The sequence below is a fragment of the Pinus tabuliformis genome, chromosome 6 (genome assembly GCF_031772625.1).
Source record: "Pinus tabuliformis cultivar Carrire ecotype Pingquan chromosome 6, CPIR1, whole genome shotgun sequence".
Lineage (NCBI taxonomy): Eukaryota > Viridiplantae > Streptophyta > Pinopsida > Pinales > Pinaceae > Pinus > Pinus tabuliformis.
In genome coordinates this window covers 1,086,373,098-1,086,445,186 of record NC_142292.1, presented here as the reverse complement: position 1 = coordinate 1,086,445,186, position 72,089 = coordinate 1,086,373,098, and the positions used below count along the sequence as shown (strand labels likewise).

General features: G+C 39.8%; 1 protein-coding gene across 1 annotated transcript; it reads left to right on the top strand.

The window, feature by feature from the left end:
* The first annotated feature begins 14,465 nt into the window (after window positions 1-14,465).
* Window positions 14,466-68,720, top strand: LOC149262693 (eukaryotic initiation factor 4A-3-like). Its single transcript, XM_089425052.1, has 8 exons — window positions 14,466-15,083; window positions 66,593-66,833; window positions 66,939-67,019; window positions 67,330-67,437; window positions 67,559-67,678; window positions 67,837-68,004; window positions 68,091-68,177; window positions 68,356-68,720. Exons 1-8 carry the CDS (start codon window positions 14,776-14,778, stop codon window positions 68,467-68,469), a joined length of 1,227 nt encoding a protein of 408 aa, XP_089281178.1. The 5' UTR covers window positions 14,466-14,775; the 3' UTR covers window positions 68,470-68,720.
* Window positions 68,721-72,089: the final 3,369 nt, after the last annotated feature.

Here is a 72,089-nt window from a genome sequence, read left to right as displayed (position 1 = left end):
ATCCCCTCGTGAATCCTCTCTCTCTGTCTCTCTGTCTCGAATCCTCCTTCTAGAAAATAAAGGGAATTACATTTATGTTCCATCGAATAGTTTCCTTCCACAAATGAAGGAATTCACTATATTTTAAGAAATCAAATCCTAGTCTAATTGATCACTATAGCTAATTGGCTTGATCTCCACGGAGGGAGGATCACTTGCCATTTTATTCCCAATTCTATTTAGAATTAGGCAACAAATTAACCACTTACATAATTTGAAATTAATACAATTAAGCAACCAAGTCTTCCTCCAAACTTTCATTAGCCACAACATGTGACCACACCATCACATTGCTGGCTAGGTCTAGATGCTCCTGCATCAAATATAAAGTTGGAACTATGATTGAAATTCCACGAGCAACATTGGTTGCAGACAAAATAACTCAGAATGTGGATGTTCACCAGCGTAGAAAATATCGAAATTGAGGAGGATGCGTTGCGAGATGTCGAGAACACATTGGAATAGTGCAGACTTATTCCTACAAAAGTAACTTTGTCCATCGTTCGCCAAAAAATTGGTTTGATACTGCAAGAAAAATGGGTGGATTTGCTTGAGTTTGCTTTAGCAGCAGAGACTGTAAATATTGTGAAAACCACGTAAGAGATCATTTGATTCTAGAAGTGCATATTCAAATGATACATCCTGTGGCCTTCTAGAGAGCTCGATAAGTCGTTCTCACTATAGAAGTATGACTAAACCAATTCATTTTCATGATTCTAGAACTAATAGCCTTTCAACACCATCATAGAATTATTGGAGAGCGACTAAAGTCAAAGAAACGGTCATCACATAGTTGTCAACAACGTATTGGCACTGGTTGTTGTAATTATCTCCAAATCGATGCGTCCTGTAGCAATTCTAACCCAATCCAAATCGGATTTCCTTGTTTTAGTTCCAAATTAGTTTTAACGACCATCATAAACTTGTATGCATAGATCCGAGTAATTGGGCAACGCTGCTACTATAAGACAAAGGGATGTGCACTGGAAAGGGGATCCAGATCCAGCATTGTATTTTGTAAATCACATTCGTTGTAGAACAGGGGAATCGAATTCGTTGTGTAGGAAAGGAGGAGCCTGTGTGCCTAGTGGGATGATCCCTGGAGGGGACCATTGGAGCCCAGCTCTGCAGTGTTCAACAATTTTGTAACAGGACTTCAAGATTAATATACTCTGCCATTCTATTTTACATTTATGTTTCTTCTTAATCTTCTGGCACTATGAGTTAGATGTTGCAAGGGAAACGCGCTGAGTGATTGGGCCCACAGCCCAGTCCATTGCCCCAAACTTCTTAGGATTTCTTTTGCAGCGTTTTATTTTCTGCATAGTGTGTGAGTGTGATTTCATATAGCTTTGCAAATTTATTTCACAAGTTCTACTTCATGCTTTGATCATTCGATTTTCGATTTCATCCATAATTTCTTTTTCATTGCTTTGGTCATTTAAGTTCAATGATGTCGTTTTTCTCCTGGAATGTATTTGCATGAAGATCGAGCTGAGGTAGACATAGGATAGATAGTGAATGCTTACTGCATCTCTTACTTTTATTATAAATTAAGTGTGATGCTTACCCTGGTTTCATTTGCTGCATACAAGGATATAATGGCTTATTAAGAATTCTGATTTAGCACATACCATTTGAGCATTCATGATTGCCTTAAAACTATTATTTGAAATAATTGATTCCTATACTTAGAAGAAAAACATTCATTTATGAAATCTTAATAAACAAATGCCAGGATCAACATAAGGTGAAATTGTGAATCTTGTTTTATTGGCAAAGTAAAATGCTCCCAGAATTCTTAAAATGTCTTGAGGTAAATAGCTATGATTGATGTTCCTTTCGTCATAATTAAATGTTTCACACGTCATATAAAATATTTTTGTATTGTAGAGGAAGTATTTAATGATTTTATAAGATCAGGGTAAGTAGCGGAAAATATATTTATCTTATTTGTTCTTATTGCACACTTTCCTTAGAACTAAATATTGAATTGTCTATAGACAAGCAGTGCATATATCATCTCAATTATTTTAAAGCATTCAATGATTTCCGTAGACTAGTTGGAATGAAGTTGCTTTATGATTCCTACTTTAATTTTATGATTTTCATCTTTGCAACATAGCAGTAATCTTTTAAGAGGTTTTTTCATTCTTTATTTCTTGAATCACTTTCTTTTGAATGGGGCCTACATTCCCTTGTCCCCTGAACAACTGAGGAAGACTTATTGTAGGATCAACTCAACCCAGAAGAGGAGCCAGAAGTAGATTCCCGAAGTTTGTTTACTTTACTTTCAAAAAGTCTTGTTCCTTTTTCCTGAATGATGCTTCTTTTGAATTTCTTGCAAAAGCTTGGTTTTTATTTGACATATCCCTGAGGTCGTATTATGGCATATATTGTGCTACACCTGTAAGTTTACTTACCCGGATTGACAAAATAAATGTTGGTGTAAATATTGCATTTATACCGCCCGACAACTATCTATTGTCCATCTTGTATTCTTGAAGATAAACATTGAGAACAACACTATGACTTTTACAGAGGACAGACTAACTAGTCTATTTTAGCTTTCATTATAGAAGGTGTGGCATGCTACTATCTATTGTCCATCTGGTATTCATGAAGATAAACATTGGGAACATCATTATGACTTCTTTCAGAGGACAGACTAACTAGTCATATTTTAGCCATGACTCAGAGGCATCTCATAAGAAAAGACGATTAGCTTAAACCATGTCACTGAAGTTATGGACTAGATGTTAAATGAAGTGCACATGGAGGTGAATGTGCATGCCAATATAGCTACAAGGTTATGCACTTATATTCTTTTAATAATCTAGGCATTCATGAGCACCATAAGTTGCAAGACAAATCTCATTCTTGAAAGGAAGACCCACTTAAGCAAATGTTCATTGGCCAATCTTGCATAATCGTTAAATGATATTACCAACCCTGCACTCGACATTTGTACATTGTTTTCCTTGTTGCAGTTTTCTTATCTGAAATAAGCTCACCTTCTTGTATGTACTTACAAAATCAACCCTATTAACTATGCGCAGAACTCATCACTAGACCCTAAAGTTCATAACAGAGAGGCACAAATACCTCATACTCAACGCTTGGACATTGTGAGCATTCTCATATTCAGTGACAGACCATTTGCAACCAATGTTTGCTTTAAATGTGAGCACATATACCAATCAATAGTGGCAGCAATATTCTGCAAAATCACTAGAATAAAATGCACAGACTCAAAAATAAATAAATAACTAAATCGTTCTCTTAACCACATAATGAGTCTTGGTTAACATAGTAATCATCCCTGGTTATGGAGGGGAAATGTTATAAGTGGTACCAATAAATAACTAAATCATTCTCTTAACCACACAATGAGTCTCGAGTTAACATCGTTACAATATTTGTGGAATTCAACAAGATAAACAATTATCCTTTTGACATTAGAACTTACTACAAATAAATTTACATTGCATGTTTATACTTAACAAGATAGAACTTGTTTTGCGTTATTTGTTTAAACTCCTCAAAACATAGTAAGGAAATATTTCCATGACAAGTCAAGGAATTTCTTGTTATCTTCAAGTTAGTGAATGAAAATAAGTAATATGGATTTAATAACCATTGTTCCAATCAACCAAAGCATTCCATAATATGACAGGGAATTTCTTGTCTTCTTTCGACTCTCTCTATTGTTGGATGGAAAGTTTACAATCACAGGTCATGGAATTTCTTGTTGTCATCAATTGAGTGAAATATATGTAATATGGGTTTAATAACCACTCTCTCTACTGACCAAAGTTTCAACCTTCACGGTTCTCAACAACATCCCACTTACAAAGAGGACATAACCTCGAGTGATTAAGAAGACATTGTGATCCACAAAGATGATAGATATAATGTAAGCAAGGAAAGGAAATGGTTTTGGCCCCACTTTCAGAGATGGAAATGGAATTTATTTTCATCTTTCAACTTTCTAATGTTGCATAGAACTTTTTCAATCATAGGGCAAGGAATTTCTTGTCGTATTCAATTGAGTGAAATATATGTAATATGGGTTTAAAAACCACTCTCTCTACAGACCAAAGTTTCACTTCATGGTTCTTCACAACATCTCGCTTGAAAAGAAAGAAGAAATGACTTGGAGTGATTAAGAAGTCATCATGACCCACAAACATGATGGAGACAATATAAGCAAGGCAAGGTTGTGATTTTGTCTCCACTTTCGTATTCAGATTGACAAATGGAACATTTTCTGCACGAGCACCAAAACCAGTGATTATCAATATCTTCGATATGATTATTGCCAATTGGTAATTAACAGGTGAAAATGAAAATATGCACAATCATGATTTACATCATAGAAAACAACAATGAAACTTACCTTTGCTTCCTCAATCACGTTTGCCACAAATGAATTCGTTGATAACTAGTTGACGACAACATTGTATCATATTATGTCACATCAACAAAATAATAAGATTATTATGCAGATGTATAACAATTTCGAATTTAAATAGTCTATATTCTCATCAGTAACATTTGTAGATATTGTATAAAATTATTCATGATCCACTGGGCACGATTATAAGATAAACAAGCTTAAAAATATATTCAAACCCAATGAAGCCCAATGTCCATCAAGGGTACCGGAAATTGTGGCACTTCATAATAAAGCATGGCTTTGAGTTTATTATATTCCCCATCTCCTAACATATATGTTTTTTCTGATAAGTAGGATCTTGAAATTGATTACTTCACATCTTTTACTGACTGCAAAATTCTCCTTTTCCATTCCCAAAAGGGTATGGCTATAGTATGACATATTTACCTATAAATAACCATAAACAAAGTGCAAAACATCATAAAGAACCATGATCATAAACAAAGTACAAAACATCAACATGATTAGCCCAACATATTTCCTATAAAGAACCATCAACCATAAACACATTGCAAAACATCGACATGATGAAGCCTAACAGGTTGTCTATAAAGAACCATGAACCATAAACAAAGTACAAAACATCAACATGATTAGCCTAACAGGTTAGCCAAATTATCAGGCCAATTTTGTGTTGGAATCTTATTGGGAAAGAATACTCGTCTATTAGGACAAAAACAATCCTTTTGGGTAACGTATTCTAGTTTGTCACAACAAATCTATTTGGTTGCGTCATACTAGTTTGTGACAACAAATTTATTTGGTTGGAATCCCTGTAAATGAAGCATACTAATCTACTAGAAATATTTATTAGAACAGGTCCATCAAGGTGAGAATGCAGGGTTTCCATCCACATTGTGGAAAAACATCTTTGGGTCTCCTATAAAGGGTAAAAAAAAAGCGTCAACATGGTGCACTCATAAAAATCCATACCTCGTATTGTCCACTGTGATTCAAATTCTGATTTGAACCTCCATCACTAGGTTGGGCTAATGAAAGTAAATTAACGGTTGAAATTTTTCTAGTGGATCAGAATTTCATATATAAAGCCTTAGATATAAAAGCTGAGAGAAAAGAAAAGAACAAAGACTTCGTGACAGCAGACCATCTGCGATCACAATGAGAGAACCAACCAAATTTCATTGAGAGAAATTACCTGTGGAATCCATTATTTTCAATCCTACCCATTTCAATAAGCGACACAAGTTTCTCGCATAATGTAATGCTTGGGGTCATGATCCGTAATGCATGACTCTCATACCATTCCATCAATGTTTGGTTTGAACAGTGTCCAAAATCAATCGAAATTTTAACATTTGAGTTGTACACAGAAGACGGTTATCTTCAAATCCTCTTTAAGGGAAAACTAATAATAAAATACATCAATTCACTGAATAGAATTTTGAATTTCAGGAGCACCACTCAGGATTTATATAAATGGGATGTGAGTTGGATCCATTGTAGTCATGCAAATTGTATGAGTTGGCTTGTCGTGGTCATCGTCTGAAACGGTATGGTGAGGCACACCAAACACGGGATGCCCTTATTTCCGTAGTAAAATCATGCATTCAACATGGAACAACAAACGTTATGGTGCTAAACAAAATGGCATGCATGACCTCACAGAACACATGAACTGACAATGATGTGTATGCTTGGTAGATTTAACTGTGGTCCCTCTGGCCCAATGACTGGGTCTAGCAACAAACGAGACAATCTACGAGACACTTTCCTAAATTACAATCAAAATGAGAGAAGAGGAAAGAGGCCTACCTCGTTCTAGTGATATAATACACTCCTTTGTTGAAGATCTTAATCACTTGGTCCTCAAGCTCAGTCCTTACTGCTCATAGCATTTGAATCCCTACACAAGAGGCCAAAAGCACAACAAAACATAAAAGTGCAACAAACATAATAGGATGTAATCCACTTAACAGGTCAAGGAGCATTAAGATAAATGAAGTATTGACACAAGCATTTATGGAAAGTGAACCAACAATTGTATATATTAATAAATAAAAGAGGAAGCATACAACCTAAGCCTTGATGTTAGTAAGCCCTCCTATGTCCAAGTCCAAGCTCAAGCTCTCCAAGCGCACTATCTCAACATAAGGGTGCAAATAATCAGAGATCAACCATTTGGTAATGGAGGGGGATGAATTTATAGGTAGGGAAAGGGAGTTAGGATCTCACCAAAGATAGGGTAAGGTCCTCATCTGAAGGAGGAAGCTCATAAGGATAAGATCAAAGGGTAATATTGGGAGAATTTGACCACATCCACAACAAACATTATCCAGCTCGCCGTTCTGGAAACCTCTAGATCACGAAGCTTCTCCTCCACTTTGGGAAAACTTGCCTTTTAGGGTTCAACGTAAGTATCCAGGCAAAAGCCACGCTGGTAGCGCAAGGCTCATATGGTGCAACCTGCCATCAGCACGAGAGGGCAATGTCACAATCGCGTTGACCCATAAATTAGGCTTTTGAGCTCATTCTTCTCAGGAAAGGCTCAAGGCAACTTTTCATTAGTTCTTCAGGGAGGATCTGGACTGCATATTAGGATGGGTACATTGCATAGTTGTCAAGGTTTGGGCACTTTGGGGTATGACACAGGGAAGTGCAGTAGGTGTGACACAATACCGTGTAACAGATGCCCCCTATAGCATGAAGGTAGAACATGGAGTGATGGTTGAGATGCTTTACGAGCTAGTGCAAGGACTAGAACAAACACCGTCAGGAGACCTGCAAATCAAGGACGCATATACAAATACATATATGATACCTCTGTCATATATATCAAAACATGAAACCACAGTATGGATGTAGCCATCCCGATAGAAAGGACCATGTGAAAAGATCCATGGTATGGGCGCAACCATCCAAATGAAAAGGATAGTCTAAAAGTCTAAGATTCATAGTATGGACGCAACCACCCGATATAGATCATCATCATCATAGATATAAGGTCTCACGGTATGGTCACAACCATCAACATAGAGGAAACATGTATATAATCATGAATAATACATAACTCCACGCAGCCTGAGTTATATCAAACAAAACTCAGGGTCTTGTGCTCTATCCCAACCCGATCATAGTACGAATCCTAACATGCGAATGAATTTGTCAAAGTCGAACATGCTAGAAAACCACTTGATTACTGACCAATGATGTGAACTATTAATAGGCACGAGGGAAACCACCAATAATGACAATGACTCTCAAGGTACGACAGTACAATCCGTGAATGTGAAAATGAAGCTGAAGTCGAACACTCGTGGAATCATTCAATCAAAGGCTAATGATAAAAACCTGTCGTCGAATGTGAAGAACTTTCCATTAAGGCATGCAAGCTCTAAGGTATTGAAAGGGAGTTTCTAAGTCATCTTCCTGGATAATGTTCTGAAGTCGACAAGAAATGACCCATCAAAGGAGGGCCATAATGATTCCCTTATCATCGACACGAAACAAGGAATAAAGTGGAATTAACGAGTATGATTCGGGACTGTGGCAAAATGTCAGGCAATGTATAGGTAGTAAATTGTAGATAGGACTTCTCTTGAACATATTGGCGACACGACTCCGGAGTGTGGCAGCATTTGACTCAACATAGAATCAAGGGTCATGAAGACGAAGTGGAATAATCAGATGAGAGGCAAAATGGATCACCCAAACCCGTAAGGACAAGTGACTGAGTGAGGATATCCTAAACCCGACACGAGAAACATATGCATGTCATGTTCAAGAGAGACATGTTGCCTATACAAGAGATGTTTCACTTTCACTTTTTCCCCACTATTTCTAGTGAGTACCCCAATTATTTTTAATCAGGAGCTTGAAGGGGATAGCATATGCTTATCGTATAAGTTTATTCTTTGAATGAATACATTCTAGTAAGTTTTATGAGTCCCAGGAAGGAGAAACTCAGTCTTGTCATGGTGACAAGTCTTTTGTCGTTTAATTTTTACGAGTCTGATGAAAGAGTAACTCAATGTCTTTTTCATATTTAGAGAGTTTAAAAAAGAGGCGAAAAGAAAACTCCATCAGGGCCCTTTTCGTAATTTGTCTCTTGAACCCGAAAAAGGTAGAAAGCAATATTCGAGAGAACCTCTTGACCATGTGGACCAAGGTGTTCCTTTTTCATAAATAGTCAATCCCAGCTCGAAAAAGGGATAAAAGTATACTTAGACGATGTTAATTCATTTTATTTAATGAGTTCGAAAAGACAAGTACTCGACAATCTTTTCATCTTCCGAGAGTCAGAAAAGAGCTTAAAGATGACTCCACCCGGAGGAACGAATGGTATAAAAGGATTGCCATTGGTTCCAGTCATGATGGAACTGCTCAAAACATGTAAAGGTCAAGAAGCTGGCTAATAAGACCACTCATCATATATGTTCCTCAAGCAAGGGTAAAACAACCAAGTGAAAGTGAATGATCGGCCAAAGAGATGGTGACGATGGAACGAAAAAAACCAAGGCTAATCTAGCAAAAATTGATAAAAATGACAATCACAAGAGATAAGATGAAAATGGTTTCAGTTTTACACAAACTTGAAACATAGGAAACTCTGCTAGAGTATACTTGAGGATGGTTTCATTTGTTTACAAACTTGAAACGTAAACAAACTATGCTTGGGTCTGGTTTCATTTTTACACAAGCTTGAAACAAAGATAAACTATGCTTGAGATAAGTTTGCATGCCCCCAGCATAATGACTCAAGTCAAGGAACATTCCCTCCAAGCTTCATTTCATTCACATAAGTGGATGGAATGAAGGTTCACTTACGGGATCAAGTGAAAGACTCGACTGGGATTTTACGAGATCTAATCAAAAGACTCGAATTGGAAGGGGATGTGTTTCATTTTTTAACGAGCTTGACACAAGTAAAAGAACTTTGCTCATGGGAACCTATTTCATTTTTTTATGAGGTTGACATAGTAAAATAACTATCCTCATGGCCCTTGTTTCATTTGTTAACGAGCTTGACATAAGACAAGGAACTCTACTCCAAATACTCTTAATTACATACCAAAAGAGGCCATGGCTTCCAAGAGGTTCTCATTAGATGGGAGAACAACACTCCGGAAGGGATACATGTCCATGGGTTCATCACCTATAAGATCATCAGTAGATGTGGGCATGGAACAAGTAGCCACGTAATTAACCTATGGCGGGGGTGATACCGCTTGCATATAAGAACCATTTAGGGATGATGGGTGATTGGGAGTTGATTAAGGACCAATGAACGTATGTTGATCAATATCACAATGCTTCCTTCATACGGGAAACACATCACTCGAAAGAGGGAAGAAACAAGTGCTCCCATGACATAAACATAGGCATGGCCAAGGAGTAGATTAAAATCTAAAGGGCCTTGGACAACCATCATGTCTATATAGAAAAATTTTCCTCCCAAAGTAATAGGTAACTTAGGAAGCACCCGTAACGGTTGACTGATTCCTTTGTTAAAAGCTAATAGATTCTGGGTGACGAGGACAAGCTGAGGAGAACCTAAAGCTTGCCAATCAGTTGAGGACAGGATGCTAACAGATTCACCCTCGTCTATGACTATGCTAGGTATGACCATATGGTAAGCTTATACTATAATCTAGAAAGGCACATAAGACGAAAGACAATATCCTGCCAGTCGACTCTAATAAAAAGAAGTGACCAAACTACTTGGAGAGGGTGTCACAGGAATGGGAGCGCTACCCTCTTGCTCTATGGGAATAGGAGAATCACTCTCATGCACCTCGAGAATAGGAGGATTTCCCTCCAGTTCATTCGAAACTGAAGAAACCGGAAGAACCTGAGCAGTATAAGGTTCACTCTCTACCAGAAATGTACGGTTAACTGAAGGTGGAGCCAAGCCTATTGTTTGCTCAACCAATGGTTGGTCAAGAAGGGACTCACGAGACTCACTTTCAGAGAGAGTGGGGTTGACCAAAGATGACTTTTGTTTTAATCACTGGATCAACTAGTGAAGGATGAGGGGAAAGCTTTTGATACCCAACCAGAAGACGAGGTTGAGAAGTTGTAAGGCTTTCCAACTCTTTGGAAGCTTCATCCAAAAGATGACAAAGGTGAATGGGATGATTACCTTCACACAACTTACATGGAAATTTGACTTTTCCCTTTTTCTCGTGGACCTTATTATTACTAGTTGAGAGTTTCTCACCAACATGAACTCCAGAGGCTGATGACAGAGGTTGACGTGAACCTATGGAGGAGAACTCAGTTGAAAAATAGTTTGGACACTCGAAATCACCGAGGCCGAAAATAACCAAATTGGAAAACCAATGATAAAACCAGGAAGGGACAATGTTTCCATATAGGAAGCACCAACATTTCCAACATAAGGAAAAGGAATAGGATTCCCGCCGGGGGGGGGGAGGTTTCCTTGGTTTGTAGACTTGGGAGATGTTGCCATTGGTATCAACCTAAGATCTACTAAGGAGTATTTCCACAGGAAAGATGTTGTTCTGCGGTTAATTTAATTGATTTTAGAACTTTAACAAAAATAAATTAAAAAAGGGTAATCTAGGCAAAAGAGTTTACCAAGTATCCGTGAACCGCTATATACACCTTAACCGAAACCAAAGACTTAATGTATGGCGACCAATCTCCCCGAATGTTGTGTTTGGTGTATCACATCTACAAGGCGACTGACTCGGTTGCATATGGCTAAAGGATAGCAACCTAGTGGGGTCTCCCAATATATACACGATGGTACGGGGAGCACACGCTCGTGTTAACGTTGTCTAATGCATAACCGTTTTGTGAGAGCGTTCCCATATACTTGCCATACTCGAGTGCCTTCGATATACCCGAGAGTACTGGAGAACCTCTGATATACTTCTGTATTGGAACGTAATTCCAACCACGGGATACAATGCAGACAATTAACGACAGCTGCTAGGTTTATAGACGCTGGAACACATCTTTAGCCTAGACCTTTAAATGTTTGTGTTAAGTTCCAAATGCTCCTTAAGTTAATTGAGGTAAATTTTAAGTTTATGTTCAATTAAGTTTTGGTTTTAAGGCTCAAAACGATGTCACCTGAACGCCTAAGATCCAACTATATGAGAAAATGAAAATTTTTCATTTCAACGAAAGCTAGACTAATTAAGGGAAGAAATTCTAATCAATAATGCATCAAACAAAATACATCAAGCAAAATGCCTTTCACTAACTTTCATTTTCGTCTTCCAAATGTAATGCCAAAAGTAAAAATGATTTTCACTTTTCACTATCCTAAATGCAATTTTTTCGAAAGCAAAATGATTTTACTTTATTAAGGTGCACTTATATGAATTATGTTTTTCTTTTTGTTTTGAATGATTTGATGCACCTAATATAGTTTTTAGCTTTCGATCACTGAAAAATGTGATCTATTTTCAATGAGAATTTCAAAAAATAACTTTTCAATGCAGCTAATTTAATGCATTTTCACGAAAAATATATTTTGTAAGACAAACTAAAACAAATGCAAAACGATGTTTTCAATGATTTCCACAGAAAACAACACTCGATCAATCAGCGAAACTAGCATCTCAATGACACCAACAAGCAGCAAGCGATGACCAATTAACTAGAAACCCTAGAACTCAATCGTATTTCACTTCAAAGCCAATGAGACAAATTTTGCAAATTAATCAAGGTAATCAATAAAAAAGATTGACAAAACCAAGCATACAGGATAGGAAAAGACCTCAGGGGCCAAAACACACTCGTTTCTAAGGTAGAAACCTTAAAAATTCTCACATTCAAGGATCAATGCTATTTTAGATAGAAAAACTCGTGCTGACATAGTCATCAACACTACTTTTCATAGCAAAACTCGTGCTGGTCGGGGTCATCAGCACTACTTTATATAGCAAAAACTGTGCTGATTTTTCAGCGCGAGAAAACAGTGGAAAATAGGGTTTTCAGCGTCACTGTACAAGTAAAAGCTAGCGCTGCCAGCGTGATTGTCACTAATAAAACCCGCACTAAGCGAGGAATATGGAAAAAACAAAAAGATTCCAAAAAAATCCAGAGTTAGCACTCTAAGATAGTGATCAATGATTGTGCAAACCTACACTGACTCATACAAGCCAAGAAATCGACGGTTGGTCAAACTAATCAAAGGATCAGATTGAAAAAATGGATGGAAATGTTATAGCTTCCCTAGTGGAGTTTCCATTTGTTGTGTAGGTATATTCTCTTTGTGGACAAAGATGATCCCTCTAGCCCAATAAGTAGTCTAGCAACAAACGAGACAATTTACAAGACACTTTCCTAGATTAAAATCGAAATAAGAGAAGAGGAAGGAGACCTACCTCGCTCTGATGTTATAATGCACTCCTTTGTTAAAGATCTCGATCACTTGCTCTTTAGGCTTAGTCCTTGTTGCTCGCAACACTTTAATACTTGCACAAGAGGCCAAAAACACAATAAAGCAAAAAGTGTAACAAACATAATCAAATGTAATCCACTTAATAGATCAAGGAGTATTAAGATAAATGAAGCATTGGCACAAGCATTTATGGAAAGTGAGTCAACAGTTGTATATATTAATAAACAAAAGAGGAAGCATACAACCCAGGCCTTGATGTCAGTAGCCCTCCTTGAGTGAATGTCAAAGTCCAAGCTCAAGCTCTCCAAACACTCATTCTCCAAGCCAAAGTGAATAACATGTAGGGACTATCTCACATAAGGGTTCAAATAATCAGAGACCAACAATTTGGGAATGGAAGGGGATGAATTTATAGGCAGGGAGAGGGAGTTAGGATCTCACTAAAGATAGGGGAAGGTCCTCATCTCAAGGAGGAAGCTCATAGGGATAAGATCAAAGGGTAGCATTGGGAGAATTCGACCATAGCCACAACGATCATCATCCAGCTCGCCGTTTTGGAAGCCTCTAGATGACGAAGCTTCTCCTCCACTTTGGGAAAACTTGCCTTTTAGGGTTCAATGCAAGTATCAAGGCAAAAGCTGCGTAGGTAGTGCGAGGCTCATATGGTGCAACCTGCCATCAACACGAGAGGGTAGTGTCACAGTGGCGCTGATCCAGAAATTAGGCTTTTGAGCTCATTTTTCTCAAGAAAGGCTCAAGGCAACTTTTCATTAGTTCTTCAAAGAAGATCTAGACTGCATATCAGGATGGGTACACTGCATAGTTGTTAAGGTTTGGGCACTCCGGGGTATGACACAGGGAAGTGTAGGAGGTGTGACAAAATACTGTGTAACACAAACCCTGAAGACAACTCTCTTTAGACTGAACCCTAAAAAACCTAAACAAACCTGAGGAGCCAGAGAAAGTATCGAGGCCATGTGCTGAACTGTTGGGTCCAACAATGGGCTCTTCCACATCATCAGTTTTGGACTTACCAAAACTTGGAGGCCTACCTCTGGCGTCGAAGAGCTGCGAGGTTCTTGGTGTTGACACTGCAATAATTCCCGAAATTCTTCATCCAAATGAAAGAGACTTTTGTCAAACCAAAACTCTTCAAAGTCAAAATGACTAAAATCCTCCATCTTAACCAACGAACCCCTACTTAGCCAACCCTAGTGCATAATAACCAGCCACCCAGAGCAGCGTGCTTCAATTTTATGTTTTGATTGTAACTCTTGCATAACCAGGGATTCCAAACACATGATCGTTAACTCGTGTTTTGTGAGGCCAACCATGTCTTTTTCTCAACACAACAGGCTGCCACAAGGGCGAGCCATATTTCCCATGCTATCGGGTTTTAAATGAACGGCGGCTGTATATGCCCACCGTTCGATTTTGCTAAGGCTTTAAATGAATGACAGCTGTATATGCCCACCGTTCGATTTCAACCTTAGCAAAATCGAACGGTGGGCATATACAACCGCGATTCATTTAATGCCCGAAACATGGGATTTATTGGTTGCCCTGGCACAACATGCTCTCAAATGATCTTTGGGGTCATGTATGTGAAAGGGCCACCATAGGGGCATTAAATTCCCCATGGTCGGCTGTTATTTGTTGTATTAAAGGACACTTGGAAAATTGATGTCGCTGCAACGACCAGTTAGACCATAGCTGATTGCTGATTTGGTCCTCGTATGCACTCAAATGCTAGCCTAAAAGGGCATTGGACAAACGTTTAATTATGGTTACTGAAGCTTCACGATTGCAACCGCAGGAAAAGGGAAACACACAGCTCTTAGGTACAGCAATCGATCTCTGGCAAGCTGTCTTGTGTTGAGAGTAGATTTGCGGGCGCTGGAAAGAAAGGGCAGGGAAGGATTCTTCCTCTATACCAAAAATGGCTGCCATTGCGGTCGGCGGTAGGAACCGCAACAATGGACGGAACGCGGATGGTGATGGAAACCTTGTATTTGAAACAAGTCCCGGAGTAGAAGTAATCGCGAGTTTTGATCAGATGGGTATCCGTGACGACCTTCTTCGAGGTATATACCAATATGGCTTCGAGAAACCTTCAGCTATTCAGCAGAGAGCGGTCATGCCCATCATCAACGGCAGAGATGTTATTGCGCAGGCACAGTCTGGGACGGGAAAGACCTCCATGATTGCACTCGCTGTCTGCCAGATAATTGATACCTCCATCCGAGAGTAAGTTTTACTTCTGCTTCCCTTTCTTAATTTCTTTCTATGGGTTAGCTGGCTGTATTTCTGTGTTTTGGACATGCCATGAGCAACCTGGGGTTTTGAATTTTCCTAAATACCAGACATTTGGAATGGTGCTTTAGCATTCACAATGTTTATGCAAAATCTTATTTTGTTTGCAGGAAACAATATATTTATATTAACACCTCTCTTAAATCTATACACGGATAAATTGTCGAAATAGAATGCTCAGCTTTGGAGGTAAAAAGTATAATGTCTAGCAGCTCACTGTATAAAAGCATGAAAACGTTCATGTCCTGGTCAGTTGAAAACCGAATTAAACCTTAGCCATGCTTGTCAATATGAACCGTGGTGTGGCAGGGAGACTTCAAGACTGCAAAAAGAGGAGATCTCCAATACCTTACTCCCAAATACACGTGCCAGCAAGACTCGGTGCATGAAATTCATGGGGCAAAAGGAATTCTGCTCTTACTGACAATGACAACAGCTCTCAAAGTCAATTCCCTTGCTTCAGCAGCATAAGGCAGCTGGATTTTATGGGGGTGGTAAGAAATGTTGGTGCACTCTCAATGGAACCCACTCGCAAGCTCCAAACGCCAGCCACCCTCCATTTGTGGAATACATTAGTAGTATACTTCACATATGCAGAATCACAGAACTTGTGTTCAGGAGAGGCACATTGAATTGCAGGAAAGAGTGCAAGTCGGCCAGAAGAAAGAATGGCCAGGAAGTGTATGTTTTTTATTTACAACAACACTGAAATTCACAGCTGGGGTATGATTGGAGCAGGGAAGCTCAGTTCCAGCAAGGAATCCTTGTTTGTGACTGAGAAACATTGCTAGATGATTATGCATTACACCCGCATTGTTATTGACTTTTCTAAAAGAAGATGGCAACAAACTCAGTAGTTGCGAAAATGCTGTGCCCTTTTGTATGTAAAGCAACGATTCTTAACTTAAAATGAGTTGCTTCAGAAGCTTGCAGACATCCGTTACAGTTCAGTCTCATCAAAAGATTCAGCTTATGAGAAGCAATGATGAATTATGTGGAAATGAAATAAGATTCTAATGATTTGGGTTTGCTAGCATTGATCTCGAATGATCTTGCAGGCATTACAACCATGTTCACAACAACCTAAATTTCAAATGCTTTATATCATATTGCGTTGGACGAATAAAACAAATAAACAAATCAAAGGCCCATCCTCCAAAACCTTGCATCTTCGTTTCAAAAGATCCCTTTTGTGAGCCCATGGACCAAGGGATTCGTCTTTGTGATCCAGTAGCTATGGCAAACTTGAACTCCCTTCACAACAACACTGAAATTCGTAGCTGAGGTATGATTGGAGCAGCGAAGCTCAGTTCCAGCAAGGAATCCTTGTTTTTGACTGGGAAACATTGTTAGATGATTATGCTTTACACCCGCATTGTTATTGACTTTTGTAAAAGAAGATGGAACAAACTCAGTCTAGTTGCGAAAATGCTATGCCCTTATGTATGTAAAGCAACGATTCTCAACTTAAAATGAGTTGCTTCAGAAGCTTGCAAATATCCTTTACAGTTCAGCCTCATCAAAGATTCAGCTTATGAGAAGCAATGATGAATTATGTGGAAAGGAAGTAAGATTCTAATGGTTTGGGTTCGCTAGCATTGATCTCAAATGATCTTGCAGGCATTACAACAATGTTCACAACAACCTAAATTTCAAATGCTTTATATCTTATTGCGTTGGACGAATAAACAAATCAAAGGCCCATCCTTCAAAACCTTGCATCTTCGTTTCAAAAGATCCCTTTTGGGAGCCCATGGACCAAGGGATTCGTCTTTGTGATCCAGTAGCTATGTCAAACTTGAACTCCCTTCACAACTTGCGGTGTCCTTGAATGGGGTAGTGTAAAAGATATAGAAAGCTTAGATATCCCACCTGAAAAGAAAAAAATATAAAGTTGGAACATTACCTATAAGTAGGATCTTTGGTGTCAGGGTGAGGAACTTCTCGGAAGTGTTGTTTGTAAGCAGTCTTGGAGACTGGTCCTTTGGGCAAGCGTAATGTACATATTATTCCACTTTTTTATCCTTTAGCTGAGGTTGTTTTCAACATTAAAGGAAGATCTTATTTTCAGGAAGCAAAACTAATGTTTCCAGTATCGTATTAGTTGCATGATCTATTCAGTTATTGAAATTTATTGAGTTTTTGCTAGACCTGTTATTATATGCTGGAAGATCACAGTTTATGTAGATTCGTTCTTGTTCATTGTTGAATTGCTGTTCCTTAACCTGCTGTTACAGTTTTATATATGTATTTAGAGTACATTTTTTCTGTTCTTCTGTCAGTGCCTAAAGATCCTGGTGCAACCCTACAGGGGCTGCAATTATTATCAGAGAACACAGCAATGTTATAGAATCAAATTTCTAAAACACAATGCAGATCTAATGAAGGAAACCATGACTTCAACTAATCTATTGAATTAAAGTATTAAATATTACAAACAAGTCTCGATGGCCTCTTTACTGCAACAAAACATGGGTCATTCTTCTTCTCGAAACACATTAATATGCTTTCTGGTCATAGTGTTGATTGGGTTTGAGCACATTCACAGGGATTCTTCTGCTTTTCTTGTCTTTCATCTTTCTCCACATGACTTCTCATTTTTCAATCACCACGAGAGCTCCTTTGCCCTCTTTCATCCCCATGAATGAGTATATCCCTTCCCTCCTCTTAGTGGCCTTCTACTATCCTCTCATTAAAGTCCCTGAACTACCAAAAACAACCCTCTGACCAACGTTTATGGGAATCAGGACTTTTTTTTGATTGCCTCTCCCTCCAAACTTGCTGGTCCTCTCTACACCATTGGTCGGAAAGAGGGATTGATGGCTCAAGTCAATGCGAGACTCTTTGGGCCTCCCCTTCAAGTGCCTTGGAACAATTTGAGGGACCATTGAGATGACATGGGGTTGGATGATTCAAGTCAACTCGTGATCACTTCATTCGCCCTCTCCCTTAGAAACCTCTTCTAATAATCTAGGGTAATTTTTCCTAAGGTTTCTTAAGCCATTAGGGTTTCTATTAACATTCTTTCTGTCAGCAAATAAAATTTCCAATAAACAGTGCTATTCATTGAATCAATTGGTGTCACTATAATTTAATCATTCAACCATTAAAAGCACTGATACACCCCATTTTCAACAGTTCAGCACAATTGCAATCCGTCCCAATTCAATTATGACTTCAACAGTACTTATTTATCAATCCAAATGTACCCAATCTCTGAACCAAACCAAACTTAAGCTAAGCTGCCTGGCTAGCTACAGGTCCGAACCTTAACTCTGTTACAGGCTGCTTGAGAGGTAATTAACTTAGGTCTGCACTTCAAACTTGGAAGACAGCGAGTAGATGAACAAACCCTGATCTGCTTCAATATTCCTCCAAAGACCTGTCTCACATTTTCGGTGTTCTCTTCAGTCACCTTGGCCTTGGCCTGGTCCAGACTACTGTTTGACCTTAATTGGGGCTCAAACTGCTTGGGAAAGACTTCTGGTTATGTTCCAGCACCGCAGAATGGATGTGTTACACAATTCCCAGTTCAGAATTGCCCAGGAGACTTCCGACCTACTTCAGAAGGACTTTTTCTTGGCCACAGGCTGACTTCGCATGGATATTTAACCACAGAAGGTTTGACTAGTACTTTGCTGCTTCAGTACTTAAGAAACTTTGTTTAACTTCAGGATAACCTCACTGCCTCAGAGACTTCAAACTTCATCATGAATTTGCCTCAGAAAGGACGTATCCCGCTCAAGGCGATTTCGACCTGCTTCAGGGGTTACTTTGCTGCTTCAGAATCTTTAATTTGATCACAGAAAATTTTGTTTAGTTTCAATTACTACAGACCTTTCACAAAGGTGGTTCACTCCTCCTTGGATAGGAAATTCCTTGTGCCAAAACAAAGAAGAAAAAAGAAAATAGGAAAAAGAACTAACTACGGTGGAATCTTTCACCACCAAAATTAGTAGGGAAAAGGGGTCTTAAAAACTTCAGAGCCTCAGGCTCAAAGAAAAACAGAGAAAAAATGATCCAATCTATGATGCTTCGAGCGCTTCTAGGCCTCTTGTATAATTGTATATATAGATTTTCATGAAGGGGTTTTCACTTTAATTAATTGAGTGATGTTCACACTGTTGACCACTATGTGTCAACGACCCATAGCAGTACACCCCGTATTTTGCAAAAGGGATAGCGCCTAGTCGATGTGTCTGTGTCGTCCAACTATTATCATCAGCCCGATTTCCAAGATGTTATGTAAACCCTTTCTGCATGTGTATAATGTAAATAATCTCAACAGACTCGTGTCATGTATGTAACGACTTAGGTAAACCTACCTTTCTAGTGACGATCTCCATTCTAGGAGGTTTTTCGTTTCACCGATTCATTCTCAGATGGTTGGCAAAGTGTTCCCCTCCAGTCTTACCCCAACGCTGGAATGGATTTTGTCGCTAGAATCGTAGGCGAGTCCTAGTGTTCTAGATCGAGTCTATGTAAAAGTGGTTTGGGAATAATCATAACTATTTGGTTAGGTTATTTTATTACAAACTGCTTGGTTTGCTGGATTATATTTGTGTTGCAGAAATGGGTGGTCCGTGAGGGTCTATTACAAGTGGGTTTTCCCCCTTATGATGTAAAAAAATATGAAAATCATAATGTAAAGTGTCTTGAGGGTTGAAAAAACAATTTATCCCCTCATAGGTTAATTAATTAAATTTTTTGGCCAAAAATTAATTAAAATCTTAAGCCATAAATTTAATTAATTATAGGTCCTAGGCAAATTTAAATTCTCTAAAGGCAAAATTCGTCGGTTCTAAAAAATTAAATTTTAAAAGGTCCCGAGATTAAGGTAAATTAATTATTTTGTTAAATTTTAAACATTTGATCCGTGGGGGTTAAGTCAAAAGTCAAAATTTTGGGGAAATTAATTCAAAAATTTAATTTTTGAGTTAATTAAAATGCATTTAATTAAAAAATTCGAATTTCCCCAAATATTTAAATATTTCGATGGATGAGATTAAAAGAAATTTTAATCTTCATCAATGGTCGAGATTGCTTTGACGAGGATTACTCGAACTAGCCGTTGGAGGATTTATCTTTAAATAGGAAGTCATTTGTCAGTGGATTCATCCGATCACTGAGTCGTGTGCTAAGAAAAAAGCTCTTGTGTAATCTTTTTTTTCTTGATAATAAAGAAAGACTTTGGGGTCAAATTTTGCTGGTGTTACTATTCATGAGAAAACTAAAAGATGTGTTATTTTCATGCATAATTTTTTTTAAAGCCATTGATAAGAGCTTTTGAAGAGTGATTTGAGTACAGATATCTTGCTCAGTCACTGGGGTGTAAATAATAATTTAAATTTTGAACGTAATAGCATGTATCTCTGTTTGTGTGAATATATTACTATTTTCTCGCTTTATTTTAATGATTGGATTGAGTTTTGCAGGGAAATCTTGATTTTTAGATCCTCGGGCGTTAGGAGACATTTTTAGTTGGTCCAACCAACTCCCGATCCGTATTTTCTGAAGAGCCCAATTAAATTAGCTCTGGGTTTCTCATAAGATTTTATTGGTGATACACGAAGGGTTTTGAGTTAACACTTATTTTAAAATTTATTTTTTTGTGGAAAATTGATAGATATCGCTGTTGAGAGCCTTAGATTATCAGATCTGGGAGCGGAGTTGGACTCATACTCCTTAGATCTGATAGATCTACTATTTTTGTCTAGATTTGTAATTTTTTTTTTGGTTTTCTGACCTAGGTTTCTGGGTGTTTTTGTTTTTGTTTTGCAGGTGTAGGGTGCAGGTTTGAAGGAGAATTCCTGTTTGAAGCCAGATCTAGGCCCTGGAGGGTAAGATCTGGCCTCAATATCATTTTGCAGGGGCATTATTTTTACAGTTCGAGGGTTTGAAAATTTTAAATCTAGACATTTTTATAAGGGTTTCAAGGAAATCTGAAGCAGAAGTATTCTAGTTCAACAAACAATTTCTAGAATTTTTTTTAAAGGTTTCTTGGGCTACCATATTCCTTTCTATTTGCTGCATTTTTCCCTTTAGAAGAATTCGAAATCGTTTTCATTTCCTCCTTCTACCACTGCTTAAATTTTCAATTTCTTCTCTTGCCTACATTTTTGGGTTTGTCTCTTTCCTTCTGCTGCGTTTTTTTTTCTTGTTGCCTGCTTGTCCCTTCATCTCCAGAAAACCCTCACCGAGTTTCCTTCATTCGCTGACTGCATCTCGACCTCTCCAACGCTACCTCATTGAGCCGCAACTTCTTCTCCTTTCCCTTTGCCATACCCCTGCAGTTTCTACTCGCACCATCACTTCTGTTGTCGGTTTCCCTCTACCTGTGTCTAAACCCTTCTTCTGTGGCTCCCTCTCCTCCTCGACCTGCAAACCTGTTGCAGCTCCATCGAGGCTCCCTCCCTCGGTCTCTTCTGCGTATCCCTTAACCCGCGGCCATCACTTGTGTGCATCTCTTCCCTCCTCGCAGTCGCATTCCTCTCCATTTCCTTGTTCCCTCTCGCCTGTCAAACTCCTATCTCTGCTGCCATCCAAACCTGTAGACAAACACTCAAACTTTTGATTTCGTTTTTTATATTTTTTATTTGATTTCATTTTTATGCGTTAAGTTTAGGTTAGCTTATTTTTTATTATTATTTGTGTTAGTTTAGCTTGAGTTCGATTTTATTTTTATTTTTTTGTTTTATGAATTGGAGTTGTGTTTTTATATTTTTATATTTTTCATTTTTTTTTTGTAAGCTTGGTAGGACTTTCTCATTTTCAAGTTTTTACATGTCACTTTCTCATTTTCAAGTTTTTACATGTCCGTTATTCACCCCATTTTCAGGGAGGGTAGCACAAGAATCGAACCCAAGATCTCCGGTTCGATGAGACTTCATTTCCACGGCCATTGCCACTTGAGCTATCCCATGCGGACTATATTTTTTCATTTTGATTTCAATTAAAAATATTAAAAAAAACATTAAGAAAATTTAAAAATTTAAAAATTTTAAAAATGAAATTTTGGTGACTTTGATTGCGAGTGAAATAAAAAAAAAAAAAATTCGAGCTTTCACATATAGAATTTATTTATTTAATTTTTTTTTTTTTTTATGTGGCCTATGGCCCATAAAAATTTAAATTCAATTAAGTTATTTTGATCTTTACTTTCGGTCACAAATTTTTTCATTTGCCACATTAAACTTTGCTTCATAAGCTTAGCACATTAAAAAGTTTACCTAAGGGATAATGAAATTCTAATCCAAATTTCCTTGGTGTCTTCTTGTGTGTTAAAGTGTAAAATTTTAATTTTTGTGATAGTGATTTCTCTATTGTCAAGCACGATTAATGTTTTAAAATCATATTGACTGTAGGAGAAAGATAAATTCTTCTAGATTTGGTGATGATGATGGTGGTGGTTAACGTCCACTAAGACCAAATTGGTCTATTGGACCCATAATTTTTTTAGTTTCTAATTTTCTAGCTCCTCGTCTTTCTTGGCGAGATTGGTGCTGTAGCTTTCTTTTTTTCTCTACGGTCTTCCAACTTTCTTTATCTTGCATCTCTTTCATCTCTTCTGGTTCTTGGGACATTGGTGTCTTAGCTTTTTGATTTACTGTGTTCGTCCTTCTGAAAATAGTCGGAGAAGAAGTTTGGTCTAGGAGATCTGCTTTGCTGTTAAATGAAGATTTATTTTGTGCGGTATTTGAGTCCTCATAACTGTTGATGCTTGAGGGGTTGTCGAGTTCACTCTTTTGTTGTTGGGCGGGGCTTTCCCCCTGCTTGTCTTGAGAGTTGTTTCTTTCTTGCCCGAATTCTTGTGATTCAGAGTTTTCTCGAGAGTATTCCTCTTTGATGACAGTGTAGTGTTCTTTTTGTGCTCCTTCCCACCATGTAGATCTGTGGTGATTTTTTCTAGCATAATATTTCCGGGAGGCTTTTGGGCAATTTTTTGCTAGGTGGCTTGTCTCAAAGCATGATCGACATCTGAAGAGGACACTTTCATAATCGAGTTTCTGGTTCCACACATAGTCTTTACTTGTTAGGTGTATTTTAGCTAGGAATCCGGCGCTGAAGTCCATTTCCACACAGATGCGTGCATAGGTGGTTCTGGCATATTCCTCTGTTTCTGGGCACCTGCAGTGAAATTTTCCAATTGCATTTCCAATGGCTTTTAGCGAAGAGAAATTCCAGAGATGCAAGGGTAGGTTTGGTAATCTCACCCAAACTGGTGCTGAGGTTATGACTGTTGTTGAGGGATCGAATGATGGGTTCCATGGCCTCATGAATAGGCCTGATTTTTCCCAAAACCAAGGGTCGGAATCTAGAATACATTGTCTGCTTTCAGGGTTTTCAAAATATACTATAAAGAAACCCCTAGCACAGGGGTAGATATTAATTGCATCAGGAATTAGAGGCTTCCATACCTTTGAGATCCAACTGTGTAGAGCTGTCAGCCGTGGCCAAAAACCATTGAATTGACAGATTAGGGCACTTTCAGAGAACTTCAAAGCCTCATCGAGTGAGGCCTGGACCACCTGGATAGTGGGAGCTGGGGCTTCACTGACGATATGCGTTGGAGCTTGCTCCCTAGAGGTGGACGGAACTGAGCCAGCAACTATTTTCGTGAAGCTGGGAGCCATCTGGAGAATGCTCTCCTGCTGAGTATAAAAGATTGCCGAAGAGAAGGCCACAGGATATTGCCGAAGAGAAGTGAAAAGCCGCAGATCTATGAAGAAGAGGCGCAGATCTATAAACTGAAGAAGGCCCAATCAATGAGAAGAGTGAAGAGCGCAGATCTATATCTCACTGCAGATCTGGGTTCTTCACATGCATATCTAACCAAATCTACAGTGATTTGACATATACATGCAGATCTATCCAATAACACAGCAGCAAGAACGGCAGATCTGCTCATGCAGAGATGGAAGAAACAGTAAAAAACAAAAAAACACCTCCAATAGCTAATAGCTCACAGATCTGGGTTCTTCACATGCATATCTAACCAAATCTACGGTGATCTCACATATACATGCAGATCTGTCCAATAACTAAATTGTACACAGCAGCAAGAGCCGCAGATCTGGAACCGCAGATCTGGAGCCGCAGATCTGCTCATGCAGAGACGGAAGAAACCGTAGATCTGGAGCCCACGCGTTCTTAGAAACCGCAGATCTGGAGCCCACGTGAAATAGAACGAAAGAAACCGCAAATCCTGTAAGAGAAGTTTAAGCTCCAGCTTGCGGTTGGCCGTGATCGCGGGTTTCAAAATAAACAGAAATACACGCACAAATAAACAAAAATTCGAGAGCTTTTACACGAGCACAATTTCCCTGCTTTACAAAGTTGAAACCGAGTTTGAACCCGAAACAGTCTTTATCAGCAAAACTCCATCAGTTTTAGGCCAAATTAGCCGCAATTCGAGTTCCTGGCTGGACAAAATGCTAAGAATGAATCTTAGAAACCGCAGATGCAGAGATGGAAGAAACAGCAGAAAAGACGGAAGAAACTGCAGACGGAATATGGAAGAAACCGCAGAGTCATGAAACTGCAGACGTGAGCGACATGTATTTAATTGCTAGAAACTCTTGCATGATAAAGTTTTGGGCGTTGACATTTAAATGTTCATGATCATTGCTTTGCCACATTAATAAATTGCTCTGGATAACTTGTTTTTATTTAGTCTATGGTTAATTGAATATAAAGGCACTGGTCTATAATCAATTCTATCTTGTGGTTGTGTCTTATTTGTATTAATTGTTTGATCTATTCATCTCAGTCAACCATGATTTCTTTACATCCATCAAGTTATTCATCTTTGAGTCTTCTAGAGCCTTTGTTCTACAGGTTATCCTCATTCATTTATCCCTAAGGACTACCCCCCTTGACTTGTCTAGGAGAGAGTCTAAACGGAGTGAGTAATGATTAGAGTGACAACCCTTATTTTGAGCGTTGTCGCAATGCTTAAACACTTTGTGCGACAACACACACTAAGCCCCAAATTTGGGCTTTTTTGCCCCCACTGCCCCAAATTTTTCCCAACATTGGGTATTTTGGGGTTTTCCCCTTTATCAAGGCCTATACCCTTACGCGGGATTGATAGGCTACTTTGTTTTTCTGGCAATTAATTGCATGATAAAATTACACCTTTGCACTCAACAAGGACCACTGAGATGACATGGGGTTGGATGATTCAATTAACTCGTGATCACTTCATTTGCCCTCCCCCTTAGACACCTCCGCACAACCAACAACCAAAAAAAATTACTATGTGGGCCAACTTCACGACCAATCAACTACCATGAACAACATGCATGACCTTGATTTCTTTTTGCTCAATGCTAACAATATATTTCTTTGGTTTGATGTAGGATCATGTAGAGCTAGGGGATGCTCTTGCATCAAACTCTTATGGTAATTTGAAAAGTTAGCTCATGTAATAGGTATAGAATATTCATGCAGTGGTCCCCTGATTTATTAAAATATCTATTCTAGTAACGTAGGTAAATTAATTCCTTATGATTTCTTTATTGAAAAATTAATTTAATTGAATTTTTTAGCCCATAGAATAAAACACACTTGTTGGAAATTTAAATGGAAATAAAAAATCAGCTTTTGATTACTCCAAGCTTACAAGGGATCCCAAACCGGGAAAATAGCCCATTGAGAAAATAAAAGAAAATTACAGCAAAACCTGGATGTACTTGTGCACTGGACAACCTGTATGACCTTGCCAAAATGTGATGTAAAAATCCTCATTTTTTGTGTTGAAATGTATCTTAGGACCTAGAATTTTGTACAGTTGCCCTTCTCTTTTGTTGGGTGGTATGGGTTCCTGAAGTTGCCTCTATACCTGTTTTGTACGGCCCCTTCAATTCTTGAGCACTAGGTTAATCTCCTTTACTGCTCACACTGTTTCCTCTTTTCTCCTTTTTAATTGCACACTGACTGAAAATCCTTTATCACTCTCTCATTTGTGTTTTTCTAACACTCTTTATGTGTTAATTTTAGATAACAACGGTATGTTCTATGCTTAAGAGTGATTTACTTCAATTTTCTTATTAGCCCAATATCAATTTCCAGATTAGCAATCACATTAACATTGATAGTAAATGCAGATAGAACATAAACAATAACCAGAAGAGAAGCCAAGACAAGAGGACACAGTATTTGGCGGATGCCAGGGAAAAATCCCAATGTGGGAAAACCCTTTGATCAAATCTTCTTATTATTCTTCAAAAGTTCAGCAAAGAGAGTACAATATACAAAATTTACTTGCCCAAACATAGTCAAATCTGTCCAGTCAGATTGCAGTTAACAAGATGTCCTAACCAAAAAGTCAATGTTGGTCAAATCAACAGAATTACCCCTCGAAATCAGCTTGGTCAAACCTAATCAACTTGGCATCCAAAAATAGTCCAAATTAGCTCAAAACAGTCCTGAAGAAATCGGTCAAACTTGGTCAACACACAGTCAAACTTGTGGTCAAATGGCCTGCGGTCAACACTGGTTAAACTGCCCAGAAATCCTCGAAATCTGTGCCAAACTATGTGGCCTGCACAAACAGAAATTCTCCCAAGAAAAAACGCAGTCAAACAAGGTCAAAAAGCTGCTCGGTCAACGCTGGTCAAACTTGTTGCAACTTGGTCATCTCAGGAAAACATAAAACGCAGTCAACCCTTTGCACGTGTGGAGGAGAAGAAGGCTCTCTTGAAAGTCGTATGACCCAATCAGATGAGGAGAGAGAAAGATATATGTTTGAGATGATGAATGTCCAAATGAGGTAGATGCTCCTATTTATATGCAATGTTGAGGGTGAAGAGACATGACTTTTGGGCTTGTGAGCCTACATTAGATTGCTGGCCGACTTTGACAATTTGTCCATAGAAGAAATAAATTCATAATTCCATTTATACATGTCAGAATGAGATGATCTTTAGATCAATCTTACACCTCTTGGAAAGTGGAATCCAACAAAAATATCATCTCCATCATATGAGCTGTCCAAGGTGGAGTTTGGCCCTAGTTGCGAAATTTAACATTATGTCTTTTCCTTTTTCTTTTATAACAGTGGGTTAATGACCTCAATGAGATTGTCAATTGAGATTAAATCCCAATTGACAGTGGAGATTACGTCTAAATCACTAATGTAAATACTTTACATTTTATTAGACATTAATCAACTCACTAATAAAAGACTCTTTACCTAAATAATTGACTTTAAATAAAATGAATTACAAAATAGAAATGACTTTTTTGGATGACTTCCACACGTCTGACATTAGACCTATGTGAAAGTTTGTTAATTTTAGTTAACAATGATATGTTCTATACTTAGCACAATTACTTCAATGTTCCTTTAGTAGCCCAATGACAATTTCAATTTAGTTTTCCAATAGCAATCACATTAACCATAAATCACATTGACAGTAACTGTAGGTAGAACATAAAATAAAATGCAAAGGACAAGCCAAGATGAGAGGACACCAGATATGGCGAATGCCAGGGAAAAACCCTAATGTGGGGAAAACCCTTTGATCAATTCTTCTTATTATTATATCAAGTGTTCAATAAAGAGAGAGAGTACAAAAGTCAAAATTGACTTGCCAAATCAAAGTCAAAATAATTCTGTTGAATCTACAGTCAACTATAGTCAAACTTAGCACTAACCAGAAAGTCAAAGATATTCAACACAATAGTCAAACAATCCTATTGAAGCTCGGTCAAACCCAGTGCAATTCGGCTTGATAAGGTGGTCAAATTTAGCTCAAAACAGTTTTGAAAATTGCGGTCAAACTTGGTCAACTCTACGGTCAACTTTGTGGTTAGGTCTGCGGTCAAAGCGCCCAAAATTTCTCGATTCTTGTGCCAAACTGTACGACCTGCCAAAAATGGAAATTTCCCACAAAAATCACAGTCAAAGGATGAGTTGAAGTGCTCGGTCAACGCTGGTCAAACTCACGCAACAACCCTGAAATTCAGTCCTGCAATTTGCCTAGAAAATTCGTCCTTTTGCCACGTGTGAGAGAGAGAAGATCTGCCCAATAGCTGTACGAACCAATGAGAGAAGGAGAGTGAAGAAAATGTGTGTGATGATGATGCCAAATGAGGTGAAAGGCCACTTGTATTTATACAAGTCGTTGAGGGTGAAGAGTCACGTCCATTGGGCTTCATAAGCCTACATGATGATGTGATGACCTGAACAATTTGCACATGTGTGGACATAAATTCAAAAACACACTTTTGCTTGCCCAAATTAGATGATATTTATATCAATTTTGGTCCTCTCGAAAAGAGGAATTGGATGCAATCATCATCTCCATCAAATGAGCTGTCCCAAGGTGGAATTTGGCCCTAGTTGCCAATTTTAACACTCCCTCTCAACTACAGAGAATTCCACCTGCAATCCATTTATCATCATGCCACCTTGTCGTCATGTACCATCTCTAAATCTTTATCTTATCTTTGCTTTGCTGAACACTGATATGAATAACGAAGAAGAATCGATTGATAGTAAGTCACAAGACCTTACCACTCTCCACTAACAAAATCCAGTCCAGAGGTAGAACCTCAATCAGACTTGATCCCAGATCAAGTTGTTGAACGCCATGCATCCTAGTCATAGGGAGTACGACAATACACGATGCATCCAACAGTAGTGGTATGGTCCCTAACCACTTTTCCCAACTCATTGGCTAGATGGGAGGTACTTTCCATGAATCCGGGGACCCAGACTACATGGGTAGGATGTATGATAGGACATAATCAGGAGAAGCGGAACCACTCATCTTGCTCATATGCCATAGGAGAAGGTGAACCACTCATCCTATGCATATGTCAATTGTAGGGGAAGGTGAACCACTCACCCTACACACATGTCAACCATCACAGGGTATCACAAGGAAAGGTGAACCACTCATCCTGTACATAACACACCAATAGGGGAAGGTGAATGACTCACCCTATGGTCGCTCATAGCTCCAAGAAGTACGCCAAGCCCCCAGGAGCTCCCAAAGCTCAATGTCCAACTCAAGTGGGACCCTCATGGGAGGGTCTTTCCACAACTCGAAGTCTCTCTCGGAAGGCTAAGAATTTGACCTTTCCTAAGGGCTTCGTGAGGATGTCTGCGACCTGCTCATCAATCTTGATGTGTTGGAGCCTTATTGCTCCTCGCTGTACCATATCTCGGATACAGTGGTACTTGATATCAATGTGCTTGGAGCGGTCGTGAAACACAGGGTTCTATGAAAGGAGAATCCCACTCAGGTTGTTGCAGAAAATCACGGTGGTATTCAACACGTGCTCAAATAGCTCACTGAAGAGCTTCCTCAACCAAACAACTTCACAACAGGCCATACTAGTTGCAATGTATTCGGCCTCGGTGGTGCTTAGAGCAACCGATTTCTGCTTCCTGATCATCCATAAAATTGAAGCAGACTCTAATGAGAAGCAACATGTTGATGTGCTTTTTTGATCCACCACACTGCTAGCCCAGTCAGCATCAATATATCCATGTAGCCTCAAATTCCCGGGACTGTATCTCAGTCCGCAGTTGATTGTGCCACGGAGATATCTCAAGAGATTCTTAGCAGCAATCCAGTGTGTGTGATGAGGCTCGACCATAAATTGACTCAACGTATTCACAACAAAGCATATGTCCGGACGAGAGTTTACCAAGAACATTAGGGCCCCCACAAGTTGTCTATATTTAGAAGGGTTTGCCAATTCGGGCCCAACAACACTTCCACATAGCTTCTTGAAGTTGAGTTCCATCGGAGTAGACACAAACTTGCAATCCACCATCCCACATCTCTTGAGCAACTTCATAGTGTATTTTCCTTGAGAAAGGAAAATCTCACCTGGCTTTTGAAAAACCTCTAGGCCTAGGAAGTAGTGCATCAGTCCTATGTCCTTCATCTCAAACTCAGAAGCCAACTCCCTCTTGCATTGATAAATGAGAGGCTCTTCACATGTCAGAAAGAGATCATCTACGTAAAGGACCAAGATGAGAGGCATGTCCTTTTGAACCTTGAAGTATAGATTAGGATCAACATCGCTCCTTATAAATCTCAGCTTCATAAGATAGCTATCAATACTCTCATACCAAGCCCTAGGGGATTGCTTCAACCCATAGAGGGATTTCTTCAATCTGCATATGTGTGTCCTTTGATCTTGTATTTCGAACCCCTGAGGTTGTTCCAAGTAGACTTCCTCCTTAAGTGAGCCTTAACGTCCATTTGATGTAGGCTCCATCCTTGAGAGACAACAAGAGCAATAATCGATCGGATAGTGGTATATTTGGCAATCAGTGCAAATATCTCATCATAGTCCACTCCTTCCTTTTGAGAGAAGCCTCGAGCAACAAACCTGGCCTTGTATTTCTCAACACTCCCATCAACTCCATGTTTAATTTTGTATAGCCATTTTGAGGTGACTATGGAGTTGTCCTTCGGTTTAGGCACCACATCCCAGACATCATTTTTCATGATAGATTCATATTCCTCATTCATCGCATCCTTCCAGACTTGGTGCTTTACAACTTCTTCGAACGTACATGGCTCAAATTGAATAATAATACTCATAGCAACTAAGTACCCTTGATACTTGTTTAAGTTGTTTGGCTTCTTGCTTTCACGGAATGTCCCTCTTGGAGCAATATGTCTTTCAACATCTTCGAGAGTATCTTTGAGCCATAAAGGTCTTTTCCTTGAGGTAGAGGGATCGCCAAGAGATGGATCAATGGGATCCATCGGGCCTTCAACATTGGGCATAAGCTCATTTGTCGGAGTTCATCCAACTTTTCTATAGCACCATCATTATCCTTCCTTGGAATGGGGAGATCTCTGTCCTTCCCAAGTGTAGTGTCTTCATCGAAGGTGACATTATGGCTTATTTCCACGTCTCTTTGACTAGGCACATAAATTCTATATGCCTTTGAATTTTCACTGTAGCCCATAAATATACCTTTCATTCCAGATGCTTCCAACTTGTTTCTTTTCTCTTTATGCACATGAAAATACACGGGACAACCAAATATTCTAATATGAGAAACATCAGGTTTCTTACCAGTGAAAACTTCTTCGGGTGTCTTGAAATCCAGTGCTTGATGTGGGCTCCTATTTTGAACATACACGGTAGTGTTGGCAAATTCTCCCCATACGAACTTTGGTAGACCTTGATTGTGGAGCATGGCACGGGTGGCTTCCATTATTGTTTGATTCTTCCTTTCAACAACTCCATTTTGCTCAGGAGTGAATGGAACAATTGTCTCCCTCTTAATGTCAGCCTCTCTACAGAAGCCATTGAATTCATTTGATTCATATTTGGTTCCATTGCCGATCCTCAATATTTTGATCTTCTTCCCTATTTGATTCTCCCCCAAGGATTTGAAAGAACAAAACCATTTGAACACTTCATCCTTTTTCTTTAATAAATAGATCCATGTTTTACGAGAGAAGTCATCCACAAAAATTGCATAGTATAAGTATCCTCCCAATGATGTTACGGGCAACATACCAAATAGGTCAGAATGGACCAATTGAAGAATATCGGTAGTTTGGCTTTCACTTGAAGGGAATGGTCCCCTTGTGAGTTTCCCAGCTGCACAACCCTGACAAACTCTTTCATGATTCATGTTGAAATCGAGCATACTTGTGACCATCTTCTTTACCCCAGGTAATGCTTTGTAATGTAAGTGGTTGAACCTTCGATGCCATAGCTCAGATTGAGGTGAAGCATCGTAAGTCAAAACTCCCAAAGGGCTTCCTCCAACTTGATAGATACCTTCAACCTTAAAGCCAAGTGTAAATGGATCTTTAGGGTTTCTTTGCCAAGTACAAACCTTTCCATCAATGAATGCTACCTTGAAACCTTATCTTGCATCGCAGAAATAGACACCAGGTTCTTCTTCAAATAGGGTACATACAATACTTTTTGTAGATGAATGGTTTGACCTTGATTTAAGTGAAGAGTGACAATGCTTATTCCTTTCTTGGGAATAGGTGGCATTATCTCCAATTATGATCTCCAAATTAGTCTTCTTTTCAACCAAATTTGAGAGGGCCTCCTTGTACCTAGTGAAGTGCCTTGAGGCTCCACTATCAATCAACCAATGATCCAAAGTGTCCGGAGGAGAGGCAGTAGATAGAGCAGAAATAAGATAAAATTCCTTTTGTTTTTCTACAACATTACTTTCCTCATACCTGGAGTTTCTTGATCTTTTGGGAGGTCGACCATTTCCATATCGAGCAACAAGAGCATTCCTTTTTCCTTTATTATTGAACTTGTTGTTCCTTTGATTGCCATTGCCTTTGTTGTTGTTGTTGTCATCATCCCTTGGAGAGTTCTTCTTGTGAGGACACTCTCTAGCATAGTGGCTGAACCTGTTACAATTGAAACACCTTCCTTTTCTTCCTTCTTTGAATCCCTGCTTGAACCCTTGACCTTGTCTCCTTGGACCAACATTATTTTTCTTCTTTGCATGAGCGGAGTAAGCTATGGGTTCATTTCCATTTGAAGGTTTGTCTCTCTCCATCATCCTTGTCTCCTCTTGAGTGCATCTAGCTAATAATTCATCGAAACTAGGAATCTTTTCATTGTTGAGAATGGTGGTGTTAAACACATCCCATGCTCTTGAAAGACCCCCAAGTGCAATGAGAGTGAGCTCCTCATCAGCAATAACTTCTCCAATAGATAAAAGGTCATTCTTGATTTGTGTGATCCTCATGAAGTAGGATTGGATGGGCTCCCCTTTATCCATCTTGATGTTCTTCAACTTGTTTTTGAGAAGGAGGATTTGATTTGCATTGTTCACTTTGAACATCCCAACCAGCTTATCATATATTTCCTTAGTCCCCAAATCAGAAATATAGGCAACCAAATGCTTTTGAATACAATTAACCAAAATTTTCTTTGCTTTGACATCAACTTTTCTATACTTTGTCTTTAGCAACAACTAGTGCATTTGAAGGAGGTTTCACCACTTTTCCGTGCACATAGTCCAATTCTTCATGCTCCTCCAAAGTCAGGTCCAAAGTCATTTTCCATGCATGATAGTCAGGTTTGTCATTGAACTTGTCCTCAGTCTTGAAGTAAGATGAAGAAGCCATTGAAACTTGCCCAATAAACCTTTCTTGGTGATTGCTTTTCTCTCTCTTGCTTGTGCTTTGTCTTCACCCGGGCTCTGATTCCATGTTAATTTTAGTTAACAATGGTATGTTTTATGCTTAACACAATTACTTCAGTGTTCCTTTAGCAACCCAATGACAATTTCAAGTTAGTTTTCCAATAGCAATAACATTAACCATAAATCACATTGGTAGTAACTGTAGATAGAACATAAAATAAAATACAAAAGACAAGCCAAGATGAGATGACACCAGATTTGGCGGATGCCAGGGAAGAACCCCAATGTGGGGAAAACCCTTTGATCAATTTTTCTTATTATTATATCAAATATTTAGTAAAGAGAGAGAGTACAAAAGTCAAAATTGACTTTTGGCAAATCAAAGTCAAAACAACCTTGTCAAATCCGCAATCCACTGCAGCTAAATTCAACCCTAACCAGAAAGTCTAAGATGGTCAACGCAATAGTGAAACAATCCTCTTGAAGCTTAGTCAAACCCAGTCAAATTTGGCTTGATATGGTGGTCAAATTCAACCCAAAACAGTCTTGAAAATCGCGGTCAAACTTGGTCAACTCTACAGTCAGGTCTGCGATCAGCCCTATCGTCAAAATGCCCAGAAATTCTTGGTTCCTGTGCCAAACTGTATGACCTTCCAAAAACGATTTTTCCCACAAAAATCACAATTAAAGGATGAGTCAAAGGGCTCAGTCAACATTGGTCAAACTCTTGCAACAATCTTGAATTTCGGCCCTGCAATTTACCCAGAAAATTCGTCCTTCTGCCACACGTGTGAGAGAGAGAGGATTTGCCAAATAGCTGTACGAACCAATGAGAGAAGGAGAGTGAAGAAAATGTGTGTGATGATGATGCCAAATGAGGTGAGAGGGCACTTGTATTTATACAAGTCATTGAGGTTGAAAAGTCACGTCTGTTGGGCTTCATGAGTCTACATGATGATGTGGCCGACATGAACAATTTGCACATGTGTGGGCATAAATTCAAAAACACACTTTTGATTGTCCAAATTAGATGATCTTTACATCAATTTTGGTTCTCTCGGAAAGAGGAATTTAATGCAATCATCATCTCGATCAATTGAGTTGTCCCAAGGTGGAATTTGGCCCTAGTTGCCAATTTTAACAAAGTTCCTGTCCGATGCTACAAACATCAACATGATTTGGGTCAGTTCCTCTTCTAAAATTCATGTGGCTTCTTGCAAGCCTTTATCTTCTTATTGAATTAGATACTTAGGGGTTTTCTAAGTGTGAGTTACTTATAACTCTCTCTTGCTTGTTTTGTTTGGCTGCCATTTCTTTGAAAATATAATTATTTCCTCTTAATGTTCTCGTTGCATAGGTTAGAGTGTTGTTGAGACCTCTAATTGTAATTTATCTCTAGGAACTTCTATGAAGTTCTTTTTTCTACCCTGCAACTAGCTGATGCCTAGTACCCAACCCAATTTGTAGCATTTCATCTTTACCTGACCTCCTCCATGTCCTTGCTCTCGTCTTCGACTCCCACCTCTCCTCATTAGCATGTTTTGTGCATAACCTTCTTCATTGTACCCTTTCTCTTTTTCTTGTCTCCACTCCCCTTCCCTACATCCTCCTTGACCTTCCTCCCTTGACCACTTTCCCCTTTCCTTAGCCTCCCTTCTCCTTCCCCATGACTCTTGTTCTCCATTGCCCTTCACACCTTGCGGCTTACCATCTCTCCTAACAATGAACCCTTTGTGAGTCTTCCTTGAGATGATGAGACACACCACACATGGGCTCTTCTTCTAGTGCTTCAAGACAACCTTGTGTCACAAATTTCTTCCCTTTAGACTCGGATGATAGGAGATACATATATAGAGGTAGATGGTCTACAATGTTGATTTGGGGTAGCATCGGATGTGCTCTAGCCACGAAAATTGGTGGAGAGGTTAAGACACATGAGATTTCCAAAACCCAGAAAGGGTTTGGGCAGATTCTAAACAGTTTGGGAAATATTAAAATAATTAATATTTTTAATGGAGTTCTTAAGTCTAAACTTAGGGAAAATAAAATATTAATGTGAATTAATATAAAACTGTGTTAGAATGATCCAAAAGTCATGGATCAAGCCAAATCTAATTTTAGCCGTTTATTTGTTAACGAGAAAATCTTGGCTGTTGATTTGTCAACGAGAAAAGTATAAGAGGAGGCTTGAGGGTCACTTGGAGAACACACCAAGAGATCAAGATTTCGACTTTTTGGGGCTGGGTTTGTTGAGAAAGTTGAGAGAGTGATTAGAGTTGCAGCTGAGGGGCAGTGAATACAGAAGCAGAGAGGCAGAGATAGCACTGGGAGGATCAGTGCAGCAGCCGGAGAGAGGGATGCAGAAGCAGCCGGAGAGAGGGATGCAGAAGCAGCCAAGGGTTTACGCAGAGCCAGCGAAGGCTCACGCAGAGGCAGCCAGGAGCTTCGCAGTGCCTCAGAGGGCCAGCGTGGGTGACGCAGAGGGCCAAAGGACTGACGCAGGCCAAGCCAGAGTGACGCTGGGCTAACATTGGGCAGAGAGAGGTTGATGTAGTCCCTAGAGGCTGACGTTGGGGTTTCGTGCGGCAGATTGACGCTGTGGAGTTGCCGGAGTGTTTATCTGGGGTTTCAGCTGAAATATCTGCTTCCGAGTAGAGAGGTACTATTGCTGAGATTTTTCTCTGTTGGGTGAGCAGGATTTGGCACCCAAATTGTATTTTGAAACTGCTTAATAAATCAAACCCTCGGATAGCTGCACCGGATTTCCCGCATTGGGTTTTCCAGGGACATTAGTCCAAAAACAACGGTGTCACTTGTATGTTTGTTTCTGTTTCCTTCAATTGATGATCTGTTATCTGTTGAGCATGCACTTGTATATATTTCCAATATTCACATGGTAAATAACTTGTTAATTAACAGAACAAGTAGGTAGGAATAAATCAGTAAAGTGCATGAAGGGTTTCTAACGGGTAGACTTAGAAATTCCAACATGGTATCAGAGCGTGGTTGCAGATCATAGGAGAACTGAGGACATCAGGCAAGCAGAGAAGCAACATCAGAAAACAGCTGTCCCGAGTGATAGAAACTGTTTCTAGCAGAGTAGCAGCAAGGAATGGGTGATCCAGTGCCTGCGTCATCAAGACTGAGCGAAGAAGAGGCAACACAGAGGCTGAGGGAGGCAAAGACAAGCTCACGCAGAGCCACACAGAGGCTAGGAGGACTGACGCAGTTGGTTGAGGAGGTTGATTTGTCGATGCCGGGATCGCGCAGAGCCTAGGAGCTCTAACCTTCAGTTTGCTGGGGTTTAGGAGGTTGTGGGTAAGTTGCAGAGTGGAGCTGGTGGGGTAATGTAGTCAGAACAATACCTAACAGGGTAAGACTAAGGAGGAGGGAGTTGCTACCGAGGGTTTCTAGCCAAGAAATCCGGATCAGTGGTGCAATGACACTAAGGATCAGAGTGGGTGCATCTCGACATTGGCAGAAGGGTTTCCTGGAGGGAAATCGAGGCTCAGAGGGAGACACACCGAGAACTTCCAGGAGGGAAGTAGAGGAGCAGCAAGATGGCAGTGAACGGGGTAAGAGACTAGGACAGACTGGACGGAGCCTCAAAGTTCGTAGTTTGGAAGGCCAAAATCCCATCCGTTCTAGACAGGAATCATGTCAAGCACTTCGCCTTAAGGACAATAGCTACCCCAGTTGACCCAGTTGATAACGACAAGTATGATGAGGCAATGGCGAGGGCCAAGAGCATCATCCTTGACGGGGTCAAGGACCATGTAGTACCACATATTGCCGAAAAGGAAACAACAAATGAGATGTGGGAGACCCTAAATAAATTGTATCAGCATACTTCTATGCAGAGAAGGATGTTACTAGAAAATCCACTTCGATCATACCAGATGCAGAAGGGAGAATAGATCAACGCCTTCCTCGGTTGATTGAAGGAGATTCGGGATACGCTGACTTCCATAGGGGCCATGCCAGATCAAGAATTGATGGTGAGAACAACCCTGAACGCAGTCTCAAAAGACAAGGAGGTGTTTGTCTAGAGCATACTGCGCAGGGTGACCCTTCCAGATTGGGAGGAAATGTGGGCTGCTCTTCGCCAAGAAGAGATCAGAACGCTGAGCAAGGTGGGTAGCAGCGACAAGGGGATCAGAATCAAGAAGGAGGAGGAGGTGGATGCTGCCCTAGCATCTGAGGGAAAGCAGGGGAAATGGAAGAAGAAGGACCTCTCCAAGGTCAAATGCTTCCATTGTGGGGAGCTGGGTCATTATGCGATCTAGTGTCCAAGGAAGAAGAGCAAGGGAGAGGCCTCCTAGACCAAGGCTGCGCCAGCAAGGGCAGAGAAGGAAGTGGAGACAAACAATCACTGTGCCATGAGTGCACACACACCACTTGAGCGGAAGTGGGGAGACATCGAGCTGTAGTCAGACAGACTACATGCGATGAGGGGTAGGATCCTTGAGGTACCCAACCTCTCGGATTAGACTTTGCTACGGGAGCCCCGAAGAGGAGTAGCATGACTGGTGGATGTGGGTAGAGACGGAGGCGGATGGAGCGAGAGAGGGAGCTATAGTGCAAGATTCTGAGGACAGCATGAGGCAACAGTGTGAGAAGCATGGGAGTGTTGCACTAGTGCAGGATGGCACAGAGAGGTGTGCAACGGTGCAAGATGCATGGAGTAGTTGCAGCAGCGCAAAGGTCAGAGAGGGAGCACTTGTCAGTGACAGAGGGAGCTTCAACATCGGGAGTGTTTCTAGCTTGACAGAGATGTCAGAGTTGGGGAGATCAATTACTTACTTCTCAGTAATTGAGTTGCAGTGCAGCAGTTAGCAGTGGCAGTGCTATGGGCAGCATGATGCAACATGATATAGAGGGGTTGCAGTGCAGATGTAGCTGTGGCAGTGGCAGGGCCATGGGCAATAACACAGATGCAGAGGGAGCTGCTGTACGGATGTAGCAGTGGCAGTGGCAGGGCCATGGGTAGCAGTACAAGATGCAACAGTGCAGATGATGTGCAGCAGGCCTAGCATTAGCACAGGGACCGATGCCAGATGATTAGAGTGATGCTCAGTAAGGAGTATTACTAGAGCACAGTCCTTGCTAAGAGGGAGTGTTGATTTGGGGTAGCATCGGATGTGCTCTAGCCACGAAAATTGGTGGAGAGGCTAAGGCACATGAGATCTCCAATACCTAGAAAGGGTTTGGGCAGATTCTAAATAGTTTGGGAAATATTAAAATAATTAATATTTTAAATGGAGTCCCTAAGTCTAAATTTAGGGAAAATAAAATATTAATGTGAATTAATATAAAACTGTGTTAGAATGGTCCAAAAGTCATGGATCAAGCCAGATCTAATCTTAGCCGTTGATTAGGGACTTAATCTCGGCCGTTGATTTGTCAACGGGAAAAGTGTAAGAGGAGGCTTGAGTGTCACTTGGAAAACACACCAAAAGATCAAGATTTTAACTTTCTGGGGCTGGGTTTGCTGAGAAAGTTGAGAGAGTGATCAGAGTTGCAATTGAGGGGTAGTGAATACAAAAGCAGAGAGACAGAGATAGCACCGGGAGGATCAACGCAGCAGCCAGAGAGAGGGATGTAGAAGCAGCCAAGGGTTCACACAGAGGCAGCCAGGAGCTGCGCAATGCCTTAGAGGGCCAGTGTGGGTGACGCAGAGGGCCAGAGGACCGACGTAGTGCCTCCAGAGGTTCACGCAGGCCAAGCTAGAGTGACGCTGGGCTAACGTTGGGCCAGAGAGAGGCTGACGCAGTCCTTAGAGGCTGACACTGGGGTTTCGTGGGGCAGATTGAAGCTGTGGAGCTGCCAGAGCGTTTATCCGGGGTTTCAGCGGGAATATCTGCTTCCAAGTAGAGAGGTACTACTGCCAAGATTTTTCTTTGTTGGGTGAGCCGGATTTGGCACCCAGATTGTATTTTGAAACTGCGTAATAAATCAAACCCTCAGATAGCTGCACCGGTTTTCCTGCATTGGGTTTTTCCGGGGACATTAGTCCAAAAACAATGGTGTCACTTGTGTGTTTGTTTCTGTTTCCTTCAGTTGATGATTTGTAATGTGTTGAGCATGCACTTGTATTTATTTCCAGTGTTTACATGGTAAATAATTTGTTAATTAACATAACAAGTAGATAGGAATAAATCAGTAAAGTGCATGAAGGGTTTCTAACGGGTTAGACTTAGAAATTCCAACATACAAGAGTGTTCCTCCACATCTTCAGTAGACAAGTCCAATGAGCATTAAGGCTTCTTCCTTTCACCGTGTACCCTCTTTTGAGGCATCTTTATTTGTTGCTCTTAGCAGTTCATATATCACTTTAGTCTTTCTAGCAACACTTTTTTTCTAGCTATTAGATTTTAGATCTTATATTAGTTCTTTTCCATATTTTTATATAAGAACATCCCTTTACGCTCCCATAGTGTGTTTGATACTATTGTACTTAGCATTCCCATTGACTTATTTGTGGTTAATAGGTTATCTGTTGGATGTCAATAAAGCTATATTATCTTATGAGTGGAAAACTCAAAAGTCCAAACAACACTTATTAAGAGATGGAATCAATGCTTGCAAAAGATGAAACCTATTCTACACAAACAATAACATGAATGTAGCAGACAATAAGTTGAAATTTGTAACAACAATGACTATCTTCTCATTAACACATAAAAAATATACAATATTTCCCTCAAGGGATGACAATGGCTTCTTTCAAGCCTGTTACCCACCAAAATGGGTAAACCCATAGGAGAAAAAATTTCTCCCTTTCTTCACATCCAGTCGGCCAACCAACAGTCCTTGATAGCCACCACTAGCTGATGGTGACATGCCATTATATCTCTGCCACTTGCATCAACCATATGATTTTCACCCATTTGGCAAGAACACATGGATGAAGGTGGGCTTCCGATCAAAAAGTACTTTATTCATTTTGCAATCGGGTGCTTATGCTTGTTTGTATTTGGGCATTCGTCATGGATTATGGGGTGACCTAGAAAAATAGGGGTTTTGATCGTGATCTTGTTCTCTCACCTTAAATGGGGTTAATCTTTGATCCTAGTCCAACGGGGCCACCCCTAATGGCCCAAATGGTATAAGAGGGGAACTACTTGGGAAGCCTTGATTGAGATGACGTGTTCCATCTATCCCAATTCCATACTTGTGAATTTCCATCTTACATTACAAGCCCTATATTCAACCTCCAATCTTCGGGTTCAATTGACCATTGGTTCTCATACCTGGGTAGGGCAATTTGGCACCCATACATCCTCATACCTAGGTAGGGCTCGAAACTTGGTCCTAGGAGGTTGATGCAGCTAAAAGAAAAAGAGAGCATATTATGGCCATAAAAGAAAAATCAAAAGAATATCAAAATGCAAAAGATGGCCGAGACATACACGTTAGCATGTGGGAAAAAGCCTAGCATGAGCTCTACCTCACTTATTATTGTTAGTTTTTGGATATGGTAGCAACGGGCAACTGTTCTAGTCTCAGATGATGTCTAAGAGGCTAAGGAACACGAGATCTCCAAAACCCAGAAAGTTTTGCGAGAAAAGGCTTGGAGACGCCTTAAATTCATTAGCCAATAATTATAAAGTTCCTAAGTTCAACTTAGCAAAAGGAATTTCGATTTTGCTCTAGAGGCTTCTATTGATGAAGTCAAATTGATCGTAGCCATCGGTTGAGATGTAATCGTGGTTGTTGAGACTCCAACGAGAGATTATAAGAGCAGATTGAAGGGCTTGGGGAAGGCATTAGTTGTATTCTGAGCAGTTCGACTATTGAGTTGCAAGTATTCAACGAGGGCAGTTGAAGCTAGGGAAGCATCAGAGATAGAGGAATCAATAGAGATTTGGGAGTAGGAGTCTGGAGGAATTTTCCTCAATATTTTCCAATGTCTTGGAGATAGGGAGAGGAGGCTGAATTCATTTGCAGAGGAGCGCTACAACTAATCAGAGTAGCCAGAATTCCCAGTGCGAGTTGTCGGAGAAGCCACGTTTCAGTTGCCAGTTGTTGGATCAATGTCTTGGAGGTAGAGCAAGTGAGTTTCAGAGAGAGAGGGAGATAGGACAACTGGTAGGAAGGTGATTCTAGGGCTGTATGAATTTTATGTGAACAACAATGTGCATATCCAGCTAGGCAGTGCGAATAGCCTGGAAGTGCGAGTTGCTCGGAGAGGCCAGATCTAGTTGCAGAAGCAGATTGGGTGTCTCCAATATATTTTGCCAATAGAGATTGCCAGAGCTTTGCCAGTTTGGCAAGCAAATCATTGTACTCTTGAATTGGATGAAGATTGTTGGACACCTAATCCTCTAAGGGTTGGTGTGGAAGCTGAATAGTCCAAGGAAGTCCAAGAGACCTTGGGATACGAAACCAAAGGTCATATGAATATACTATAAATGTATATCATTTGTTAATAATAGATATACTCTCATGCTTATCTTTCATATTCTGTCTTCGCCATGTATGTGTTTAACATGGTATCAAAGCGGGCGTACTCCTGCCCTGCTCATATTCGAGCCACTTGTTTTATGGCCTTTCTATGCAGGTCATTTCTGCCATCAGTTCTGCATTTCCTGAATGTTTTCTCAGCGAAATTATAGCTGCAACCTCTGCCATTGTTCCATTCTTTGCTGGTTATCGAATATGATTAATTCATTCACTGCATTCTAACGCCTAGTCTCATTCACTGCATTGTAAAACCTATGCTTCGCTCTCCATAATCTTCCAAAATTTCGAGACAAAACCGTGAAGCCTTGTATATTCAACCACTGAATTCCACCAAAACCATTTTCAGTGCCTGTTGGAGAAGAAGAAAAAGTTGCACGGGAAGAAGAAACGTTAAATCTTGGAAGCAAAAGAATGTTGGATACTGCCATGATCTTAATGGAACGCCAATCCTGGCTAAGAATGAATCACTGTAGCCATGACCATGAGAAATGGTGACAACACTCCTCCTGGCGCTAGAAGGATAAGAATTTCAACATCTTCGCTTTAAGGAAAGAAATGATATTCAACATTGTCGCAGAAGGAATGAAGGGAACGAGCTGGGCAAAGGAATTGGGAGTGATAAAAAAAATGGTAAGTGGTATCTTGTGCACCCTAATGGCTGGAAATGGTATTCCTAAATTTCACGCGATTAACCTTAGCGTGTGACACGTAGCACGAGAAAACCACTTTTCTCACGCACTCTCGACCAAATATTGGTCGTGCAAGATTTCACGTGAGATTGCGCGACAACTGTTCGATTGGACGGGTCCCATCGACGGTGTAGATCGTCCGGGTTAGTTGGTGAGCGAATGATGCGATATTCGTTGGATCTGGAGAAGTGAGATCAACAACGTGGATTGAAGTGCTTGCTAAAAGGAGAAGTCAACAAGGGACTGACAGTGATTGGTCAGACAAGTGGGACCCTCGGGGGAAAATAACATGCTGCAGATAGAACTGCTATTATTGTGTGCATGCCTATTTCATACTGCACACTGTCTAGCTGACCTCTCTTAGCTAGATTTGTGCTGGAGGTTGAACGTTGTGCATTGAAACCAAAACTGGCACGCCATTTGTTATTACCACGGATACGCACAGTTATTGCAGTTGCAGTATATTCGTTTAACGCCATACCATTTCTCCGCATTACCATACCTCCTCCCACTGCAAACGACTCTTGGCATTCCTTAGTTCCATCTTTGGATTCTCTGCCTCCACCGGTGGTTCTTTCAACGCTATATGCACAATTATTACCACCAAACGCTACCGCTCTCCATCCAGTCAAAACATTGTCTCCATATATAATGTTGTCTCCCCATATATAATGTTGGTATATATACAACGTTGTTTGGCTTCGACATCTACTCCATTTGGTGCAGCATCTACTCCAGCATTTGGGAGCAACACAACATTTGGAAGCACTCCATCTCCTTTTGGTCAGAGTTCGGCTTTTGGAGCTCAGTCAACAACTCCAACATTTGGCAGCCTGGGATTTGGACAAACTACCTTTGGTGGACAACGCGGAGGTAGTAGAGTGGCACCGTATACAAGTACAAATGAGGCAAAGTCAAGTCGCACACGGAAGATCAACGACGTAGAAAGAATTAAACAGCAAAGAACGGGAACCGTCGGATCAGCCAGATCAACGGACAGGATTGATAGAATAGGATCGACGAAGATCTTATCGCGCAAAATAAAGTCAAGAAGTGAAGGGATCAGATTAAGCCACGTGACAACAGAATAATGGAGCGGTCTACGAAAGCGGTAAGTAGTATCTCGCGCGGTCTCAAAATGGTAAACAATATTTTACAAATTCACGCGATTAACTTGAGGGGTTGACACATAGCACACCCAAAACAACTTTTCTCACGTGCTTTCAGAGTATTAACTATCGTGCGATATGGCGCGATCATCGTTGGATTGAGGTAGGAGAAATAAACGTTGGAGATTGGTTAGGCTAGTTGGCGCAAGTTATTGCGAGATAACCGTCGGATTGAGGAATGAGATCGACGGCGAAGATTTAATACGCTAAGGAGAGCATCGATATATGTGCAAAGGTTTGTGGAATGGAAGAAAGGTAAGGTTTAAGTGTGGTTTATGAAATATTTCTATTATATGGGAATTATAATAGAAATAAGCAGGATTAATGTATTATGGTTTAAGTTGAGTTTTAACCAAAGTCTAAAATCCATGGTGTGGTTAATATGCGCGGGTAATAAGAATTAACCAAAGATTATGAAGGATTTATAAGGTTCCGCTCAAAGGTTTATAAAGGTCTAGACTTTGGATAGTTAAATCAAACATTTCCGCATAGAGTTTATTAAAGGAGCATTAAACCTTGACTTGTGAAGACCGTGTATACTCTCGCGAAAGCTTTGTGTGTTGATGAATTCTTATGCCATGAGTACATGTTGTTGGACACAACTACTCTTTCAGCCGGAGATAACTTTGATGAGCTAACGAGATTGGGTGCCAGAACTCGGTCTATTGCAGATGCTATTACTCAGATTATCAATGCCGGCTTTGGTGTGTGTCAGATCTGTGCATACTTAGTTATAAAGATGATTGCATCTGTGAATCTTGAATGAAAAGATGTTTTGTAAGTAGGCTCTAGAACTATCAGACAAATCTCATTTGCAAAGAAAGTAGAAGATTGGCTCTTCTTTTGCACAGTGTGAGTAATTTGAGAAGTAAGTGCATTGAAGCATCATTTGCTGCGTTGAAATTAGTACTGGGCTGTCTGCTACAGTGACTTGGTGATATTGGTACCCTGCTACTCATCTAATAGTTGCAGCTATTTATCATTTTATAGGTCAATTTGTGGTTGAAGATAACATCATTTCTCTGATTATATTGGTTTGAAATGGATCGAATGGATGATGTATTGAAACTACTGAATAATTTAATACATTCCACTGTTGATGAGATGGTTAAAATCAACAAAACCTCTCTTTCCAATATTAAAATTTGTCTCCAAAATGTACAGGAGAATATTGAGTTTTTGCAGCTTGAGACAAAACTACAACAAGAAGAGCTACAACATCGTAAGCACCATTCTGTTTAGAACATTGAGATAAACTCCCATCAACAACAAGTCAATATTGTTGAAGTTCATTCAGATTTAGTACTCAATGAAGCAGCAATTGTACATGCAGATGCAGAAATTCAGTCTGCGCTTCCCAAGTCGGTCATCAGACCTTGGGAAGTGCTTGTCAGCAACAAGCATAGAACAGGTCTTAGATATGATAAGGAGGTTTCCTTTCATATTCCATATTACTCCAAGCCCATTCACTTTTAGAGTGCTAGATTCCTTCATGATAGTTCACCTCCAGCTGTTCTAGATTTTGCTCTTCTTCCACAGCGACAACAACAGATTGTGAAATGCCAACACTGTGACCGAGTTGGCCATATGAAAGATCACTGTTTTGATCTTCATCCATGTAAGCACTGTCATAAAACTAGTCATTCTTCAAATAGATGCTTTAGAAACAAACCTCCTGCAAGAATAAAGATTCATCTTGGTTGGATCGCTTCTTGGCAATCGGCATCAATAGCCAAGAAGATATTCTAGTCATATGTCAGAACTTGTTCTAGAGTATTGAACAATCTTGCAGTTGAATTTTATCCATCATCTCACCTTGTATCTGACATGGGGAGAAATGATGGTCATCTACAAGCTTCAAAGCCACATCAAGCGAGCTTGAGCCACAACCTGCCATACCAGATTCAGAGTCGTAGCTAGAGACAAATATGCCCCTGAGCATGCCTTCAGTTGGTGATACCCTTCAAAGAATTGGGGACACTTCCTCTAGCAGAAGACTTCAGCTTCTTGCCAGTTTTGGAAGAGTTCAGGAATTGCATTAAGCATTCCAGAGTTGTTGGTCATCCTTAAACCATCACAGGTTGAGACCTCCCTTTTCAGGTTGTGGTTCCCCCTTTTATGCAGGGTGAGACCTCCCTTTCATGGTTGAAGGTTTCCCTCTTCAAAACATTAGGAGCACTTCCTCTAGCAGAAGACCTAAGCTTCATGCCAAACTTGGAAGAGTTTTGGGAACTGCACTAAGCATTCCAGTGTTGGTGGTCATCCTTAAACCACCTCCCTTATACCAACATTTCAGAGAGCACATTCAGCCTAGTGCTGCCATGCATTTCTGCACATTTTGTATTACGGCTCTCTTCTTGGACTCATACATAACCCTTCGGATTAAGGGGGGGAATGTTGGACACCTAATCTTCTAAGGGTTGGTGTGGACGCTGAATGGTCTAAGGAAGTCCAAGAGACCTTGGAATACAAAACCAAAGGTCATATGAATGTACTATAAATGTATATCATTTGTTAATAATAGATATACTCTCATGCTTATCTTTCATATTCTGCCTTCGCCATGTATGTGTTTAACAAAGATAATAATAAAAACTCATCTGTTGCACTGGTTTTCCCTTTAGAGTTTCTTCCAGGGACAATTGTCCAAAATAACGGTGTCATATTCTTATGTATGTTCATATTTTCTTAGTTCCAGTTTTATTTCCGTAGTGTATTTAATTTGTGAAGATTGCAGTTGTGAATTTATTGCTTTTTGCTGTAATATTAATTTACAATTGACAAATACACTGTAATAAGTTAGGAGATAAATATCCAATAATTGCAATCAAGTAATTTTCACATGGTATTAGAGCAGATCAGATCAAAGAGGCTCTAGAAGCGAATGCAGTGAGGGTTGTGCAATTTAGAGGGAGATCTGAAGCACATTAAACCAAATCTGCGCAAGCCTAGCTAGGCAATGCGAATTGCCGAGGGAGCAGTTCGATTTCTAGTCCAGTCCGGAGGAAAAGTGCGAATTGTCTCAGAGCAGTAGCAACGGGTAGTAAGGGTGCCAGAAAGGGTTTCCAGTGAGCAGATCTAGCACAGAGTTTTGTAGCATAAGGGTTTTGTAGTAGCAAATTAGTGCAAGGCAAGGAAGAGAAAGCACATGAGGGTTTCATTACTCTAGTATTCTCAGAGGCAGAGAAAGGCCAATTTATCTGCAGGAAGAGGGTTAAAGCAAGTAGTTTGAATATCCAGTTTACTCAGTTCCTAGATCTTAAGCAGTAAACTCATTTCTAGTTGCCAGATCTATTTGCCGGAGTAAGTTCGAGTAGCTTCATAAGACAGAGGGAGGTAGTATAATCATTGGAACGAATTTTAGTAGCATTTCTCAGTTGTCGGTGCAAGTTGCAAGATCTGGTGCGGGGTGCAGGGTCTAGTGCGAGTTGTAGATAGAGGAGTGCGAGTTTGCAAAAGAAGGTAGAGTCAATTTTTGCAGAAGAAACTTAACATTTCTAGAGTGATTTGCCAGTAGGAGTGAGAGATCTCCAATTTATTTGAGTTTCACATTTTTAAGAGGAAATGGCCCCAATAGGACTCAAAGATCATGACAGGTTGGATAGAGCCTCCAACTTGGGCTTCTGGAAGGCTAGGTTGTTATTCCTTTTGGATGAGCATGGTTTGAAGGAGTTTGTGACAACAATTGTAGCTGTACCAACAAATCCTATCTTGATGAAGTTCGGGATCATATAGTTCCGGATATTGTAGAAAAGCCTATAGCGAAGAAGATGTGGGATGCCATGAACAAGCTGTTCCAAGGTCCTTTCAAGAGTCGGAAGATGATACTCAAGGAGAAGCTGAGGATGGTCAAGATGAACATGGGCGAGAATGTAACATCCTATCTCATCGGGATTTAGGGTGTCAGAGATGAACTTGCAACATTCGAAGAGAAGCAAACAAAGGACGAACTGGTGCGTACAACTCCCAACTGATTTTCCAAGAAATGGCGAACCTTAATTTAGGTGATTACTGGATGGAATAAGCTACCAGATTGGGAACGCCTGTGGAGTGACTTTACTCTCGTCGATGGTACTACTAGTAGTAGTGGCAAGGGACCGAAGGTGGTGTTGAAAAATGTGTAAATAGGTTCGGTCTTCATAAACATGAAATGTACTTTTCATTCTTGTATATTGTAAAATGAAAGAAAAACTATTATTTTTATTTTGAGCACGGGTTTCATGCTCAAGGTCTTTTATTTTAGAGGTCAAGCACCCATTGAGTGCTTCTAGGGTTCGTCCTAGGGTCAAGAAGTCAAAAGAGTCATTGTCATATGAAGAAGACCCCACCGAGCACATTGTAACTTGTAATTTTTTTTTTGTATTTAAAAGTGTTAGAATACCCTCCAAGACCAAGTCAACGTGCCAGCTAAGAAGTCGGCCTCATTAGGGCTTGTCATCCTCCTTAGAAGCCTATATATAGGAGGGAGCTCGACCTCCTATGGACACACTTCACTCACTCATCAAGCGAAGGATGAAGAAGAAGACAAGCAAAGGAAAGAAGAAGAAAGAGAAGTCGAGCTTTTGGGTTGTTTCTCTCTCTATTCCACTCACAGGTGCGAAGTCAAAGCTAGGGTTTTTGTAGCTTCAAGATCAAATTTCACAAGGTACAAAAAGAAGGATGAAATTGCTGAAAGAAGGGCCTAATGGGTCATCTACTAGCCCTAGAAGAAGAAGCAAGTCAAGCAATTTTGTTCACACGTGTGGAAGCAGTAACAGTTGCAGGGGCCGAAAATTTCAGTCCTGCTGTAAAGGCCAAAATTTTGTAGTTGGGGTTCGAAGTTGTGTAGCTAGAAGATATTTGATTAGTTTTGACTTGGACAAAGGAAGCACATCATCAGGAAAGTCAAACTTGGTCTTGGAAGGGTTTGGTCTTGGTCTAGAGGTCTTGTAATTCGTCATTTGAAGAATCTATAAGAAGAGAAGATATATGTGGGTTTTCCTCTCAAGTGGAGAGTTTTTGGCCCTGGCTTGCAACCTATATCATGTGTACTGTTGATCTTCTTGTTTTGGTAGCTATTTGATGATAATAATAACATAATAATAAGAGAAGAAGCTAATAAGTAAGAAAAGTAAGAAGTCATCACAAGCAATTATCTAGTTTAAGAGAAATCATCCCAACTATAGCCCTATAGATTTCTCAACATGGTTTCAGAGCTAAGGTTGTCCAAAAGGCATGATGAAGATCATTACATCCATGAAGAAGTCTTGAAAGAAGTGTTCTATGGTAGCAAGTCATCTCAAGGAAGGTATCAAGGCATTGTGGAATCTCCTATTATCCATCAAGGACAATATGACCAAGACTTCTACAAAGGACGAAGGGTTATTCTCAACACTTACTGGCACATTTGAAGATGAGAATATTTGGGTAATCGACAGTGGAGCATCAAGGCATATGATAGGTGAACACAAGCAACTAAAGACCTTGCCAAGGGGAAAATCTTCTTACTCTGCTGAGCTTGGTGACAAGAAGGGCTATCTTGTAAGGGGTATTGGATCAACCTCGCTGGAGCTAGAGAATGGAGGAAATATTCATCTCAACAACATCCTATTTGTTCTAGGTTTACAAAAGAATCTACTTTTTGTTTCATGCCTAGAGGATAAGGGAGATAAAGTCGCTTTTATAGATGGAAAGGTTGTAGTATGGGATAAAAACTCTAGCATTGAAAATGCAAAGATCATTGGGATTCGTGAAGGAAGACTCTACAAATTGCTGACTCCTCTCTCTCAAGCTTTGGTTCACATTGAAGTAAGTCCATGTGAACTTTGGCATAGAAGGTTTGGTCACCTTCACTACAAAATCTTACCAACTCTAAATTCAATAGTGAATGGCATCCGATCATGAAGGAGTATGCAAGGGATGTGCATTAGGAAAAAAATGTCAAGAGATCATTCTGAAGCAGTGCTTCAAGGTCAAAAGAAATCTTGGATCTCATTCATTCTGATGTCTGTGGTCCTATAACTACAAAATCTCTTGGAGGTCATCTAAATTATGTAATGTTCATTGATGACCACTTAAGGAAAACTTGGGTCTATTTGCTGAAATCCAAGGATGAAGTATTGAACAAATTTCAAGAATTCAAAGCTGAAGTAGAGAACCTTACAGAAAGAAGAATAGAGATTCTAAGTTCCGACAATGGAGGAGAATACACTTCAAAGGAACTTATAGCTTTCTATAAGGAGGTTAGGATTAAGAGGGAGTTGATAGTCCCATATAATCTCGAACAAAATGGAGTTGCTGAACGAAAGAATTGATCTATTGAAGAAAGTGTAAGAGCCATGTTACATAATAAAGACTTGCCAAAATTTCTGTGGGGAGAAGCAACAAAGACAACTATATATATTCAAAATCGAAGTCTTCACAGATCACTAGACAACATGACTCCTGAAGAAGCATTCACTGGGAAGAAACCAAATGTGGACCATCTCCGAATATTTGGTTGTCCTGTCTATATTCACATTCTGAAGGATAAAAGAAAGAAGTTGGATCCTACAAGCATGAAGGGAATATTTGTTGGCTATAGTAATACTTCAAAGGCATATAGGATCTACATAAAGGAAGGACACCGAATAGAAGTAAGCCGAGATGTGATCTTTGATGAAAGTATTGCATTAAAGAAATCAAAGGACCTCTGGATGGACTCTAATGATGAAGAACTTCCAATATTTGAAGACGAATGTTCCAAGGAGGAAGAGGACTCAAATCATGAAGATGAAGGTCCCAATGAACTAGTGCAACCTGTGATCATCCCTAAAAGCAGAAAGAGACCTAATTGGTTGAAGTCTACCCTTCTAGATGTAGAAGGACATGGAGCAACCAAAGGCACATTTAGGGAAAGTAAGAAGCCCAAAAGATATTCAGGGTATGCAGCCTACATGACGAAGTTAATAGAAGTTGAACCATCCACCTTTGAAGAGGTTGTCAAACATCAAGAGTAGAAAGATGCCATGAGTGAAGAGTATCAATCAATAATGAAAAGTGGAGTTTGGGAGATCGTACCTAGGCCTGAAGGCAAATCTGTGGTAACTTCCAAGTGGCTCTACAAGATTAAACATGCAGCAGGTGGAAATATTGATAAATATAAGGAAAAATTTGTGGCTAGGGGCTTCTCTCAACAAGAAGGCATCGATTATGAAGAGATATTTGCACCTACAACAAGGTATACAACTATACATTTGTTGGTCTCTTTGGCAACATCAATGGGATGGAACATCCATCAAATGGATGTTAAGACAGCATTCCTGAATAACACTATCGATGAAGAAGTCTATATAGAACAACCCTTGGGATTTGAAGTAAAAGATAGAGAGACTTATATGTTTGTAAGTTGAAGAAGGCATTGTATGGCCTTAAGCAGGCACTAAAGGAATGGTATGCAAGGATGGATGCATACCTACAAAGATTGGGCTTCTCAAAGAGTTCTATTGATCCGAATCTCTACATCAAGGTTGTGAAAGCTGAGCCTGTAATCATTCTTCTATATGTGGATGATCTTCTCATGATAGGTGTAGAAGGTCGTATTCAAGAGTTCCAAAAGCAACCAACAACAAAATTTGATACGAAGGATCTAGGACTGATGCACTATTATTTGGGTTTGGAAGTTTGGCAAGGACCTGATGAAATTTATCTAGGTCAAGGAAAGTATGTGATCGAGATGCTGAAGAGGTTTGACATGATGGATTGCAAACCTATGACATCCGCTATGATCACAAACTTGAAGAGGCTAAGAAGTTCTGAATCAAGCCCGATGGATCCGACAAAGTATAGACAATTGATTGACTCACTGATGTATTTGGTAAATACTCAACCAAACATTTGTTTTGTAGTAAATGTTCTCAGTCAGTTCCAGGTAAAGCCCAAGCATGATCATTGGATAGCAGCCAAGCATATACTGAGATATCTGCAAGGAACAATCCACTATTGCCTAAAGTATGATAAGAGGAATGATGTCCACTTGATTAGATATATAGATTCCGATTGGGGAGGCAGTAAGATGGATGGGAGAAGCACTATTGGGGGATGTTTTAGTTTGGGATCCTCCATGATCTCCTGGATGAGCAGAAAGCAAGAATTAGTTGCTTTGAGTAGTGTTGAGGCTGAATATATTGTAGCGTGTGAAGTAAGTAGAGAAGCTGTCTTGTTGAGGAAGATGTTGTCCGACTTGTTTGAAGGGCCGATGGACCCTACAATGATACAATGTGATAACACCAACTGTATAAGGTTGTTTGAAGACACAATGTTTCATGGAAAGACAAAACACATAAATAACAAGTATCACTACATTTGAAAGCTGGTGCAAGATGGAGTGTTGCAGCTACAGTATATCTCCACTGATGAACAGGTAGCTAACATCTTGACAAAATCTCTTCCTAATAAGAAGCTTGTGTATTTGAGAGACAAGCTTGGACTGGTTGATATATCCTCCTTGGTTGAGAGGAAGAGATAGACACATCATTCTTGTTTTCACTCTGTGAAGAAAGAATGGAGGATTGGGTAAGCATCTGATACTCTTTGAGGATGAGGTAGGATATCTAAGATAAGATTAGTCATAGAGGAAATTGCTTGAGGATGTGGTATTCCAAGATAGGAATTGTCTTGGAAGCACATACCCTGTGAACCCCCGGGTGGGGTATTTGCCTTGAGAGAAAATGGTGATGGTGTCTATCAATCATTGGTCTCGCTAGCATTGTGTTTTGATCTTGTGGAGAGATAGAGCTATTAGACAAGGCCTTACTAGGTGACAATGCTGGTTGGAATGATGCATAGAGATGGCTTACCAATCCGAATCTTCTTATGAAATCTCTTCAGTTTGAGAATGTCCATGTACCATTTATGAATACCTCTCTAGTTAAGAGGGAGTGTTGAAAAATGTGTAACTAGGTTCGATATTTATAAATATGAAATGTACTTTTGATTCTTGAATATTGTAAAATGAAAGAAAAATTATTATTGTTATTTTGAGCATGGGTTTCATGCTCAAGGTCTTTTATTTTAGAGGTCAAGCACCCATTGAGTGCTTCTAGGGTTTGTCCTAGGGTCAAGAAGTCAAAAGAGTCATTGTCATATGAAGAAGACCCCATCGGGCACATTGTAACTTGTAAAAAGAATTATTTTTGTATTTAAAAATGTCAAAATACCCTCCAAGACCAAGTCGACCTGCCAGTTAAGAAGTTGGTCTCATTAGGGCTTGTCATCCTCCTTGGACGCCTATATATAGGAGGGAACTCGACATCTGTTAAATTATGGTATGTTCTATGCTTAAGAGCAATTTACTTCAAATCTTCTTATTAGCCCAATATCAATTTCCAGAACTGCAATCACATCAACATGATAGTAAAATGTAGATAGAACATAAATGTAAATAGTATAAGACAAGCCAAGACAAGAGACACAAGATGTGGCACCAGCCAGGGACAAACCCCAGTGCAGGGAAACCCTTGATCAATTCTTCTTATATTCTTCAATAATTCAACAAAGAGAGAGATAGTACAACTACAGAAATATGTGATTTTATAACAACAACAATGAAACCCTAACCAACAAAGTCAAAGCTGGTTAAACAAGTCAAAAATGACCTTAAGTCAACCTTAGTCAACTCAGCCTCCAACAACAATGATAGGTAGCCCAAAGCAATCCAAGAATGATGGTCAAACAACAGTCAATGCATGTGTAGGTCTGCGGTCAACCCTCAATAGTCAACGCTGGTCAAATGTATGGTCAAAACAAGTAAACGCTTGCTGTATAGAATTGTGGCTTGCTTGGAAGAGACTCCCCACACTAATCCGCAGTCAAAGATACCTCCTCGCTGGTCAACACAGTCAAAGTTCAACCCTACTGCTCCACGGTCAACCCAAAGTCAACGCTGCCCTAGATCAAACATGCGACCTTCCTTCTTCCCACGTGTGAGTGGCATTCTCCTCCTACGCATACCCAATCAGACTAGGAGAGATAAGAATGAGATGATGAGATGATGGGAATAATGCCATAAGGTCTCCTCCTTTTATATGACACGTTGAGGATAAGCTGGGGGTGTAAAACATGTTTTGCTTGTTGGGCAACCTTGACAAATTGTCAAGAAATACATTCATATCTCCATGAATACATGTCGTAATCGGATGATCGATAGATCAATCCTACACCCCTCGATGAGAGGAATCCAAGAAAAATATCAGCTACCATAAATAAGGTGACCACGTGGAGTTTGGCCCTAGTTGCCAATTTTAACACTCCCTCTCAACTAGGGAGAACTCCATTTGCTAATCCATCTGTCGGTCGGTACTATCTCTGCCATCAATGCACTGCCCTGCACTGCTCTGCTGAACTATGAAGAAGAAGAAGTGATCGAGAATGTATCATACCATCCTCTATTGGCCTGAAGTCAGTCACAGATAAAAGAGAGTATCTAATAGCACTCTTACTGACCCGAAGTCAGTCCCAATGAAGAGAGTGTGTCATACCATTCTTACTGATCCGAAATCAGTTCCAAATAAAGAGAGTGTCTCGTACCACTCTTACTGACCTGAAGTCAGTTCCAAAAGAGAGTGAGTTATATCACTCTTACTGACCCGAAGTCAGTTCCAAATGATCCCACATCAATATCATCCTAGCATAGGGAGTACAATAGTTACACGATGCGTCCATCAGTACTACTATGGTCCCTATCCTCATTTCCTTACTCAATGGCCAGATGAGAGGTACTTCCCATGAGTCCCAGACTGCATGGGTAGGATGTCTCAACAAGAGAAGGATGAACCACTCTTCCTGCCTACATGTTGCCACAGGGTATCACAAGGGAAGGTTGAACCACTCACCCTGTACATAGCAAACCACTAGGGGAAGGTTGGACCACTCACCCTATGGTTGCTCATCGCTCCAAGAAGTACCCCAAGCCCCCCGGAGCTCCTAGAGCTCAATGTATGTATCATACAAGACCCTTATAAGAGGGTCTCTCCACGACTCCTAGTCGTTCTCGGAAAGTCAAGAATTTGATCTTTCCCAGGGGCTTTGTCAGAATGTCGGCGACCTGCTCATCAGTCCCAATATGATGGAGCCTTATCGCTCTTTGTTGTACCATATCTCGAATAAAGTGGTACTTGATATCGATGTGCTTGGAGCGATCATGAAATACAAGAGATTCTCTGATAAATGAATCCCACTCTGGTTGTCGCAGAGGATCACGGTAGTATCCAATGTATGACCAAACAACTCACTAAAGAGCTTCTACAACTAGACAACTTCACAGGAGGCCATACTCGTAGCAATGTATTTGGCCTCAACGGTGCTCAAAGCCACCGACTTCTGCTTCCTGCTCATCCAAGATATCGAAGCATAACCCAAAGAGAAACAACACCCGGAAGTGCTCTTTCGGTCCACCACATTGCCTGCCCAATCAACATTGGAATAATTATGCAGCCTCACATCTCCGACAGTGTATCTCAGTCTATGAGTGATTGTGCCCCGAAGATATCTCAAAAGATTGTTGGCACCAATCCAATGTGAGTGATGAGGCTCAACCATATATTGGCTCAATGTGTTGACTGCACAACATATATCTAGAACAGAGTTCACCAAGAACATCAATGCTCCTATGAATTGACGATACTCAGAAGCATTTCCCAACACAGGTCTGACAACACTACCGCATAACTTCTTGAAGTTTAGCTCCATCGGGTTAGTCACGGGCTTGCAGTTCACCATACCAAATCTCTCCAATATCTTCACCACTTATTTTCCTTGAGATAGGAAAATTTCTCCTGGCTTTTGCCAGACCTCTAACCCTAGGAAATAGTGCATCAACCCTAGGTCCTTCATCTCAAATTCGGCAGCCAACTCCCTCTTGCATTAGTGAATGAGAGGGTCTGCACCTGTTAGAAACAGGTCATCAACATACAACACCAGTATGAGAGGCTTATCATCTTCAACCATAAAGTAGAGGTTCGGATCGACTTCACTTCTAGTGAATCCCAACTTCATCAAATAGCTATCGATCCTCTCATACCAAGCTCAGGGTGCTTGCTTAAGCCCATAGAGGTCTTTCTTCAACCTGCATACATGAGATTCTCGATTATGAATCTCAAACCCCTCGGGTTGTTCCACATAGACTTCCTCTTTAATCGAACCATGCAAGAACGAGGTCTTGACATCCATCAGATGTAGGTTCCATCCTTGCGAAGCAACAAGGGCTATGATCGAGCGGATGGTGGTGTATCGGGCAATAGGTGCAAATATCTCATCATAATCGACACCTTCCTTTTGAGAGAAGCCTTGAGCAACAAAGCGAGCCTTGTACTTTTCAGCACTCCCATCAGCTCCATGCTTGATTTTGTAAAGCCATTTTGAGGTGACAACTGTTTTGTCCTGGGGTTTGGGGACCACATCCCCGACATCATTTTTCATGATGGACTCGTATTCTTCATCCATAGCATCCTTCCATACTCGATGCTTTACGGCTTCTTCGAACGATGTAGGCTCGTTTAGAATGATGGTGCTCATAATGGTCAAGTATCCCTAATACCTGGTCGGCTTCTTGCTTTCACGGAAAGTCCCTTTGGGTGCAATATGTCTCTCGGCATCTTCAAGAGTCCCCCTAATCCATGAGGGCCTCTTCCTAGAGGAGGAAGGCTCTTGCGGAGGGGCATCAATAGGATCCATAGGTTCTTCAACATCGGGCATTGATTCGTCTTCCCTTTCATCAGGCTTCCTGGTGTCAGCTTCTTTATCTTTCCTTAGAATAGGAAGATTGTTAACCTTGCTAAGAGCCATATCTTCGTCAAAGGTGACATCATGGCTTATCTCGACTTCCCTTTGACCAACCACCTAAATTCTATAGCCCTTAGAATTTTCGCTATAGCCCACAAAGATTCCCTTTTTTCTAGATGCACCCAATTTGCTTCTTTTCTCTTTCGGCACATGAAACTATATGGGACTTCCAAAAATTCTAAAATGAGAGACATCAGGTTTCTTACCAGTGAACATTTCTTCGGGAGTCTTGGAATCCAATGCTTGATGAGGGCATCGGTTTTGAACATATACGACGGTATTCACAGCTTCGGCCCATAGAAACTTTGAAAGCCTTTGATCATGGAGCATGTCATGAACAACTTCCACAATTGTATGATTCTTTCTTTCAGCCACACCATTCTGCTCAGGAGTGTATGGTGTTGTGGTCTCCCTCTTAATGCCAGCTTCTTTGCAAAAGTCATGGAACTCATTGGATTCATACTCGGTCCCATTATTAGTCCTTAAAATTTTGATCCTCTTCTCGGTTTGATTCTCGATCAAGGCTTTGAAGTGATGGAACTAGGTGAACACTTCATCCTTCTTTTTCAAGAAGTATATCCAAGTCTTGCAAGAATAATCATCTGTAGAAGTGAGATAATATAGATATCCTCCCAAAGAGTTTACGAGCATCATACCAGATATGTCGGAGTGAACCAACTGCAAAATGTCGGAGGTCTTGCTATGGCTTGAGGGGAATGGTCCCCTTTTGAGCTTTCCTTCGGCACATCCCAGACATACACCTTCATGCTCTACTTTGAACTCAAGCATCCCTGTCACCATCTGTCTCACATTGGGTAGAGCCTTATAATGAAGGTGGGGAAATCTCCGGCGCCATAGTTCAGACTGTAGAGATGTGTGGCAAGACATGACTCCAAACGGGCTTCGTCCAACTTGAAATAAAGAGTCATCCTGAAACCAAAGAGTGAAAGCATCTTTAAAATTCTTTTTCCAAACACGTACCTTGCCATCGATGAATGCTACCTTGTAGCCTTTGTCTTCCATCGCTGAAATGGACACCAAGTTATTCTTGAGATTAGGTACATATAAGACTTCTTGCAAATGGATTGTGTTACCCTGATTTAATTGAAGAGTAACATTCCCTACACCCTTTACAGGATAGGTGGAATTGTCTCCAAGAATAATCTCCAAGTTTGTCTCTTTCTCTATCAGATTAGAGAGAGCTTCCTTGTAACCAGTGAAGTGCCTTGAGGCACCACTATCAATAAGCCAATTGCCCAACGAGTCCGGAGGAGAGGTAGTGGAGAGGGCCGATATCAGATAATACTCATCTTGCTTATTATTAACAACATTTGATTCATACCTAGAGTTCCTTGCTTTCTTGGAGGGTTGACCACTTCCTTGATTTCCCGCATTCCTCTTTCCTTTGCCATTGACCATTCCTTTGATTGTGGTTGGAGTTGCCCCTGGAGTGATTTTGATCATCATGATGTGATGTGTCCTTTCTATTTGGACACTCCCTCGCATAGTGGCCAAATTTATTGCAAATGAAGCATCTTCCCTTCCTTCCACCCTTCGATCCGGGTTTTCCTTTGAAATGACCTTTGGACCCAAAATTATTTCTCCTTTTGGCATGAGAGGAGAAAGCAATGGGGTTGGCTTTGCTTGAAGGCATTCCTTGCTCCACCATCCTTGTCTCTTCTTGAATGCATCTCGACATCAATTCTTCAAATCCTGGAATTCGATCATTGTTGAGAAGAGTGGTTCCAAATATATACCATTTAGACGGGAGCCCTCCAAGGGTAGTGATAGTTAGTTCCCTGTCAGGAATGACTTCTCCAATTGATAGGAGATCATTCTTGATCTCAGTAATCCTTAAGAAGTAGGATTGAATATCCTCTTCCTTGCCCTTCTTAATATCCTTCTACTTATTTTTGAGGAACAAAACTTGATTTGCATCACTAACTTTAAACAAGCTTACCAGTCTGTCGTAGATCTCCTTGGAGGTGTTCAACTCGGAAATGTAGGCCACTAGACACTTGTCAATTGAGTCTCGGATAATCTTCTTCGCTTTGACTTCACCCTCAGTGTACTTGTTCTTTTTAGCAGTCGGTGCACTTGATGGAGGCCCCGAAATTTTGCCCTTCACATAGTCCAACACTTCTTGCTCTTCCAATGTTAGATCAAGAGACATCTTCCATCCGTGATAGTCAGACTTCTCACAGAGCTTGTCTTCGACTGGGAAGTGGGATGAGGAATCCATGAAGCCTTTTGACCTTTCCAACTATCTTTGGTGATTTCTCTTTCAGTCTTGCTTGGGTTTTGTCTTCACCTCAACTCTGATACCATGATACATTATGGTATGTTCTATGCTTAAGAGCAATTTACTTCAAATCTTCTTATTAGCCCAATATCAATTTTCAGAATTGCAATCACATCAACATGATAGTAGAATGCAGATAGAACATAAATGTAAATAGTAGAAGACAAGCCAAGACAAGAGACACAAGATGTGGCACTAGCCAGGGACAAACCCCAATGCGGGGAAACCCTTGATCAATTCTTCTTATATTATTCAATAATTCAGCAGAGAGAGAGAGATAGTACAATTACACAAATCTGTGATTTTATAACAGCAACAATGAAACCCTAACCAACAAAGTCAAAGCTGGTCAAACATGTTAGAAATGACCTCAAGTCAACCTTAGTCAACTCGGCCTCCAACAACAATGATAGGCAGCCCAAAACAGTCCAAGAATGATGGTCAAACAATAGTCAACACATGTGTAGGTCTGCGGTCAACCCTCAACAGTCAATGCTAGTCAAATGTATGGTCAAAACAGGGCAATGCTTGTTGTCCAGAACTACGGCTTGCTTGGAAGAGACTCCCCACACTAATCCGTAGTCAAAGATACCTCCTCACTGGTCAACGCAGTCAAAGTTCAGCCCTGCTGCTCCACGGTCAACCCAAAGTCAACGCTGCCCTAGATCAGACCTGCGTCCTTCCTTCTTCCCACATGTGAGTGACCTGCTCCTCCTACGCATACCCAATCAGACTAGGAGAGAGAAGAATGAGATGATGAGATGATGGGAATAATGCCACAAGGTCTCCTCCTTTTATATGCCATGTTGAGGATAAGCTGGGGGTGTAAAACACTGTTTTGCTTGCTGGCCAATCTTGACAAATTGTCAAGAAATACAAATAAATTCATATCTCCATGAATACATGTCGGAATCGGATGATCGCTAGATTAATCCTACACTTCTAGATGAGAGGAATCCAAGAAAAATATCAACTGCGATAAATAAGGTGACCCACATGGAGTTTGGTCCTAGTTGCCAATTTTAACAACCTCCTATGGACACACTTCGCTCACTCATCAAGCGAAGGAGGAAGACGGCAAGCAAAGGAAGGAAGAAGGCAAGCAAAGGAAGGAAGAAGAAAAAGAAGTCGAGTTTTTGTGTTGTTTCTCTCTTTATTCTACTCACACGTGTGAAGTCAAAGCTAGGGCTTTTGCAGCGTTAAGTTCAAATTTCACAAGGTCCTAATAGGTCATCTACTAGCCCTTAAAAAAAAGCAAGTCAAGCAAAGTTGTTGGGAGGCCTTGGAAGACGAAATTTTGCTCACACGTGTGGAAGTAGCAACAGTTGCAGGGGCCAAAAATGCTAGACATGCAGTCTAGGCCAAAATTTTGTAGGTGGGGGTCGAAGTTGTGTAGCTGGAAGAGATTTGACTGGGTTTGATTTGGACAAAGGAAGCACATCATCAGGAAGGTCGGACTTGGTCTTGGTTTAGAGGTCTTGGAATTTGTCATTTGAAGAATCTATAAGAGGAGAAGAGTTTTGTGGGTTTTCCTCTCAAGTGGAGAGGTTTTGGCCTTGGCTTGCAGCCTATATCCTGTGTTCGTGTGTATTGCTGATCCTCTTTTTTTGGTAGTTGTTTGATGATAAGAATAACATAATAATAAGAGAAGAAACTAATAAGTAAGAAAAGTAAAAAGTCATCACAAGCAATTATCTAGTTTAAGAGAAATCATCCTAACTATAGCCCTATAGATTTCTCAACAGGTGGAGGAGGAGGAAGAAAATGTCGCTCTTCCAGGGAAGGGAAAAGCGAAGAAGGATCCTAGCCAGGGACAAGACACAAAGGGAGGAAAGAAGAAGAAGGGCTTGTTGAAGATTAAGTGCTTCGGATGCGATGAGCTTGGTCCCTATGTCAGCCAATGTCCGAAGAGAAAGAAGGACAAGAAGGAGAAGCAAACAACAACTTCGACAAAGATTGAGGATTTGTCTGCTAGGTTGGAGGATGAATTCACTATGTTTGCAACATTATCCTCAAGAGGAGGAGTATGATACTCCTATATGCCAGATTGGGTAGGGTCTAAGGGAGGAGCTGCAAGGATGTCTAGATCTAGCCAAGAAGGGCTTGATCAGTAGATCAGGTCCATTTGTTGCATTTCTTAGTGGATCATTACCATTTCTATGTGAGCCCAAGAGTTAAAGTAGCAGTAGGATTGAAGTGTTAATAAGGCACAACCAGATTCTTGAGAGACAATGCAAAGCCAGTTAGGCACAGTCAGACACTCGGGAGACAGTGGCAGAGCTAGTTGCAGTGATTCGGTAGATTTGTGAGAGATCAGTGCACACAATTGCGATGATGGCAACCACACAAAGGTAGGAGGAACACAATGCGAATTGGCCAGTTGCAGATAGCAAGGTGCAGTTCCAACCAGAGAGACTCCTATTGTTTGGGTTTATCTAGTAGATATTGCTATGATATGCTAGTTCATGATTATGAAATCCTAGATATGCATATGTGAGTATGCTAACCTAATTATTGATGCTCATAGGTTGTGAATTCTAGGTTTTGTAACAAAACTTTAGTAGAAGATTGATATTCTAGGATATAATGATATTGTTTCCAATATGATTTAGTTTTGTTGATAAAATTTAGGGTTTGCAACAAACCTTAGCAGAGTCTAACATATAAATTCTGAAAATTGTTGATTGATGCATTGTAGAACTGATATCTAAGGCTTTATGTCTCGAAGATGGATTCTAGGGTTTGCAAAATATCATAAAAGAGGCTGTCATATATCTCTAAAAGTAATAGGCCCTAGATATAATGAGACTGATATCTTGATTAAAGTGCTCGAAGATGAAGTCCAGGGTTTATGACAAAACCCTAGCAAGAAGTTGATGTCCAGCTTATGTATCTCGTAACTAGGTTCAAGTATTTGATGTCAAAAGTTTAAATGTTTTGATGCTTCCATTATATTGACATAATTAACTTCATGCTTCTATATATTTGGATTTGGTTGTACTTTCTATTAAAGTTTTATAGGTACATAATCTTCAAGATGATGAAGATGGTCAAATAATATTAATAAGCATGATGAATGAAGTTATATAAATAAAGATGATCAAGATAACCTTGATGTCGTAAGAAGGGATGAAACCATGAAAGGTTCTCCGATGTTATAGAAGAAGGAAGCAGTTGATCTCCCTAAGTGGAGAGTGAGCCAAGATAGAAGAAAAGGTATATCTCCCCAATTAAGAGGGAGGGCATATTATGACAGTGAATACCTTGAATCAAGCAAAAGTACTATTGATAAATATGAAGTTGCGAACAAAAGACTTGAGAAGATCTGAGGATGTATTTGGTGTTGCTGAAGAAATAAGAAGAAAGCTTTTGAAAAATTATATATGAATAACTTGATGATGAAAGGAGGATCAAGATTATTGAAGACCCCGAAGGTTTGTGCTTACCTGTAGATATATTTAAAAGTTTATTGCCGATTGGGGTTTGTACAGGTAAATCTCTCCATGAAGAAGGATGAACACTTGAGAAGCATGCTTGGACAATTTGATATACCTAGTTTATTAAGGAGAGTTGAAGCATCTAATGGCGGATGCTTGGGAGGACATCTGGCCGCCCTGTGTGTTAATGTCTAGATCCCGAGGAGGGAGGGTGGCGTTGGTCTTGGAGCTTTGGCTTTGGATATGCACCTAGATCCCGGGGTTGATGGTTAGTTAGTAAGCCTGATGGTACCTAAACTGACTAAAAGCTTTAGTCCATCTTAGTCCCACCCGGATAGATAACCTTGGTCAGGTATCTAGTCTGTGGCACTGAGTGTGCCTGAACTCTTCGTAGTTCATTTTGGAGATCTTCCATGTACCTCTATATAGTTGTAATTATGAATACCTCCCTAGTTAAGAGGGAGTGTTGAGGTATGTAACTAGGTTCAGTCTTCATAAATGTATTGAATTCACAATATAATGTATTTGTCAAAAGAAACAAAATGAAATTTTATTATTATTAAAATTGACTTATTAAAGCATGGGTTTCATGCTTGGGTCAATTATTTATTGGTCAAAGCCTCCATTGCAGGCTTCTAGGGTTTGTGTCAAGTGTCATTGCCCATGTCATAATGTAAAGAACCCTTCTTAGGAATTATTCGTCAAGAAAGAAATTATTTATATTAAAATTAGTCTTCTAGGCCTTCTCCACCAAGTTGGCCTCAAAATTGGACAAGTCGGCCTAAAACTGGGCAGCATAATCACTATATAAAGGCAACAACTCGACCTCATTTGTCACTCACTTGCAACAAGTTCGATCTGGAGTTTCTGGGCTTAGAAAAGGTGCGAATTTCAAGGAAGAAGAAGAAGAAGGATAGCAAAGAAGGTCTCTCTCAAGCATAAAAGGTCGAAATTTTCTCTCTTTCCCACACATGTGAAGCTGTGCAACTGCTGGAAGGGGGCTGAAATTTTGGAGTAACTGGAAGGCCAAAATTTTGCTGCTGGGGGCCGAAATTCTGCAATTGGGAAGTTGAATTACTAGATTGAAGCTGCTGGATAAGAAGAAACTAGTATATCATCTTAGAAGGCTGACTTGATGGAAGAGTAAGGTCTATTGGTCTAGGGTCTTGGTCCATCTCAATTTGAATTACTGGAGGAAGAGTTCTTGACTGGGTTTTCCCCTATATAGGGGTTTTAGCCTTGGCTGAGTGCCTATATTTGGTGTCCCTGAACTTTGTGTTTTGGTTTTGGTAATTGTAACTAAGATAAAAAGGAACATAAGAAAAATAATAAGAATTCAAAGATATCACAAGTAATTATCAACTAGAGAAAATCTTTCTGCCTTTCTGGTTTTCTAACAGTAAGAACCAGTACTTCATAAACATTAAGCAGGTTCGTTCCATGTAGTGGGTGTGCCGAACCCCGAAAATGGGTGCTTAGCGGGTTTTTCGGAGTCCGGGGTGGGGCTGGACAATTAAAAATTAACTTTTTTATTAAATAAAAACCCACTTTTAAGTCAAAACCCCACCCGTATGTCATTTCTTTCATTGTTCGCAGCATTTGCCATTGGAATATCACAGCATGGATACCATTGTTTTGTTGTTTTAGATACCACTGTGACTGCACAGTGCATACAAAAGCCACCATAACCACTGCACAGTGCACATAGATTTTGAACATGGGCAGTAAGAATACTTAAAATTTAAAATTAGACATATAATAATAAAATTTCATTTTGTTATTTTGTTGTTAAACATAGAAATAAACAGCAAATGGGCTATAGAAATACTCAGAATTAAACATAAAATTTTGTTGTTTTGGTCCTTGGACAACACTGCATATAAACTTAGAAGCAATGGCAGAGCCAAGTTTCCAAAAAAATGAAAGGTAGATGTAGTCCACAGCTTGAAAAGCACTCTTGATTTCTTGATTTCTGAGACAATATGCGATAGGTACTCAGTGCTCACTGACTCAGTTACAAAATTGAAAATAGTAAAGCCACTTGATATCAAACTAGAAATTTGAAATTTCAATGTGAATGTTCAATGATGTGCATGTTTAAATCTTTATAGTTTAAATCATAAATATTTTATTTTTCTCGTCAAGGACAGGGACGGGTAAGTCACTTTTTGAAACAGGGTACACGGATTTGTCGGGGATATATATATATATATATATCCCCGACAAATCCGTGTACCCTGTTTCAAAAAGTGACTTACCCGTCCCTGTCCTTGTCCCCGAACCCATGTTTCTTGGCAACACAGGTAATCATAGTGTCTTGCTTGAACTTGAGATAATGGGGCCTTTCCCTTCGAACTAGGATCTTGTTGATCTAAATCTGATTTTGATTTACTGCAGTTCTTTTTGTTGTCCTTGCTTGAACTTGAGATAATGGGGCCTTTCCCTTCGAACTAGGATCTTGTTGATCTAAATCTGATTTTGATTTACTGCAGTTCTTTTTGTTGTCCTTGACGCCAAAGTGCTATTCCTCCTTTTCTGTTTATTGCTGTTTATGTGAAGTTTTCTTTACTCACATTTCTACCCAATAGTCTTCAATCCAACTGGAGCTGTCTTTTTTACAATGATTGTACCTGAGAAAATCTCTTTACTGGAAGCTTTCTCACACATGCAGGTATCAAATCTGCTTTTTATCAAACTGGTGCAAACCTACTGGGGCTGCAATTATTCTCAGAGCACACAACAATGTTATGGAAACAAATTCATGAAAATCAATACATAACTAATTGAGGAAACCACACGCTTAACCATTATAGTGAAGTAGAGCTTCAAATGTGTTACAAACAGGCCTCAATGGGCTCTTTACTGCAATAATAATGGGTCAATGCCCTTCACAAAAAAATTAATATGCCTTCTGGTCACAGTCTTGGCTGGGCTACAATGGGCTCATGAGGATTCTTTGGCTGGTCTTGTGTTTCTTCTTTCTCTGCAGAGCTTCTCCATCTTCTATTAGCATGACAGCTCTGTCTCCCTCATTCTTCTCTGTGAACGAATATGATAATCTCTAATTTCCTGCCTCTTAGTGGCCTTTTGCCTCTCCTATGATACAAGTCCCCAGACTATGAAAGCAACTCTGAACATTGGAACAACAATTATGGGCCTTCACTCTTTTCATGCAATGTGGCCTACGGTCAACCACCAATAATAAAGTTGGATGCATGATGGGAAGTGGGCTTTCTGGAATGCCTCTCCCTCCAAACTTCTCTTGTACTTGCTGGTCCTCTCTACACAGTTGATTGGAAAGAGGGATCGATATCTCAAGTCCATGCAGACCCCTTTTGGGCCTCCCTGATAAGCACCCTCAAAAAGTTCTGAGGGATGGCTGAGAACACAGGATTGGATGTTTCTAATCAGCCCGTTGTTACTTCATCCATCATCTTTCTTATACTACTCTGCACAACCAACACTAACAAAAAACTAATACATGGGCCAACTTCATGACTAATTAATCACCACAAACTGCATGGCTGACATCTGTTTGTTCTTGGTAACAGAAACAAATTTCTTTGGTTCGATGCAGGATCATATAGATGCAGGGAATGGTCCAGCATCAGATCCATAAGAGTGTCGGCTCGATAACAGATTTCTAGAAAGAATGTAACTACATTATTCTGTTTAGGTTCTGACATATAAAATGATGAAAAATTCAATACTTAGTTTCTCCCTTATAAATTCCGCTTTTGGGCTTATATCTTATTTTGTGACATCTGACTTCTCTTGCAATTGTGCAAGGCATATATAGTCTTCAACCAACAACTGTCTGAAGGCCAAAAATTCAGAACAAATCTCTAATTTCGGCATTAGTATGCTCAGCATAAGAAAAAGGGAAACCATATACCAACAAGCAGTTCAGTCTCATTTTTCTTGTGTTTTTCTAAATGCTGTATGGGAATCTTTACCCACTCCCAGGGGATGTGCCCCGGCCCCCAACATTTCTCCATTCATTTGGAAAGGGACCAAAAATGCAGAGGTCTTAGAGACGTTCCTTGATGGTTTTGGGAATGTCTGGATGCCTTTTAACCAAATCGGTGCCAATGTAGCATTGGAGAAAAATAGTTACTCATTGGTTCCTCAAAGTTGCTTCTGACATCATGAATTATTGTCTGTGTGATGTTATCATTCTGCAAATAGATATAATCAGTTTATGTGAAGCTAAGGGCTGATTCTGCTCCGGTGATGGAAACTAAGATATTTTAAATTTGAGGTGAATTGAATGCAACCTTTGCCTGCTTCTTGAAATACCTGAGCACCTAGAGGAATAAGTGTGTTTTAACCTTTTACATATTGTAATTTAATTCGACAGATTCTGTTGACTTTTAACAAAGTTCATATGAAATTTCATTTGTGGGTACTGTGTGATCAAATAGTTAACGTGCGTGCTGGATTTATGGGTTTGCTTTTGTTGTGCAGGGTTCAAGCTTTAATTGTATCACCTACAAGAGAACTTGCAGCTCAAACAGAGAAAGTGATTCTTGCCATAGGAGATTTCATAAATGTTCAAGCCCATGCATGTATTGGTGGCAAGAGTATTGGAGAGGACATCAGAAAATTGGAATATGGTGTTCATGTGGTATCAGGAACACCAGGAAGAGTATGTGATATGATCAAGCGCAGGACTTTAAGGACTAGAGCTGTAAAACTACTTGTTCTTGTGAGTATGCATGTGTTTCATCATATATATTGGTTGTATTATTTAATATTGATTTTGTATATTTAGCCACTTATTATTCATTCATTATATCATCTCTTAAAACAGGATGAATCTGATGAGATGTTGAGCAGGGGATTCAAAGACCAGATATATGATGTTTATCGATACCTTCCACCAGAGCTTCAGGCATGTTCCATATTTATCAAATAACATTTCCGATTTAGACTGACTATAGACAATTGTTTAATAACTGATTTCCACCAATAGCACTGACATCTTCTTTTTTCATGAATATGTCAATTAAGTGATTCCAATCAAAGCAATTTTAATTATCTGCCGGATCAAGTATGCATGTTTTTGTCTATGCTCAATATTGGTAGGGAGTCTTTTAAATCTGTTGTCTGGGAAGATCGTTGTAGATAATTGTTTTCATGTGCTACATATTGTTCATAATCGGAGGAGCATTGAAGTGAATGTTTTTGCGATTATCTGATAGGTTGTGCTGATATCAGCAACTTTGCCACATGAGATTTTGGAGATTACAAACAAATTCATGACTGATCCTGTAAGAATCCTTGTCAAACGTGATGAATTGACACTGGAGGTATGATTGTGCCTGGGTCCCTTGGACTGTCACTTATGTGGAATAATCAAACGTGCAATCTGTGATGTATTTGTCTTCTTTGCTAAACCAGCATCCTGGTCTATGCTTTTGTGAATTCTAGGGCATCAAACAATTTTTTGTGGCTGTTGAAAGAGAGGAGTGGAAGTTTGACACCCTATGTGATCTATATGATACACTTACTATTACTCAGGCTGTCATATTTTGCAATACCAAAAGAAAGGTAACATATAAAACATATGCTTTTGTTTCTTCTGTAATGCTTTATTCTTTTGAACTTCTGTCTTAAATAAGTGCATTTAATTCTTCCTCTGATAAGCAAGTTATCGAACTTGAATATTCTATTTATGCTATTATGTAATCTGGGTTTTGCACCTCTAGGTTGATTGGTTGACAGAAAAGATGCGAAGCAATAATTTCACTGTGTCTTCTATGCATGGAGACATGCCACAAAAAGAACGTGATGCAATTATGGCAGAATTTCGTGCAGGCACAACCCGTGTTTTAATCACAACAGATGTTTGGGCTCGTGGTCTTGATGTTCAGCAGGCAAGTTCTCTTTCCTTTGGTCCCTTGATTTATTCCTTTCATTATTTTGAAGTTGATTGACATTTTACTTTTGTGTATATCATCAGGTTTCCTTGGTGATAAACTATGATCTTCCCAACAATCGTGAACTTTACATTCATAGAATTGGTCGCTCAGGTCGTTTCGGTCGAAAGGTATTACAAATGTTTAAGTTGTTTGACTTGTACTGGGGAAACTGGAGGGTGTTGCTATCCTTATACTAGCCTCTTTTTTTATTTTATATGTTAAACTACTGCTCATTTGGTTGTTTATTTTGTCTAACAACTTCTACTTGACTGTCTGTTAACATATCTTTTTGTGGGAAATGTATAGGGTGTTGCAATAAATTTTGTTCGAAATGATGATATTAGGATACTAAGAGATATTGAGCAGTATTACAGTACTCAGATAGATGAAATGCCCATGAATGTGGCGGATCTGATCTAAATAATGCAATTATTCCAGCATGTAATATTAGCTACAACAAGAGTCCTGATGCCTGCTTAATTAGGACATGTTAAACTTCCCCTGTTTTGCAGTAGCTGTGCTACATTTGCTTCAAAGAATGTTTTGTAGTTGCAAGCAGAATGTCTCTCGGTGTTGTGCCTGCCAGATGTTGTATACTTCAAATTTCATGTCCAACGTGCTTATATATTTTATAGTCTGTCCTCTAAGCTTCTGAGTGGAGCAGTTTAATATTGACAGCATGAAAATGAATTTGCTTGTATTCTTTTACAATATTGACAGGCTGCAAAGTTTGACATCATCGTTAATCAGTTTAAAGGTTTGTGCTTTATTCGTATCATGTGATACATCTACCACATCTTTCCTGAATCCCAGAATAGAGCATGGTTGCACAAGGGTTATATTAGTATTTATGGTAGCATAGAGGACTTGTTTTAACTGCACATATGTATTAACTATAGGAATCTTTGTAATATATGTGATATTACTTGCTTCCTGTGAGACCTTGTTTTGAATGCTGGTGGAAATTTTCACGTGGTATATCGTAATGAGTTTTGTGTATCATATTTTTTTTTCATATATGTTTTATCAAGAGCCTGCCATTGCATTCAAAACTTCTGTGCCATCAGTTCATTCGCCCCTACTAAACAAAATAAAAGTGCCAAACCTAATGTACATAGTATTTTAGGATTGAAAATAATGTGTTGCTTGATGTGCAAAACCACCTCTTTTTTGCATAATTCTCCGTTGTATAACAGTTGGATTTTTAAAATATGCTTTGGAGTTAATATCTTTCTCAGCAGCACTCGTCTATTTTATTTGGTGGATGACTCTGTGTTTTGTTTTAAGAATAATTAATTTAAACAGTTTAGAAGGAACCGTGGTTATCCCCCACAACTAGGGTAATGTTTGTAGCTTTTCATATATATTACAACATACTCGGAATACAAAAGCTATGATTACTGATTCTTATTATGATGGATGAAAAAGCATCTAGTTTCAGCTATATCAGTTTAAAATTATACAAATATAAACACCTAGTTAGCTGAGATTTAACATGGATTGCGAATTCAGTCTGTTACTGCTCAAACTCTCTCGTAGAGAGAAAAGTCCTAACCCCAATGGAAGTGTCTAGAGCCAAACTCTAGGCAAGCCAACCATTGTTACCTCGATGGCTTTGTCTCACTCTTTAGACTAGATGAAATGATCCTAGTCAGGGGGGGAATCAGAAACGTCAAACTAAGCTAGGTCATGTAGCAAGGGAGGGAAGCTCTTTAGGTTTTTCTGACTTAAGACTATAGGGAAATGACTCTTTCCACTCTCAAGGATGCAAAGCAAGTTTCAAGTATGCGAATAGGTAGATAGAGTAATCAATTATGAACAAACTTTAGATGTGTTTAGCTTAGGCAAGTATGCTCATTCAAGATTATGCTGGGAAAGAAAAGACAAGTCTTGCTCCATTTTTCATATACCATGAAATACTATCAATGATGCAAAACATGTATCTGCTTGCAATATGAAATAATGACCAAAAAGATTAAAACATTGCTTCACCCAATCACCATATCATATTATCAATGATTAAGAGACTTGCTATTATCATAATGAGTTGTATGCCATGAGTTATGCATTTGTAATGATATTCTAAGACAATACCAAATATACAGCTGCTGCAAGAACACAACGAGGACAGCAAGCTCACAGCATAGGACAGCAGAGTCATACCATTTAAAGTTAGCAGCTTTATGTCATTATCTTAACCATGAGAAACTTAATCAGATGTATTTGGAATGGGTCATATAAATAGTGTTTAATCCAATGCATCAATAGTGCTCAAGCAGTGTAAGAGGCATCAATGTTTAGGGTATTTGCCACTGTATGCATAGAGCAGATTATAACAACCATAGGTCCCACTGTGAAAATGAATTTTCTATTAACAGTTATGACAACAAAAATTATTCAGTGAATTGTATTACTCATAATACTATAATAGCCCCAAGAGACCATCTATCACTCTTTAGTGCACTAAGAACAAGTGTAATATCATGGACAGTGAGTAATATTGTCAGTATTTAATGCGCATTCATCCGTGTGTAAAATATCATCACATTCAGAAATCAATTTTGGAATACCTCTGGAGTTAACTGCAGTATTCAAGCATAAAAACACGTTGGCAGTTAAAAGTATTGGACTTGGATGATTGCATTATTCTGTGGGAGAAAATCATCTCTTTTCAGATTTAAGTAGAGAGAACATACATGCAAAAACTAAACAAGTAAACCCTCAAATAAGTCTCCTAACAGTAAGACATTGTCACAATAAACCAAGTCATTCCATTATCTCTTGCATTGATTCACTGAAGGTGTTGTAACATAGCTTAGTTTGACGAAAATTTTGACCCCAGGCAACCTTAGCTCATTAATTTCATCCCTTTAAGCCAATCTTTCTACACTAACTCTCATTACCCAAATCCACAATTAATTAAAGTCAAAGATTAAAACTGAATAAAGAAATAAATCAAAATATGTATATCATTAAATAAAATATAAAATGCAAAATGTTAAATATTAATTAATGTTATTAATTACCCTAGATGGGGTGAATTTCGAGGCAGGGGTTAACATTGCCCCACCTGACCAATAGGCCAGGGAAGTGGCACTGTGCCCCCGTCAAGGGTAATTGTTGTTTGGTGGGCATTAATCTCACACTTGGTCGAACAAATGAGAGGACATTAGGGTGAATGTTTCCACAACACAATGTGTGAGGAAGGTGGCTATAATGGATTGCATGTCGTTGTTAAATCACTTGTGCATCTTTGCGGCACTGAGCGAGAGTGAGGTATTTTGGTTTGTAGTGCGAATCCCATTGACTAACGCTGGACATGAGGATGCAAGAAGTAGGGGTGTGAATAGCCAAGAGAAAGTATATAGAGTTGGAAGTCTATCCACACTGTGGTCTACTCTATAGTGTAAGAAATGTTTGGGTTCTCAGTTAGGGCCTATAACTTTGGCAAGCTCTACTTCAGGTTGGAGGGATGATTATGGCAATTACCACCATCCATGGTTGAAGTGTAGACTGCCAAGCTCTTCCATGATGAAGTTGGCATTATTACTACATTTTTGTTCCGCTCAACCGAGGCACTTAAGGCAGAGTTTCCCTCTCCTTCCACCAGGTAATAACTATCCCCGACTTTGGATTCCTTTTTTTGGCTATGTCTATTGTCGGTTATGCCATTAAGTAATATTGGGGACCTCATCTTGTATCAATTGGAGTCTGATGGTGCGTGATATCTTCCTTTATGATGTTCATACCCCTAATGGTTGGGAATTGGCAGGGTTTGTGGAGGCTGAGGAGACCCTTGCCCTGTGTTGGAATGGTGTGGGATGATTGGTCAGAGTATGTTTACAGTGTTCTATGTCATGGACTTTCTCTAGTTTCTTTATCTCTTGGATGTTGGTGCTATCCTGCTTTTACTGTTAATATTCTCGAGAATTTGGGAAGCTTTCTTTGGTCTATGAGACTCTTTAGAAGCTGGTGGTATTTGCTCCTTTGGGGCTCATTGGGTTGTGTTTGGACCATTGGCTCTCGATTATAAACCCACG

Excerpts from the sequence above, each read along its gene's own strand:
- LOC149262693 (XM_089425052.1), top strand. The coding sequence starts at position 14,776 with ATGGCTGCCATTGCGGTCGGCGGTAGGAACCGCAACAATGGACGGAAC. Across the intron at positions 66,834-66,938 it reads CTGTAAAACTACTTGTTCTT|GATGAATCTGATGAGATGTT; the intron begins GTGAGTATGCAT and ends CTCTTAAAACAG. Across the intron at positions 68,005-68,090 it reads GTGGTCTTGATGTTCAGCAG|GTTTCCTTGGTGATAAACTA; the intron begins GCAAGTTCTCTT and ends GTATATCATCAG.